The sequence below is a fragment of the Sturnira hondurensis genome, unplaced genomic scaffold (genome assembly GCF_014824575.4).
Source record: "Sturnira hondurensis isolate 20B ecotype Veracruz unplaced genomic scaffold, ASM1482457v3 Scaffold0007865, whole genome shotgun sequence".
Lineage (NCBI taxonomy): Eukaryota > Metazoa > Chordata > Mammalia > Chiroptera > Phyllostomidae > Sturnira > Sturnira hondurensis.
In genome coordinates, this window is record NW_028080496.1 from 3,640,108 (window position 1) to 3,709,511 (window position 69,404).

General features: G+C 52.7%; 2 protein-coding genes and 1 non-coding gene across 3 annotated transcripts; all 3 read left to right on the forward strand.

Annotated features, from left to right (window-relative positions):
- Nucleotides 1-26,136: 26,136 nt before the first annotated feature.
- Nucleotides 26,137-32,305, forward strand: ARPIN (actin related protein 2/3 complex inhibitor). The gene is made up of 6 exons (XM_037053617.1): nucleotides 26,137-26,371; nucleotides 27,603-27,678; nucleotides 28,903-29,035; nucleotides 29,679-29,885; nucleotides 30,214-30,377; nucleotides 31,560-32,305. Exons 1-6 carry the CDS (start codon nucleotides 26,280-26,282, stop codon nucleotides 31,566-31,568), a joined length of 681 nt encoding a protein of 226 aa, XP_036909512.1. The 5' UTR covers nucleotides 26,137-26,279; the 3' UTR covers nucleotides 31,569-32,305.
- A 2,913-nt stretch (nucleotides 32,306-35,218) lies between these two features.
- Nucleotides 35,219-55,626, forward strand: AP3S2 (adaptor related protein complex 3 subunit sigma 2). The gene is made up of 6 exons (XM_037053618.1): nucleotides 35,219-35,371; nucleotides 38,170-38,261; nucleotides 38,629-38,740; nucleotides 41,905-41,976; nucleotides 53,092-53,199; nucleotides 54,732-55,626. Exons 1-6 carry the CDS (start codon nucleotides 35,303-35,305, stop codon nucleotides 54,858-54,860), a joined length of 582 nt encoding a protein of 193 aa, XP_036909513.1. The 5' UTR covers nucleotides 35,219-35,302; the 3' UTR covers nucleotides 54,861-55,626.
- On the forward strand, nucleotides 41,556-41,692 carry LOC118992145 (small nucleolar RNA SNORA14). The gene has a single exon (XR_005067584.1). It is a non-coding gene; the product is annotated as a small nucleolar RNA SNORA14 (small nucleolar RNA).
- Nucleotides 55,627-69,404: the final 13,778 nt, after the last annotated feature.

The window sequence follows — 69,404 nt, forward strand, 5'->3', positions numbered from 1 at the left end:
CAGAGGGTTGCGGTTCGATTCCCGGTCAGGGCACATGCCTGGGTTGCAGGCCAGTTCCCAGCAGGGAACTCACGAGAGGCAACCACACATTGATGTTTCTCTCCCTCTCTCCTTCCCTTCCCTTCTAAAGATAAATAAATAAAATCTTTTAAAAATACATGCTTATATGGAAGCTGTCATAACGCAAGCCAACAAAATTGTTTCCAGCGAAGTTAAAGACCTCTAAGCACTGCTACAGCCATCGTAGGGGAAAAAAAACCCTAACAAACGAACGAATGAACTTCTTGGCCAACCCAACATATGGCCTTTATGAGAGTAACCCCCATCCCCAACCTACAGTTTCACACTCCAAGGCTTTATTTACCCATGTCCACAGTGGTCTTCAAGTATTAAATAGAAAATCCCAGGAATAAATAATTCATCCATTTTAAATTGCACCTGTTCTGCCTAGTTTGATGAGATCTTGTGGGATCTGCTTGTTCCGCCTGGGGCTAGAACCTTCCTCTGTTGGGTTCTCCACCCGGTGGACACTGCCCTTGGTCCCCCGCACAGCAGCCATTTGGGTTATCGGACAGACCGTGAAGGCACCGCAGTGTGGGTGTCGGAATCACCCTCATTTTACTTATTAAGGACCCTAAAGCGCAAGAGTAGTGATGCTGGCCATTCCGATATGCTGGAAAGAGAAGCTGGGAAGTGTGTGTATGTCTAGGAAAAAACATAGTGTATAGATATATGATGGGGGACCCCCAAAAAACTGGAATTGCTTTCTGGAGGGTGGGCCCCTTGTTCTCCAGGCTTCCCCTGCCAGGTGAATGTTCTGGGAATCCATCCATATCAGTGTACCAGCTGGTGTTGTTGTGAGAGGCTGAGTTCAGCTTCAGTGCATTTGTTCTGGAGACTCTTTCAAGACGGTTGCTCATTTCATGATGGGTGATTTTCTAGCGCACCTGCCCACACCGTGCCGAGTGTCCCCCAGTTTTTGACCAAAAACGGCCATGCCCCTCTGGCCTCATCCTCTCTATTCACCTGATCTCTCTCTAAGTGACATTTTTTTGTTTGTTTGTTTTCCCCTGACTTCCCTCAAAGGAAGTCAGCTTGCCAATGTGGAAGAGGCGAAACAAAAAACGGCAGAGGCACTGAAAGGCATCAAAAACGATGAGTTCAGAAACTGTTCTGAACAGTGGAAAAATGTCTCCATTGGTGTGTTGCATCAGATGGAGAGTGCTTTGAAGGTGACGGAAGTTTAAACATGTAAGGATAAATACAAATGAAAACTCTTCACACAAAAATAGAATAAACACACAAGTTTTTATAAATAAATTCTGGGTTTTGGGGGGTCCCCCCTTACATATATAATAGGGTGAAGTACTCTCCCTGGTTTCAGGTATCTACTGGGGGGTCTTGGGAAATATCCCCTGTGGGTAAGGGGGAGAGTACTGTATGTTGAAGTAGTTTCCTTCTATTCTGAGTTTGTTGAGTGGTTTTTTTAATATCGTGAAACTCCATTGAATTTTGTCAAAAGCTTTTTATGCACCGGTTGGGATGCTCCTGTGGTTTGGCTGTTCGTTCTGTTCATGTGGTGTATGTATTATGAGGATTGATTTTTGTATGTTGGGTCATCCTTGCATTTCAGGAGCAAACCCCACGTGGTTATAATCCTTTTGACGTGCCGCTGAGTTGGGTGGCTAGTGTCTTGTTGAGGACTTTGGAGTCTGTGTCCTTCAGGGACGTTGGTCTATGGTTTGCTTTTCTTGTGTTTTTGTCCACCTTCGGTATAAGGGTGCTGCTGGTCTTAGAGCATGAGTCTGGGAGTGTTCCCCCCGACCTTTGGCTTTTTTGGAAGAATTGGAGGAGGTTGGGGTTAATTCTTCTTCCAGTAGTTGGTAAAATGCTCCAGTGAAGCCATGGGGTTTGGGGCTTTCCTTTCTTCGGAGGTTTTTGATTACTCATCAAATTTCCTTCGGGGTCTGTTCAGATTTTCTTTTTATTGAGGTATAAGGGACACCTAACGTTACATCAGTTTCAGGTGTACAACATTACTGATTCGATGTGCGTATTTAGAAACGATCACCACATTCAGTCTAGATAACATTCGTCACCGTGTATAGTTAAACGTATTTTTCCTGAGATGAGGACTTTGGAGGTCTATTCTCTAAGCAACTCTCAAATATGAAATACAGTATTATTTTATTTATTTATTTTAGAGAGAGGAGAGGGAGAAAGAAAGAGGGAGAGAAACATCAATGTGTGGTTGCCTCTCATGCGCCCCTCACTGGGGACCTGGCCTGCAACCCAGGCATGTGCCCTGACTGGGAATCGAACCGGCAACCCTTTGGTTCACAGGCCCGCGCTCAATCCACTGAGCTACAGCAGCATGGGCTGAAATACAGTATTATTAACTATAGTCGCTATGCTGTATATGACATTCCCCAGATTTTTTTGTTTCTTCATGTTCCAGTCTGGGTAGTGTGTATTTCCAGGAATTACTCATGTTTTCTAGGTTATCCAATTTGTTGGGGTACAGTTGTTCACGCTATTCTCTTAAAGTCTTGTTTTATGTCTATAAACTCAGTTGTAATGTCTCCTCTTTTGTTTCTCATTTTAATTACCCGAGCCATCTCTCTCTTTTCTTCTTAGTTCATCTTGATAAACATTGTCATTTTTGTTGATCTTTTCAAAAAGTAACCCTTAATTTTTGTTGATTTTTTCCATTGTTTTTCTATGCTGTGTTTTGTTTATCTCTGCTCTCATCTTTATTATTTCCTCCTTCTGCTAGCTTGGGTTTCGTGTGTTCTTGTTTTTTCAGTTCCGTGAGGTATGAAGTCAGGTTGTTGATTTGAGGTCTTCCTTTTTCTTCTTCTTCTTTTTTTACAGACTTTATTCATTTATTTTTAGACAATGGGGAAGGGAGGAAGAAAAGAGGAGAAACACCAGTGTACAGTTGCCTCTTGCACACCCCTCACTGGGGACCCAGCCTGCAACCAGGCATGTGCCCTGACTGGGAATAGAACCAGGAGCCTTTGGTTCACAGGCCCGTGCTCAATCCACTGAGCCACACCAGCCAGGCATCTCTCCTTTTTTCCTGTGAGCATCGATAGCTATAAACTTCCCCTTAGCTCCGTCTTCACCGCATCTCATAAGGTGTGGGACGTTGTTTTCCTTTTCATCGCTCTCCAAGCATTTTCTAATTTCCCTTGTGATTTATTCTCTCACCCACTGGTGGTTTAAACATGTGTCGTTTAATTTCCACGAATTTGTGGATTTTACAGTTTTCCTTCGGGTATCGATGCCTAGTTTCATTGCACTGTTATTGGAAAAGATACTTTCTGTGATTTCAGTCTTTTCATATGGGTTCGGTGTCAGCAGGATAGAGTGGGGAAGGGGAGGGAGGGAGTCCTGGGGACCCCACTGGGGAGGGTCCCCCCATCAAGGCATCTGGGACTTATTGGGCCAGGCCAAAGACTCAGGGCTCTGTTCTCAAGGCACTGGGAGCCTTTGAAGAGTTTATGTGGGAGAGGGAGTCCCTCAAATTTAATTTTAGAAATTCAAGAAGAAGGAGAAGGAAAGAAGAAGCAGCAGGCCTTGCCCTGGTCCCCTGACATTGCAGCCACCAGCAACTGCTAGTCCTGGGCCAATCCCGACTATAAGTTTAAGGGCTTGTTTGTGATTTAGGAAGGGACGTTATCTTCAAATGGACTGGTACCCACAAATGCAGCTCCCGCCAGCAGCTCAGGGCTCAGAGGGTGCTGCTCCGGCTGTGAGGGGCTGCTTTCTGGGAATCGAGGGGGATCTGGGTGGGGAGGGAGGTGCTGAGAGCTCACTGGGAGCCTCAGGGCGCCCTTCTGCGCCTGCAGAACCCTCGGCTGGTTGGAGGTCAGCCTGGGGGGCACCTGGGGCAGGTGCCTTCTTTGACAGGCAGGCCAAGGAAGCTGCAGCTTCGGGGGCGGAGGGGCCTGTGTTGGCCTGAGGGCTGAGTGGTGCTTCCATGGGGCAGCCCGGGGAGGCTGCAGTTCTGGTTTTGGGGGCTAAAACCTGGGGGATGGGACGCCACTCAGGGTCACTGACTTCCCCAAGCATTTGCTAGCCACCGACCATGTGCCGAGCTCTTGGCAAACATGGCGGGATTACTCCTTGCCACAAAGTCGCCGTACAGTGGGCTGAGGCTCAGATGGGCAAGGTGACCTGCCCAGGCCTCCCAGAAGCAGCAGCAAGTGACAGGGGAGTGATGGACGTGGGGGCCGAGCCCTGTCCCTGGGAGGGGCAGAATCGACTCTGAGATAACGTGGGGGATCCTGGTAGGTGGTGCCCTGGCTGCTGGTGGCCTCAGAGTCCCTGAGGGAACTGTCATCTCCCTCTCAGAGCCCGTGAGCCCCTCTGAGGACCCTGCTGGACCACCTCGGGGGTCTCCTTTCTGCAAGACCTGCGGGAGGGCTCACCTCTGGAAAGCCGTCTAAGTGGTTTCTTTTCAATCCCTCTGGCTGCTGATTTTTATCATTTTAGCCTATATGTTTTATCATTCTGACTTGCCTCTTGACTCAATCGTCTTTCTGTATTTTAATTTTTTAAAAAACTTTTAGAGAGAGGGGAAGGGAGGGAGAAAGAGAGGGAGAGGGACGTGCATGCGAGAGAGTGGCACCGATAGGCGGCCTTATCGATACCCTGACTTCGGACCACACCTGCCAGCCGGCCGGTGCCTTGACCTCAGCCCGAACCAGCGACCTTTCGTTGTAGACAGAGCCGTGCTTGGTGGGGTTGTCTTTTCTTCTTAAAGGTTCTCATTTTACCTTCTATCTTTTCAAGCCTGTTCAGCCTTCAGGTTTCCTTTCACGTCTTCTCTTTAAGTATCTGTTGTTATTGTTATAGTTCCCTTCCACTTAAAAAAATCATGTTTTTCTGACTAGAAAAGTATCGTGCATTTTTATTGCTAAATGTTTGGAACATATAGGAAAAGGTGTAAAGAATACAATTAAAATATCCCATTAAGCCTCTTCTGGGAATAACCACTGTTGATGTTTTATTCTATTCTCTCCAACTACCTTTTCTCTTCATAAACACTTAGAGATATTGCTTTAACCCTTTGTCTCACTTAAGTGTGGTAAATATTTTCCTATGATTTGATGATTGTTGAAAAAACCCTTTTAAAAAAAATAGCTGACGTTGCCTATGGTTGCTGGGAAAACATCAAACATTAACAGGTCTCCAGCAAACAGTGAACACGCCCCACGCCTGTCCCCGGGGACACCGGCCTGGAGGTAACCACCACCCACCTTTCAACACATACGTCCTTGTAGACTTTGCAAATGCATTTTCCTGCATATTTCCACGAAACAAACACATTGAACACACTGTATCTCCTTTGGCTTTCTCACTTAGCGGGGAGCTTCTGACCCCAGCCCCGAGCAGGTGGCGGTGGGGTGTTATGGTCGGCAAGCTTGGGAGACTGCACTTGGCCGTGGTCTCCATGGTTCCCAAAGGAGCTGCAGTCCGTGGGTGGGTCGGCTGCAGAGGACCGATGACAGCGCATTCACCTCCTTCACTGGGGACTGAGCGGATGCCTGATGCCAGAGAGAGCTGGGGTTTGAGCACCCTGGTACCCTGATGCTTTCCTATTGTAACAGTTTCAGTGGCTGCGATTAGCACGCAGGAGGTGGGGTTCAGCCAGCATTGGCCAGGTGAGGATGGGCAGGGGACAGTGGTGTTAGGAGGTGGCTTCTCCAGGTGCCTGATTCCCTCTCAAGAGAGGTGCAAGGGTAGCTGAGCTGGGCAGGCTGACCCCTGTCTGTCTGGGCAGGGGTTTCTGAATTCTTTAGATTCCGTTGTAATGATGGTGACAAGAAACACTTACGTAGTATTGTGTGCCACAGTTCTAGGTATGTTTTACACATACTAAGTAGTTAAATCCTCATTAAGAGCCCTGGAAGCTAAATATTATTATGCTAGTATTTTAGTGTAGTAATATTTTGCCGAGGGAAAAAACAGAGGCACAGAGTGGTTAAGTAACTTATCAAAGGTCACACAGCAAGCTAGACATAGAACCCGGGTTTCAACCCAGGCAGTCTACAATCTGTTTTTTTCTTCTTCTTTTTTTTTAATTCCTCACCCAAGGATATGTTCATTGATTTTTTTTTTTTTAGAGAGAGAGAAGCATTGATAGGTTGCCTCCTATACCCCCCTAGCCCAGGGACTGAACCTGAAACCTAGGCATGTGCCCCAGCTGGGGATCCAACCCGAAACCGTTTGGTGTGATAGGGTACTCTCCAAACACCCGAGCCACAAGACCAGGGCTAAAATCTCTGTTTTTCACCAACATGCTGTTCTTTCTCCCCAGCTGGTTTGTTTATCATGACTTCTGGTTATTTACATCACCCAGATCTCGGATCTGGATGCTCGGGACTCTTCCTTCCTACTGCCCAATGGCACGCTGCTCTAGAGCCCTCTGGTTACAAAGCGAGGCTAGAGGTGGCCTGTCCGAGTCACGCAGCAGCCACATGAGCACATATGGTCATTTGTCTCCTGGGTCAGGAGGCCCAGCCTGGACCCAGCAGGCCTGGCCTTGTCCACCACAGCCTCGCTCAGTCCTAGAGCCTGGGCTGAGCCTGGGAGTCTGGCCAGCCCCCAGGTAAGGAAGGGGAGGCAAAGCTGGCCAGCAGCTCCCAGCGTGAGGGCAGAAGGTTGAGGCACGGCCAGGCCGCCCTGAGGCCACCGTGGCTTGATGACCATGGTGGGCATGGAGGGGCAGCAGAGTGGAGACGCAGCGTGTACGGGTCCTTTTAACACCGTGACCTCATCTCTGCTAAACGGGGCTCCTCAAAGCCCACCAGCTTCTCTCCCACAGGCTGGCGCTGAGCCAGAGGAAGTGACAGACCCATCTTCCCTGCACGTAAAAGTACGTGCAGGGCTGCACATTCTTTTAAACCCAGGCACATCCTGCAGTCAGAGGATTACTCTATTCACAAATATTTAGATTATCTCTTTCTCTCTCTCTTTAAATATAAGCAAAGCTGCAGTGGAGAAGTCCCGATCCCTCTCCCAGGCTCTCCTTTTTTCCAGGTTTTCTTTAACGTCTTCTAGTAAGCTTGCACGGTTCTGTTGTTCCACATTTCTTGCTAAATTTATTCCTAGGTACTTTGCAGCTGTGGTGTATTGTGGTGTTATAACATATATTTCTATAATAGTTTTATATTTTTATACTCTTGAATCTGTCCACCTTTGTGTGTGCCAATTTTGATACGAGGTTAGAGAGGCCTTCTCCGCTCCAAGATAATGGAACTATTTGCTTCTATTTTCTTCTAAAACTTATTTTTTACTTAGTATGGCTGAAACTTTTTTGTGTGCATTTAAATAATATAGGGACTTGTTTAGGGGCTTATGGTGTGAGGTAGAACTCACCTTTATCTTAGAAACTGTTAGTCATTTGAACCGGTGAAATATACCACATTAGCCGTCTTTTCCCCATTGATTTGAAAGCCCGCCTTTATCACCCATCAGACTCTTATATCTATTGAATCTCTTTCTCAGTTTTCTATTCTGTTCTATTGATCTGTTAGTTTATTGCCGGGCCAATCCTACAAAATGACTTTATTTCTTATTAGAAAAGCAATAAAGGCTTATTACAGAAAAATGAGAACATAGACACAAAGAAACCAAACATAAAATGCGGGTGATCACATCCGGGGATAACTACCGAATTCCCGCTGCTTCTTCCACCTCAGCTCATTTAATTTATACGAGCATGTGTAAATATATACTTCTCCGGCGAAACTAAGCCCATGCCGCATAAATAGTTCTGCAAACGTTTTCCACTTTGTGCGGCTTCAGGAGTATGTGCTCCTTGCTGGTAAGTCCTCTCCTTTCCCAAACTGTGTTGGTTGTAGATTCGAACACCCGTCCAGAAAAGCACACAAAAGAAACACATGCAGTTCGACGATTTATCACAAAGTGGGCGCCCCCATGACCTGTACTCAAGGTCAGAAATATAATACAGCGAGGCAGCATCCAGGGGACCTCATCTTGCTGCTCTTCCTGTCACTGCTTCCTCCCACAAAGATAACGCCCTTGCTTGGCTTTTAGAATTGTGTGACTTTTAGCCCTGACTGGTGTGGCTCAGGGGATTGAGTGCCGGCCTGTGGACTGGAAGGTGGCTGGTTTGATTCCTGGTCAGGGCGCATGCCTGGATTGCAGCCTGGGTCCCCAGCTGGGGGCGTGTGAGAGGCAGCCGATCGCTGTAGCTCTTGCACATCAACGTTTGTCTCCTTTCCTTCTCTAAAAATAAATGAATTGAGCCCTGGCTGGTATAGCTCAGTGGATTGAGTGCCGGCCTGCAAACCACATGATCGCAGTTTGATTCCCAGTCAGGGCACATGCCTGGGTTGCAGGCCAGTTCCCAGCAGGGAACTCACGAGAGGCAACCATACATTGATGTTTCTCTCCTTCTCTCCTTCCCTTCCTCTCTAAAGATACGTAAATAAAGTATTTTAAAAAAATTAAAATTAAAATAAATGAATAAAATCTTTAAAAAATAATTGTGTGACTTTTACAATTTTACAACTTGTATTCCTTAACAACAGTATCGCTTAATCTTGCCTAATTTTTAAACTGTGTACCAATAGAGTTATACAGCTTATGAATCCTTTAACGACTGGTTTCTTTCACTCAGCATTATATTTATAACAACCTTCCAAGCTGTTGTAGATGTAGTGCATTAATTTTTATGGCTGTATAGTATTCCACGATAGGACTGTACTTTATTGAGAACTTCTACTTTCTGTATATATTTGGTTGTTTCTACTTTTGAACTGTTATGAAGAGAGCTACCATAACTCTTCTTGTGCATATCTTTTGGTGAATGGATGCACACATTTCTACGGCTGTGTACCTGGGTGTGGGGTAGCTGAGTTGACATATGTTTAGCTTTCAGAGATACCAAAGTAATTTTTCAAACAATTGTACCTTCTACCAGATGCATATGAGAAATATGATTGCAGGTGAGGATTTAAAAAAAAACTAAAAAGAAACAGGTAAAATTAATTTGAATAATATATTTTATATACCTCAATACATCAATATATTATTTCAGCAATATGCAAATTTTAATGAAATATTTTACATTCTTCACTGGTATTAAGTCTTTAAAATACAGTGTGCATTTTATACATAGAGCACATTTCAAATCGATTTAGCCACATTTCTAGTGCTTGTTAACCCCATGTAGCTAGTGGTGAAAAGCATTTTTTTATCTTGTCTTCCACATTTAGATCTAATCTACTTGAAATACAGGGTCCAAGACAAATGTCACCCCTTTTTTATTACAGAATCTTTTATTTAAGATTTTATTTATTTTTAGAGGGGAGAAGAGAGAGTAAAAGAGGGAGAGAAACATCACTGTGTGGTTGCCTCTTGTGCGCCCCCTACTGGGGGCCTGGCCTGCAACCCAGGCATGTGCCCTGAATGGGAATAGAACCAGCGACCCATTGCTTCACCAGGCCCATGCACAATCCACTGAGCTACACTATAAATGATTATACCCATATGATTGCCTGACCAACCACACTCAAGCGGGCCTCACTTCAGCTGGACCTTGTAGTTTTTTTGTATATTATAGAGGTAGGAGCTGAGTTTGTTTTTATTTTCCTTGCAGATATGCCGTCGACCCCACACCTTTTGTTAAGAAGACTACCTTTTCCCCGCTGGTCTGTGGTGTCGTCATCATCACAAGTCAAGGTTGCACAGCGAGAATTCTTCTGCAGGGGCTTGCACACGTAACCAGCGTTGCACCAGAGTGAAGCCGGGGCACACTCTCCTCCACAGTGAGCATCTCATACAAGACACTTCTTTCAACATTAACGACTAAACACGTCAACCAGGCAGGGAATGAGCCTCTGAGAGCCTCGACCAAGTGTAAATCGTAAGTTATCAGAACGCTATTACCTTTAACGTGCAACTAAGCGGGGGACAGTTGGATCAAGCTATGCACGTGTTTATTTCGATCCCAGCAGAATCAGGAATTATTGCCGAGACGGATCGTCAGGTAGATGTATTCACCATATGGCTGCCAAAAACAACCACGATACTGAATCCCGTTATGCATTCAGGAGTTACATCATCAGGGCTGATGTTAGATTTTATCTCAGGATATGACAAAGATCCATTATAGGTTTTGCCAAGGTTCTTAGTGATGGCTCCTGGGCGCCCACCCCTGTCTAAAAGGAAAAGGCTAACATTTCAATGCTGACGACGGGAGCCTTCTGAAGGACCAGCCCCTCAGTCGGGATGCGCTTGTCCATCGACGGCCGCAGGGCCCATGATAAAGGAACTCTGCACCACTCGGAATAGGCAGGACCTCTGGGATACAAAACAGAATTTCGAAAAAGAAACTGGACACCTTTTGCACAGAAATCTAATTCAGGTGGCTGAATGCTCTGTCACTCAGTCCCCAAAAGGGGGGGCTCTCCTGCTGCAGAGTCAGGACCGGCCTCTTTGACGGTCTCTGCGGGCGCTTATCGACGGTAACCAGACGCATCGATCTATGGAGCACGCTCTGGCATGCATTTTTGAAAACATTGAAAGCTTTCGTTGGGATGTATGGGTTATATTTGAACACGGCTATATTCACAACGAATCTTAAATCGCCCTTATCTGAGAAACACAACATTCCTTAAAGCGATGCTGCAACTGTGTTCACTCTCTATGTATTTTCATATGCACAGATATGGAAATGGAGAAGCCACAGAATAAATAAAATGACTCCCTATAAGAGAGAAAGGAGACAGGGTAAAGGTACAGGGATGGAAATCCTACTTCTCTGAATGTACCTGGTTTTGCAGATTTGACTCTAGAATTACGTGAATGTTTAACAGAGTAAAACAAAGTTAAATCAGAATGTATTGGCAATTTTTGTCTTCCTTTCTTTTTTCCGCACTAGTCTATTTAAGGATGATCAATTTTATTGATCTTTTCAGAGAACCCGCTTTCAGCCTCATTGATTTTCCTCTAATGTTTGCCCGTTTCCTATTTTATTGATTTCTGCTCTTATTGTCTTTTTTTCTCTCTACTTACTTTGAGTTTAATTTGCTCTTCTCTTCAAGTCACCTCAGATGGAAGGCCGATTCTAGAAATCTCTTCTGTTCTAACCCACATATCTGCACAGCTATAACTTCCTCCTAAGAACGCTGCACGTGTGTGTGAGTGTGTTTGAGAAGATTTTGTTTTTAAATGACAAATCCCATTTCCTCCCATTTCCTGAAAAGATACAGGCATGTTCAGATTGTCTGCTTCTCCTTATGCCGGTTTTGGTCATGCATGTTTTTCAGGGACTCCCCAGGGACGGTGGTGGGTGTTCGCTGAGACCCGTGTGTGCAGGCCGCCCAGCACTCACACACCTCCGAGCCCAGAACGAGCTGCAGGAATTGCCCAGCCTCCAGCTCCCAGATGGTAGCCTCCAGCTCCCAGATCCAGCTCCCAGATGGTCTGCCAGGGTTGTATGTAAGTATAAATCTATACACAGGCTTCTCGTCTATCTGTAGATATTTCTTTATCTATATTGAAAACCATGGGTTCACGGGACAGCTGATTGTAGCCTTTCTTCCCCTTGCGTCTTTTTTTTTTCTTTTAAGATTTTATTTACTTATTTTTATAGAGGAGAAGGAGAGAGGGAGAGAAACATCAATGTATGGTTGCCTTTTGTGCGTCCCCTGCTGGTAGTTAGCCTGCAAGGAACCGGCCTGCAACCCAGGCATGTGCCCTGACTGGGAATCGAACCGAGATCATCTGGTTCGCAGGCCCGTGATCAATCCACTGAGCTACGCCAGCCAGGGCACCCTTGCGTCTTTTAAGTCCCTTCTTTAACCTTGTGAAACTTGGTTTCCATTGTCTTTCATAGACGAAATTAGATGACTCATCATCCCCTTGTGTGTGGCTGTTACTGCACTTGCCACCTGTCCTGTCCCCCTGGGACACCTGCCTCACACTCTCGGGCTCTGTCTCCCCACGATGGGTCACCTCCCTGCATCGCTCACCTCACACGCCAGGTTGCGCCACCCCTCCGTGGCCCCCCGTGTTGCTCCTGTGGCATCTGTTAGATTTGTCTCTCCGACTGTTTAAATACTTTATTTCCTAGTGTGGATCTTTCTGTGGCAAACCTTCTCAGGCCTGATAAATCTTGTGATATTTCTCATCAGATCCTTGTATTCGAAGGAAAGTTTGGCTGGCTGTAAAATTTTAGATTTCCAAATTCTTTTCCTTCAATCGTTTCTAAAAAAAAAAAAAAGTCCATCTGCCTTTTTGCATCCTATCCTGCCATTGAAAAATTGATGTCAGTCTGATCTTAGTTGCTTTGCTGAAACCTGTTCTTTTTCTTGTCAACAGTAAAACATCTTTGCCTTTGACATTCTTAAATTTCACTGTCATTTCTCTAGGTGGGATTTTCCCCTTTCTCTTCTCAGTTTAATTCTACTGAATTTGTTTCTATCATTTTTTTTTCAGTGATTTCCTCCTCTCCAATGTTTCCCCCCCTTTTTGAGGGTTTCTTTCTTTTTTTTTTTTGGTTGAACTGTGTTTTCTGTTGGCTATGCTTCTTTGTGGTTGGCAGAGTAACGGCCTCCCAAAGACGTCCACGGCATGGTCCCCAGAACCTGGGGGTATGTGAAGTTATAGGGCAACAGGGAGAAGGCTGTAGAGGAAGTAACAGCTGTTCATCAGCCGACCTTAAAACAAGGACCATCCTGGTCTCTCTGGGTGGGCCCGTGTAGTCACAGGGGTTCCTAAAGGGAGGCGGGGAGGCAGAGGAGGCGTCAGGGGCGGTGTGACCAGGGCAGGCAGGACACAGATGCCCCGTGGCTGGCTTTGCAGGTGGAGAAAGGGGCCGTGAGCCGAGGAGGGAGTGTGGCCTCTTCCAGAAGCTGGAAAAGGCAGGGAGACAGCGTCACCCTGGTTTTGGCCCAGCGAGACCCGTATCGGATTCGGACCTACCGGATGGTAAGATGGTAAGTCTGAGTTGTTTTAAGACACTCAGTTTGTGATAACTTGTGATAGCAGCGTTAGGGGACGAAGGTCGTTTTTAACCAAAACGAATACACTTCTGAAAATTTGTTTTTCTTGTTCCTTGTCTTAGCGTGGGTTGAATTATTCACCTTTCTTCATTCCACTTTTTCCCCTCACGGATGGTTTTCAAGCTCTCTATCCTATTTTTGTTTTTCTGGTGGTTACCCTTGATGTTTTCATCTTCCTACAATGTTATACAAGCCCTTCATGTGAGAGGCTAAGTCTTGTTATGAAAAATAGCGTCTTCTCTCTCCACCCCCGCCCGCCATTTCCTCCTCCCCGGCGGAAACCACTTTCACCCCTTCAGTGGATTCTGCTCGTATTTGCTCCTTTATCTCTAACCGATAGGCATGTACTGCTCCGCCTTGAGTTTTCTGTTTTAGTCATCTGTTGATTTTCCACGGGAAAGGATGAAGAATGAACTCTCAGCATCAGAGCACGCAAGCTCATGCACACGCACGCACGCGCACGCATATACACACGTGCGCGCGCGCGCCCCTTCCTGACCCACCTGAGCTGGTCAAGGGTAGGAGAGGGAGTGGCCAAAGATACTTCCTCGTGTTCGAATAGCCGGGCAGCATAGGGCCGTGGAAACGAAAGGGCTGTGGCTTCAGGCTGCAGCCACCATGGATCTGGACAGTGTAATGATGAGCAGAGCAAAATGATGCATTGCTCAGGCCCCCGTCTGTGGGATAAAACTCTTTTCAAAAAGCAAAAGAAAGGCAAACCCAGCATTCAGCATGGTGGCTGCCTTCAGGTGGGGGAGGCAGGTCATGAGACAGGCAAGGAACCCATAGGTGGTTATTGGCTAGTTGGGCAGTAGATTTATGGGATTGTGTTATACAAATGAATACACATGTAAGTGCAAAGCAAAATGAATAAAATAAGAGAATGTACATGGGCTATACAATGATAATAGTTTTTGGATTTTTTTTAAGTGAAAGAGAGGAAGAGAAACATTAATTTGTTGTTCCACTCATTTACACCCTCAACGGTTACTTCTTATACGTGCCCTGACCGGGGATCAAACCCACAACCTTGCTGCAACTAGACGATGCTCTAACCAACTGAGCTACCTGGCCAGGGCCTCTCCCCCTAACATTTTTAACACACGTATTTAGAAGTTTCTTTATATATCACCCTCCAGAGTTTAATCAGAATTTATATCATACCTTCATACCGGGCAAGAGGCCCCTTCTCTTCCCTCCCTTATTGCTCCCCCTCTTCCCACCTCCCATGTTGAAATAATCAGAGATTCTCATTCCAGAGTTTTCTTTTCATCAGCAGCTTCTTGGACGTTCCACAAAGTCTTACCGTCCTCTTTGCCTGCCAGTCCGACTTGTATCTCACATTTTGCTCTTGGATTTAGTGGTAATTTTCTATTGCTGGACAACAAATTGCCACACACTTCCTGCTTTAAAACAGCACAGGTGGCTTATCTCCATTTCTGTAGGTTAGGAATCTGGATGGGGCATAGCCGGGTCCCCTGCTTGGGGATCTGTCACCAGGCTGCAGTCAAGTGTTGGTGGGGCAGGGGTCTCATCCGGAAGTTTGACCAGGGAGGGACCCAGGACTTAGCTGCTTTGGGGCTGTTGGGCTGAGGGGCTCTGATCCCAGCTGCGGGGTGGGTGGAGGACGCCTTTGGGTCCTTTCCGAGTGGGTGTTGCTGTAGGACAGCTCACAGCATGCCGGCCGGCTTCCTTGGGCGAGCAGGAGAGGAACCTGCTAGTAAAAAAGATGCCAGAAACTTCTGCTGTGCTCCTGTGGTGACAAGCAAGTCACAGAGGTCCCACCCCCAATCGTGGGGAGAGGGTTGCGCAGGGAACGAGCGCCAGGAGGTGGGGATCCCTACGACCATCTTACCATGTGTGTCCATTTCTTCTTGTTGCAACGCACTCTCTGATGGTTCTTTCCGAGATGTTCTAGGGCGATAAGATGTCTTAGATCTCAAAAGTCTGAAACAGATTTTTTTTTCCCTCCCACTTGACTAGAGAGTACAGATGAGGCTACACATCTCGGCTCAAATGTTTTTTCCTCTAAACTTACCAAATTTATTTTTGAATCGTCTGTTGCTGAAAGAAAGGCCGATGCCAGTCTAACTTTTTGTCTCTTTATCTTTGATCTGTTTTAGCTCTTATAGAGATTTCTCTTTGATCCTTGGTGGTGTACCATGTCCCCACACTGGGCTGAGGTGCAGATAATTGTTTTTCTTTCTTCCTGGTTGGTTTATCTTTCTCTCGGTGGTTTGCATTTTTCCCTTTTAAAAAAGTGTTATCGACATCCGACTGTCTAGTAGCCAGATTCTCTAATTAATTATTGTTGTTTTTGAATGTAAACATCTCTTCCATCCATCTGAAGATATTGTATGTAATTAAACTAAAGTCTGTTGTTTTCTCCTTGTTGGGTTTGGTATCTCTGTTTCAAGGTATTAACACTCAAGTATTTTTTTATTCTTGGGTGTGTGATTGTGTTTGTCTTTGAGTGTTCTGTTATATCTTTCACAGACGATGCTGGCAATGGGCCACTGATAGGTATTCCTCACTTCTTGCTTCCTATCAAAATGCCAATCGTTTGGGGCCAGTCATATGCCCAACCAGCTCAGGTGACAAATGATGGTTGTACTAAGTCAACTGTAATTCCAAGGCCTCTCTTTCGCAGCCTCCCTTGCAGCTAGGACTAGCACGTGATAAAGTTCTAACCAATGAGCTATAAGTGGAAGCCTACTGAGAAACTTCTGGGAAATCTTTTACTTTATTATAACAGGGACACTTGAGTGAGGAAAACTCGGTGATGCGGCCTCTTTCCCTTTCTTTTTTTCTCTTGACATAGAGGTGATGTCTGGAGTGCAGCAGCCATTATGTGACCATGAGGCAGCTATACCCTATAGATAGTGAAGTGGAGAGATGAGATACCTGTTTTCTGGATGGCTTTAATTGAATCAGAGGTGGCAAACCTGAAGCTGCCTCTACACATCTTGTGGTGTGTTTTACTTCAAAGTCTTTCCCCTGGAGTCACTATTAGTCAGATTTGCCATTGCCCGTTAAACATTCCTGACAAATGTGGCCACTGTGTGAAAATTAGAACTGTTCGTTACATCCTGAATCCCATCACTGTGGTGGAAGAATGGAAGACTCGGCTGGATGGCCTTGTTTTCCAGGCTCGTCTGTGCGTCTGCCTACCTCACCATGGAACTATGATTTATATTCATGAAAAACATAGTCAGCCTTATGTTTAAGTATCTACACCTGTTTTCAGGAATCTCTCTGAAGAAATAGCAGAATCAGAGTCAAAGGCTTATAGTCCACGATTGCCTCGTCAGCATTATTTGCAGGCTAGGATTAAGGTCTCAGAAAGGACGGAGTCTTTCCAAGGACAGGACTTCCCTCCTGTTGAACTTGAAGCGTCCACCTGCCTGGAGGTAGAAGGGGGTGTGTGTAGGTGGGATGGAGAAACAGTAGGGTGTGCTGTAATGCATCATCTCTTTGAAATGGGGGTGTGTCCGACAATCAGCAGCTGTTGGCTGGGCAACCGTCAGGGCGGGGTTGTCTGCACATGTGCACACTTGGCCGGGAAACCTATTAACAGCTCCTGCAAGACTTTAAAAAGGCTGGGGAGGTGTGAGCAATTTGGAAGAAAATCCCAGAGGCGGTGGCAGATCTCTTTCTTCACCTCTGGGCTAAGAGATTCTGTGTCAACAACTCTTTTTTTTTTGAGATTTCATTTATTTATTTTTAGAGAGAGGAAGAGGGAGGGAGAAAGAGAAGGAGAGAAGCGTCCGTCAGAGCGAGAAACATTGATTGGTTGCCTCTTGCTCAAGCCCACAACCCGAGCTTGCGCCTCGGAGACTCCAGCCAGAGACTTGCCGCTTGGCTGGACGATGCCCAACCCTCTGAGCCACGTGGGTCAGGGCATGTCAACAACACTCTGGACCCACCAACAAAACTATGGAGAAAGACTTGATCTTCCTCAGCTCGGGGTTGAAAACAGATTCCAGGGAATCATTGTTCTGCATCAGCCTCTTCTATAGAGAAGTTTTAGGAACACCTTCTGAGTCATTTCTCTTCTGTTTCCCCCTTTTTACCTGTGCACAGAGTGAGATATGATAAAAATATATGTCTGAATAAGTCTGAAAAGAGCTCTTTCAGTAAGTACAAGCCAAAATTTTTAAGTGATGAGAAAGCATTGTTCCTGACTTAATTGGCAGCTTGCTTTTTTTCTCCCCCTGGAGAGCACCTAAAATAACAGTGCATCCAATGACTGATGGCGTTCATTTCAGCGAAGTGCAAAAAGTGCAAAATTACCGAAAGAATGAAGAGGGAAGGGAGGACTTAATACCCGTCTTCTGACATTCAAAACAGGATTATGCAGCGAGACATCAGCCTTGCAAAGCGGGTGTCTATCTTAAAAGAAGATCTTCTAAATGATTTTCTTTGGGTCCCAGGCACACTTGCAAACCTCTGCCGTAGCACGTCAACAGCTAAGCCCAGAAGACTCAGTCTGTGGGGAACCCCCTCCCCAAAGAGGAGAAGGTCATCCTCCCCGCCCTGGAAGGCAGGCTTGCTGGCCGGTGGTGGAGACCTGGGGCAAGTGAAGGAGGAGGAGGAAAGCAAGTCAGGGAGAAATGAGACCCCGTCAGATAAGCTGGTGACCTAGTGACGCCTGTGACAGAGAGGGCTTGGCGTCTCTTCCCATTTGGAACCCCTGGAAGAGGCTGTCCCATCGAAGGTGGAAGGGTGGAATTCCTGCTCCCAAGCTGCCTTCGTGTCCCTGTGGGTGGATGGCATCCTGGCGTAGCTGGGAGTGAGCCACGGAGTTGCCAGACGGAACCAACGTGACACCCTGGATTCAGAAGGGACCTGAGCAAACTCATAGCCAAAGACCCCAGGTCTCCTTCCCACCCCCGCCCCAGGGATCCCAGAAGGCACGCTTCTCCCCGCTTCACTCCTCAGTCACCACCTGGACGGGCATGGAAGACTCACCTTCATTCCCTAGAGAGACGGAGGAGCCTTGCCTGTAAGGATGATTTCAAAAGACTGAGACTTTAAAGGTAACTTCGTTTTCCCCACCCTAACCAGAGACGAGGACCTGAGAAGACCAGGACAAATGAAAGGGCTACATGTTTTCGTCACACCCCACACACAGTTGGCGCTACATTTTGAGACTTGCTACGATTGTCGAAAGGAAAGCGCGGGGACAGCTTAAGCATTCTGCAGTAGGAGGATGGTTTCGAGAGTCATCCACATGTGGAGAACGTAATTTTACCCAGTTAATTGAATAACCTTTATGGGCTGTTAATTATGCAATAAGTGGAAAGCAGGAGGTAAATGCAGAAGATGTCAGGGATACATACAAAAATAGAAGGCAAGGCACCGACACGTTGACAACAGTTACTCTGAATGGAGGATTCTGGGTGGTTTTAGTTCTTTGGGCTCCTCTGCATCTTTCAAATGTTCTACAGTGAGTGTGGAGAGCTAAAACCAAGCTGAACAGAGCAAATATCACACATGGATTCCCCAGGTTCCTGGTTCTTCTCAAACCAGCTGGAACAGGGTGTGGGTGCCTGGGCTAAGGGACAAAGGGTGGGAAATGGTCGTTGTCCCCTGTTCCCCAGTATCCATGCAGGTGTGACGGTCTGAAGGGAGAAGTTGACCGGACGCCTCTGTGACACCAGCCATCAAAGACAAAATAGAGCAGCAGAATCTTTCCGAGGTGGTTCCCGAATGCTCCCATCCAGCGCTGCCCAGGTCTGCGTGACCTTGGACTGTGCATGCAGTATTGAGCTATTTGACTCATTCTTTATTTCCTGGGAGTCTCAGTGCCTTTGATGCCCGGGCTGCCTCTTGGCAGATCTGTGCCCAGTGTGGGGATGTCTCATGCAGAGAAGAACAAGTTCAATCCTTTCCTAGACACGGGGAAGGCCTCGGGTGCCCGGGGCAAAGCAGTCATGTGGGGTGAGCAAGCAGCGATCCACCTGGTGAAAGAGGGCACTCTTGCCCTGGCTGGTATGGCTCAGTGGATTGAGTGCCGGCCTGTGAACTAAGGGGTTGCCAGTTCGATTCCCAGTCAGGGCACTTACCTGGGTTGTGGATTGGCCCCCCAGTAGGGGACTCATGAGAGACAACCACACATTGATGTTTCTCTCCCTTTCCTCCTGTCTAAAAATAAATAGGTAAAATCTTTGAAAAAAGAAAGAAAGAGGGCACTCTTCAATATTCTGGAAGGTGAGCCTGGGAATCCCCGCCTTGCTTTCCACAGTCAGTTGGTGGATTGGCAGCAGTTACTGTCACTCAGATAGGGCTCCAGCATGGAGGTCCCTGCTGGGCAGGGAGAGACCTGCGGGAAGACCAGCATCCTTATGCCCTAAGTCCTAAAGGTTCCTTGTCACTCCAGGAGCTCTAGCTGGTCTGGAATAAATAGATACACCTATGAAAATAAGTGCAGAAGCCCTGGTGGGTGTGGCTCAGTTGGTTGAGCATCAGCCCATGAACTGAAAGGTTGCTGGTTCAATTCCCAGTCAGAGCACATTCCTCGGTTGCAGGTTTGGTCCCCCCCCGGGGCACATGTGAGAGACAACCAATCGATGTTTCTCTCCTTCTCCCTTCTCTTCTCTCTAAAAAATAAACAAGTATATTTCACAAATAAGTGCAGGAGGGAAGATCGAGGTCGGTTTAAGAAGAGTGACAAAGGGGAACTTGCCCTGTCAGTTCTTTAAAAATCTCATAGAAATACAAAGAAATGAAAACACCATGGTCCTACATGGACAGAAGAGCGGGCTAGAATAAATATTTGCAAGGAGAGTGGCGATGTGTTTTTTTTTTTTAAGGATTTGACAAAGATGGCATCTCAAATAACCTTTTAGGAATGCNTCGAGGTCGGTTTAAGAAGAGTGACAAAGGGGAACTTGCCCTGTCAGTTCTTTAAAAATCTCATAGAAATACAAAGAAATGAAAACACCATGGTCCTACATGGACAGAAGAGCGGGCTAGAATAAATATTTGCAAGGAGAGTGGCGATGTGTTTTTTTTAAGGATTTGACAAAGATGGCATCTCAAATAACCTTTTAGGAATGCACTTAGTTCTGAATATGACAAATTGGGGAGGGTTTGGGAGGGGTCAGGAAGAGCACTTATAGACTGATGAGCGTGAGCTGGCGTTCAATAACCGTCCACTGCACGGCTTACGCACATGCTCATTTTCATGAATAAAACATGCACACAATGCAGCAACTCCTTTCCTCATATCCTCGTCAACTATGAGCTTTATTCGTTTTTAAGTCCTTCCTAAAAAAAAAAAAAAACACGTTATTTCCACGATGGTTTAATTTGCATTTCTCTGATTACAACTGAGATTGAATATTAAGATGTTTCCACCGTTTAAAAAATTAACTAGTTTTTAATTGAAAAAGTAATTCATGTACATGGTGAAAATATCAAAGAGCATAAAAAGATACACCAGGAAACGGTAAGTCTGCTTCCCGCCCCCCGGGGCTCCAGTCCCTGAGGCCACCGGGACCAGCTTCTTGTTTCTCCTTCCAGAAATATTATGTACCTAAACGAGCACATTGTGCAGGAAGAAATGCATTTATGTACGTCTGAGAACGTCTTTATTTTATTTTATTTTTTTTATCCTCACCAGAGGACATGCTTATTGACATGAGAGAGAGAGAAAGAGAGGGGGGCGGGGAGAGAGAGAGAGAGACATCAATTGGCTGCCTTTTGCATGCAGCCCATCTGGGGACCAAACCCACAACCTAGGCATGTGCCCTGATCAGGAATAGAACCTGCCACCTTCTGCTTTATAAGACGATGCTCCAACCAAGTGAGCTACACCGGCCAGGGCCTGAGAACATGTTTTGAGATTTAATACAAGTTCTGAGCCCTGCCTGCGGCTCAGACGTCGTCTGTCCAGCTCCCTCCGCAGGCGGGACTCACCAGCATTGCAGCCCCTTGGCACTCTAAGCTCTTCCCTGCCTCTAGCCCTTTTTTCTTCCGCCGAGGCAACTCGAATCGCACCTCGAGAGCGGTCTTCCCCCACCCCGGGTGCTAAAGCAGAGTCTTGGGCCTTGAGGGTCCCTGTCCCGTGTCTTTGTTGCGTCTCCTTCCTTGCATACACCACTATCGCAGATGATCTCCCTCCTGGGTTGTCTTGTTTCTTCGCGGCCCCTCTCCACCACCAGGATGTAAGCTTCCTCCTGAGACAGCTCGGACCTGAGCCGTTCTGTGTGCCGCGATTTCTCCAGCACCTAGGACAGCTCCCGACGTGAAGGGAGTGCTCGATTAATGCTGTCCCTGGGTGGTCGAGGGCGATTGGGTCCAAGACTCCCCCACAGATACCCAAATCTGAGGATGCTCAAGCCCCTTATATAAAATGGCGTGGTACCTGCCTATAAGCGGTGCACCTCCTCCTGTCTCCTTTAAGTCGTCTCTGGATTACGCATAATACCTAATACAATGCAAATGCAACGTAAATAGTTGTGACACTGTCCTGTGCAGGGGTGTCCAACCTGGGCGCCATGCATGGGGACAAAGGCAGGTGTTAGGCGAAAGATATCTTGCAAAGTCACCCACTTCCAGTGAAGCCCCCACACTGTCCCCCAAGTAGAGAAGGGTCTGCTTGTGCTGGCCAGGAGAGTTCGGGGGAGTCTGGAGTTCAAGGTTTTCAGGCTCATCCACCCATCTGATGTCCCCATCCCAGGGTCCTAGAGTTCCCCCGGGGGGGGGCCCTGAATGTAACAGGACGTCTGTCAGAGCTGCACATTCAGCCTCCTGTGACTGCTCCGTTTCCCTTCCTGTCAGTGGCTGAGCCTGACGTCTCGCGGTTTGCCCCGAAGCTGCCGGAGACTTGGGTCTGCTCGGGACCGCACACACGCCCTTGGCTTCTGTGTGTCACGATGTTGGTTGTTAGCTGCCTTGATCCTATCTTTGAGGGGCGGGGGAAGAGAGACAGACAGACAGACATCACTTTGCTGTTCCACCTTGTAATGCATTCACTGGTTGATTCTTTTTTTTTAAAAGAGGGCAAGGGAAGGAGGAAGAGAGGGAGAGAAACATCCATGTGTGATTGCCTCTCACACGCCCCCAACAGGGGTCCTGGCCTGCCACCCAGGCGTGTGCCCTGACTGGGAATCGAACCAGCGGCCCTTTGGGTTGCAGGCCAGCACTCAACCCACTGGGCCACACCAGCCAGGGCCACTGGTTGATTCCTGTACGTGCCCTGACCGGGGATCAACCCTGCAGCCTTGGTGTGTCAGGATGGCGCTGTAACCAATTGAACTACCTGGCCAGGGCTTTCCTGTCACCTACTTTTTAGCAAGGTTTCCTGTGCTGTTAATAAGAGGCAGCGCACTGTACATCTGTTACCAGTATCATTTGTGGCGCCCATACAGATCAAATGCTGCAGGCACGCCGTTTCCAGCTCCCTTTCACCAACGTCTCACCCCCAGCCACCAGTGGCAAAACCTTAACAGTTGCGATGCCATGAACCCATGCTTATCGCCACCCAGTTACCATGAGCAATAACGTCCCTCTTGCCACTGGAACAACAGGCAATCCAATTTCACAGTCCTATCCTCACCACAGAGAGCACCCTGGGGACCAGCTGTCTTAAGGGGCCCGTGGTGCAGTGTGGCCAGGAGACTGCTTTTGGCTCTGCGGACAGACAGCGGGAGCCCAAGCAGAGCGGGTCACTGCAACGCAGAGGCCGGGACAGGACTTGTCACAGGCCCTGTGAGGACGAGAGGCCCTGATGCGGCATGAAGCGATGTCTGATGCAAAGACACATGACAGATTTTCTCTGCAAACAAAGCTGGCCCCATTTGCATTTATTGATGTCACATGATGGATAGGCTTCGTGCGTATTCTGGCATCTTATTTTACGTGGTGCTTTCCCTCCTGAGTGCTTCCTTTGTTTCGGGTCTTTGGCTCTCTGCCGTGTGTCTGGGTGTGGGTGTGTGTTTTCTTCGGGTCACTGCACGGCGTTTGTGGTGATCGGGCGCTCTAGTTCCGGACCCATCAGACTTGGTCAAGATAAGATGTGTCAGATAAGTGAGGACACGGTCTGGTGTGTGACACCTTGGACTCTGCACCCACACGGGCTTCTCCTTTGTCTTCTGCCTCCGTATCGGTGCCCTGCCTGGGTGCTGATAAATTCTGTGTTGCCCAGTGCCCATCAAGAGAGAAGAATAAGCCCTGGCTGGTGTAGCTCAGTGGATTGAGCACAAGGCTGTGAACCAGAAAGATGCTGGTTCAGTTGCCTGTAGGGGCACATGCCTGATTTGTGGGCTAGGTCCCCAGTAGGGGGCGCACAAGAGGCAACCACACATTGATGTTTCTCTCCCTCTCTTTCCCTTCCCTCTCTCTCAAAATAAATTAATAAAATCTTTAAAGAGAGAGAAAAATAAACGTTGACGTGTTTATAATTATACATACAGCTTTAGCAAGTATATTCCTGAAAAAGCTTTGATTTTTGACACAGGTCAATGAGAACCAAATCTTCCGCTTAGAATTTGACCTGCCTGATGAAGGGGAAGGAGTTTTGGCACCAGCGGCTGGCTGTTTGTGTTTCCCGCGTGTTCCTTCTCCAGTCCCCACACCGTCTCTGTGCCAGGCACCTCGGGACACGTCTCCACCGCCCCTGCGTGCCCTGGGCTTTGTGCCCAACACCAGGCTAGTCAGCCCGGAGGGCGCTAGGTCACTCCGGCACCCACACAGCAGGTGAAGATGGAATTGTAGGTGGAGGAGACTCCAGACCAGGGAGACCTGTTCCGGGAAACCGGAACTACCTGTGTCCTGTGTCCCTGTTCCCTCGCTGAGACCCACCCTACTGTCATCTGACATGAGATGAAGAAGAATTCCAGGCAAAAAGACACAGTGACCTTAATGGACAGCACCCAAAGTGCCTTAGCTGTGAAAATGTATCAGAGTCGTGTGCCCAGGTGAACACACTGTTGGGACTCGCCAACCTCGTGCACCAGATAGAGGGGCCCAGGGCCCCTCTGGTTTATGATTGAAAAGAAACACGGCAGAAATCTACAAATAGGTATAAGAAACTCCAAGAAAGTTCTGTTTTATGCTTATGATGATTCATGCGTTTTAGGAAATAATTATCCAAACCTTTTCAAATAGGGTTTGCTTGTTAGTTAATTAATTAATGTTTTTGGTCTCACCCGAGGACATGCTTATCGATTTCACAGAGAGGGGACGGGAATGAGAGAGAGAAGCGTCGGTCGGTTGTCTCTCAGGGGGACCGAACCCACAACCTATGCACGTGCCCTTCCCCGAGACCCGAACTTTCTGGATGACGCTCCCACTGAGTCACACCGGCCAGGGCTGCTCCTGCCTGGCGCCTGGTCTGCTGACTGTGCTGTGCAGATGGGATGAACGTGTAACTCATTACAATTTAAATCTGAGCCCTGGCTGGTGTAGCTCAGTGGATTGAGCACGGGCCTGCGAACCAGAGTGTCACGGTTCGATTCCCAGTCAGGGCGCATGCCTGGGTTGCAGGCCAGTTCCCAGCAGGGGACTCAGAGAGGCAGCCATACATTGATATTTCTCTCCCTCTCTCCTTCCCTGCCCCTCTAATGATAAATAAATAAAATCTTTTAAAAAACATTTAAATCTGAACAGCCACCTGTGGCTTGTGGTTACCATGTAAGGCAGCGACGGTTTGGCCCCGTTTCAGGGGAGAGGTGGCACCGCAGAGGGGAAGAGGAGGAGAATCCCAGCCCTGTGGCTACAGCCAGACTGGGAAGTTTTTGAGTTTGTTTTTTAAAGCAGGTTGCGGAGGTACGACTGACCGACAGAAAGCTGTGCATGTTCAGTGTGGACGACCGGAAGGGGCTGGACACCAGTCAGCACCCACGGCACCCTCACCGGGGTTCGAGCCGTAATGTCAGCCCTCCTGGTACACAACGTTTAAGCATCTGGCGCAGTATCGTGAACCATGGGCCCCATACCGTGTGGTGGCTCTCTAGGCCTTGCCTATCTTGTCTGCCTGAACCGTGGTTCCCTTTGACTATTACCGCCCCATTTCCCTGCTCCCGGCCACCAACATTCTACCCTCTGCCTCTATGGGTTTGACAAGTCAGGATTCCTTATGCAAACGAGTGTGTGCGGTGTTTGTCCTCCTGGGTCTGGTTTCTTCAGGTTCCTCCGTGTTCTTGCATTTGCCCAGGCTTCTTTCTCTTTGAAGGCCGAATAATAGTATTCCACTGTATGCATACACCACTTTTTTTTAAATCCATGCACTCCCTCATGGACACGCAGGCGGCTCCCACATCGTGACTGTTGTGAATGACACGGCGAGAAACACGGGCGTGTGCCTCTCCCTTCGAGGTCCTGAGTTCAATCCCTTTGCATCAACACCCAGCAGGGAGATGGCTAGATCGGAGAGGCACTTCCGTTTTTCATTTTCTGGGATACTTCTGTACCGCTCTCCACACGGGCTGCACCAATTTATACCCCCTCCGACAGCGCACGAGGCTCCCTGTTCTCCGAGTCTTCACGAACACGCATCGTGTTGATCAAGGCCGTCAGACGACAGGTGCCAGGCAATGCCTCAGTGAGGTTTGGGGCTCCCTTCCCCTGATGAGTGACGTGGAGCGGCCTGGCATGTGTGGCTGGCCATTCGATGTCTTCTTGGGAGAACTATCTTTTCAGGGTCTTTGTCCATTTTGTAATCGAGTTATTTTATTTATTTGTTTGTTTATTTTTGCTATTGCATTATAGGAGTTTCACTTACTCCAAACCATCGCCAAGTCCTTGATCTGACACCCAAGCGTGGGTTCCTCTGTCACGGGGACATCGGACACTCGCAATGGGACTTCGGACAGAGCGGAAGAGCAGCTTCCGCGCTCAGCACCGGCCTTCCCCGAAGGCTTTTCCCTTCTCTCCATTCCTGTTCTCTGGAAGCCCATTTCCTCCGAGCTAATCCTATAGGCTCTCTGGGCCTCAGTTTCTCCTCTGTGCGTGTGTCGGGGCAGGCGTCTCTGTCCAGTAATAGGAAGAGAGAGAGAAAGGGTTGGAAGCACTGAAGCCCCAGCCCAGGGTCTTCCCGGAAGCCCCCTCCCTCCTCCGGTCCTGCGGGCAGGAGTGAGGCTCGGCCCCTTTAAGTCCCGCCCAGGAACTCCGGGGCCACCGCGCCCTTCCCGGATCTGCAGCTGGATTCCCGGTCTCAGCGGTGGCGCGACTCCCCAGCGCGTCCCCTCGCGGTGTCCCGGGTCTCAGCACAGCGGCCTGCGGAGAATGAGCCGCATCTACCAGGACAGCGCGCTCCGGAACAAGGCGGTGCGGAGCGCACGGCTGAGCGCGGCCTGGGAGCCCGCCGCCCACCAGGGGTAACCCGGCCAGTCGCTCGCGGAGCCTCGGCCCAGCCTCCCTCCCGGCTCGGAACCCGGGCGCCTGGATTGGGAAAGGGCGCCAGCCGGGGTGCGGGAGGGAGGAAAGGCAGGTGATGCCAGAGCGCCCCCAGCGCTTCCCTCGCCCTGGAGCCCCGGGGTTGCAGCCACTAAGACACCAATGGATAGCTCCAAGCGCCCTGGCTGTCTTCCCTCTCCAGGCCCTTTGGAGGCAGTTAGGTCTCCACCCCCAAACAGGGTTCAAAGGACGGGGCTGGGTTCTCAGGGCCTTTGTCTCCACCCCGCCCCTGGGGCTGTAAACTCCCGCCACTTGCACAAGCCGCACTACTCCCCTCCCCAAGAAGGGACAGTGTCAGGCCCTGACCGGAAGCAGGTGACAGGGCTGAGGGGCGGGGAGCCGTGGGGTGGGAGGGGCAGAGCCGCCTCGGGGACTGGAGGTCGGGAGAGCCAATGGGCTACCGGATTCGCAATTACAAATACCAAGGCTTGAGGGTTGAGGAGGTGGCTGGGAGCACGTAGGCGCAGCCCGTTGTCGCGGGATGTCCCTGCTCCTCTCCCATTTCTGTGGTTCCAAGAAAGGAAAGCCATAGGTTCTGTTTTCATGAAAACTGGCACCAGGAAGTGAGGCCCAGCTCCTCTCGGTGCGGGGCTGGGGGGCGTGCACTGTGATTCTCCGGGGCCAACAGGAATAGGAAAATTCTTTAAAACAGGAAGGAAGGAAGGAAAGATACTTTGTAGCAACGTAGACACCCCTTCTAATTTGGTTCAATAAACAGCTAAAATCTGTTTCGTGTATTCAACACTGACTAGTTTACCAAACACCTTCAGTACATGGTCTGTCACCCTCACAGAAGCAGGGTGACTCAGCTGTCACTCTCCCACGTTGCAGATAAGAACACAGGGGTTCTGGTCAGTGGACTCTCTGCAGGAGGGGCCCCAGCTTGGTCTTGCAGCCTGACCAGCTGCCCTGCTACCCCACCCCGGGGCAGCTCCCCAGCCTTTGGGACCCTCACAGGAACGGAGGTCCCCTGTGGGAAGCACAGAGGAGGGGGCTTCTCAGTACCGGGCCTGCTCAGGTGCCGAGGGAACAGAAGATACGCATGGGAGTCACTTCTGTCCCAGTTTGCACCCTGACGCGGGCCGTCGAGGTTGTGGCTCTTCCCTGAGGCCTGGCAGAAGCAGCCGACCCCTCCTTCTGTTTTCACCCCAGGGGAAATGGCGTCCTGCTGGAGGGAGAATTGGTCGACGTGTCTCGGCACAGCATCTTGGACGCCAACGGCAGGAAGGTGAGGATTTAGGGATGGGGGGCACCCACAGGAGCAGACACTCACTGGCCTCACAGTGCCCACCCACCAAGGCACGTCTCTTTGCTTGGCTGAACCATTGCCAAGCCTTGGGGTCCAGGTCTTCAGGGGCTCCCTGGGCAGGTGGGTTGAGAGATTAGCACCCCAAAGGGGCCGCCGAGGGGAAAGGGAGGGGTCACGTGCAGTGTGCAAGACCTCGGACTGATGGGAGGGTCCAAGGCTCTTGCTGAGGCCTTGGACCCAAGTGGTGTCTTTGGGGCAGAGACTGGGAGGGTTGAGAGCAGGAAGGGTGAGGTGAGTGGTCGGGGACGAAGGCTGTGGCTGCCAGGTGGGCTGGCAGAGGTCCCGTGGCTTTTGGATGGCACATAGGGTCCCGGGTACCTTGCTTCGGTGGGTGAGTATTCTGAAAGGGCAGTGGGCTCAGTGTCCTGTTCACTGGTCTGGTGGTCCCCGCTGCTCTTCCTGAAGGACAGGGGGTATTGGCCTGTGTTGGTGCAGGGTCAGCAGTGACCTCCTTTCCGGGTCTCAGCTCGGTGCCCAGGAAATCCTGGATACTTTCAGTTTTGGGGGGTTGAATTACTTTAAAAGCACTACTGGAGTTGGCTGTTATAGGGAGCTTTGGAGCGACTTTGTTTGCAAGTGGAGGATCTCTTGGTGACTCATCTTTTTTTTTGAAAACTGATCTTAGAGGAAGGGAGAAAGAGAGAGAATGAAAGAGAAACATTGATTTGCTGTTCCACTTACTGACGCACTCACTGGTTGCTTCTTGTACGTGCCCTGCCCGGGGATCGAACCTGCCACCTTGGCATATCGGGGACCATGCTCTAACCTACTGAGCCACCCAGCCAGGGCGGGCTCATCTTTTGACGACACTCTGTGTGGCCGCACATTCTGGAATGTTGCCTTTTTATACAGCGGGTCACCGCGGTGGACTTGGCCCTGCACGAGTGCACAGGTGGGGAGCAGGAGGTGGCAGGAGGTTTTGTGTCCTGGGATCTGTGTGGCTTGAATGTCTTTGGAGCCAAGGTCAGGGGTTCCAGGGTAGAGAGCGAGGTTGGGGAGGGCTGCATGCAGCCCTGTGGGAGTGTGTGTGTGTGTGTGTGTGTGTGTGTGTGTGTGTTGGAGGGTGGGGGCCCCTCACTCTATTGGCCCGCCCCCCCCCAGGAGCGTTACTANCACTCTATTGCCCCCCCCCCCCACCGCCAGGAGCGTTACTACGTGCTGTACGTCCGGCCCAGTCTCATCCATCGCCGCAGGTTCGACCCCAAGGGGAATGAAATCGAGCCCAACTTCAGTGCCACCAGGAAGGTGAACACGGGCTTCCTCCTGTCGTCCTACAGTAGGTGCCTCGGCCCTTCCACCAGGAAGGTGAACACGGGCTTCCTCCTGTCGTCCTACAGTAGGTGCCTCGGCCCTTCCCCCTCCGCCCCACCAGCCGTTGTCTCCCAGGGTCTCTCCACCCCTAGAAAGTGTCTTTTCAGCCCTGGTGGGACTCCTTCCTGTGTCCCATTCACTCGGGGGATCCCAGTGCCCCAGCTCAGCCTGGCACAGTTGTCCACACACCTGGCTCGGGGCTCTGACTGCCTTTGTGCGGAGCCCAGGCCAGGGCCCTGCTGCTTGGGCCCTTCGGGACCTCCTTTCTCTTTCCGGTTTTGGTGGCAGAAGGACCTCTCCTGTCTGCCCCCAGGGGGAAGAGGTTTGGAGAGGGCGCAGGGGTCCACCCATGCCTCTGTCGTGGTGTCCGTCCATTGTCTCCGTGACTCATTCATTCTCAGAACATGTAATGAGCCTCCGCCGTGAGCTTGGCCCAGACCCACACCAGGACTGCCTCTGCCCCTGATGAGCCCCGGAAGGGTGGGCTCTCACCCTACCTTCAGGGGGTCGTGAGTGTGGAGGACATGCAGCCTGCACCTGGTGGCCAAGGCCCTCCCTGGAAGCCGCCCTCACCACGGGTCTGACCTTCTAGTGCTGTGTGCCTGCAGAGGTGGACGCCAAGGGGGAGACGGACAGACTCACACCCGAGGCCCTAAAGGAGCTGGTGAACAAGCCTGAGCTGCTGGCCCTGACCGAGAGCCTCATGCCCGAGCAGACCGTGGGGTTCTGGATGCCTGAGTCAGAGATGGAGGCCCTGGAGCTGGAGCTGGGGGCTGGGGTGCGGCTGAAAACTCGAGGCGACAGCCCGTTCCTGGGTGAGCAGCGCAGCCCTCATCACTGTGGCCTTGGCTGAGGCTTTCCGACCCCTGCTGCTTAGACTCGTGGGCACAGGCCAGGTCTGGCCTCCACGGGGACATAACCCCTTGAGATTTATTCCTGAGGCCCAGGATGGGTGCCTCGGGCAATCCCATGGTTCCCGTGGGTGCCTTGCGGGTCCCATCCTGGGTCTCCTGGAGGTCCGTACCCAGGCCTGAAGAGAACAATGGCTTAACCCAGGCCTCAGAGACCCCAGCAGAATGGGCCAGCCCCCACTATGTTTCCAGCACAGGGAGAGAGGCCACTCAGCTTCTTCCCTTCTTTCAGATTCGTTAGCCAAACTTGAGGCTGGAACAGTGACCAAGTGTAATTTCGCCGGTGATAGACAGACAGGGGCATCCTGGACGGACAACATCATGGCCCGGAAGTCTTCTCAGGCGTCCATGGCGGAGGCCCGTGAGCAGGGAGACGGTGCCGAGGACGCGGAGTGGGTAGGTCAAGGGCGGTGACCATGGGCCTGGCATTGGCGTGGTTTGTCTCTCGGCCGGAGTTTTGTTCGTAGTGGTGGTGGTTGCGTGTAGGATAAGGAGAGAGCGGCGTAAACGTGACCATCACCACCACCCCCACCAAGCCTTGGAGGAATTCCACAGCATGCCTGAGGGTGCGTGAGCACCGGGGAAAGTGCCTGCAAGGGGTGAAGGCGGGTGCTCTGGGGCCTTTCTTTTCGGTGGGCCTGACCTGTGCCAATCTACATGAAAGCCCTGGATATTTATAAAAGCCAGGGGCAGAAAGAACAGACAGCAGGGGGGGGACCAGTGTGGCTTCGTATCAAGTCTCCAAACATTGTCCTGTAAAGACTTACATTAGCCATGCTCAGGCAGTCGGGCAAGGGAATAGCATGGTTTTCTCCTTTGTTCCGAGCTCCCTGCCCAGAGTGGCTGGGCAATGGGTGGCTTTATCCTTAGCAAAAATTTTTGTTGTCGTTTTTTCATTTCTGGTTTTGTTTTTTTGCTATGGGACAGCCCCCCTCATTGACCTCAGCCTACTCCCAGTTTACATATTTTTCTGAAGTATATTTCACCTCAAGATTTGAATTGATTTCAACATGCCCCACATTGAACATTTGAAAACAAAGTCACAGAAAAATAGGCGGTTTGTCTAGGCGATGCAGATGATTGATTACCTTGGCTGGAGAAAGCAGGGGCCGGGAGAGCAGAGGGTCTGGATTCCCCTGGGTCTTAATAAAGGAAGGCTTCACTCTGGCTGGTGTAGCTCAGTGGATTGAGCACTGACCTGCAAACTAAAGGGTCGCCGGTTCGATTCCCAATCAGGGCACATGCCGGGGTTGCAGGCCAAGTCCTCAGTAGGGGGCATGTGAGAGGCAATCACATATTGATGTTTCCCTCTCTTTCTCCCCCTTCCCCTCTCTCTAAAAATAAATAACTTTTAAAAAAGGCTCATTAGATTGAGCGCCAGCCTGGGAACCAAAGTGAGGCTTGGACTGAAAAACACCTGAGGACACCAGGCTGCCCCCCTGGGCCACCTCTCAGGAGGGGAGGCCGAGGCCGGCGGCCGGGGGTCCCACTGGTGCCCGGCAGTCAAGCCCTAGTTGTCCGATGACTTGACGACTTCTCTGAAACATGCTCTGTTCCCTCTCTTTGCTTTCTCCCCAGGATGACTGAGGCTTCTGGGAGATGCGGCCTCCCTGAGGCATGCGGTTGAGAATTTTCTCCATCAACCTCCAGTCTAGGGCTCCAGGAAGCAGCCCCCTCGGCCTTGCCTGGTTCTTCCCCCCAACCGCACCCTCCACCCGGCACCCTGGAGCACACTTTGAACCAGCCCTACTAACCATTGATGTTATCTGTGGGGCGCGATGCCGTGGCCCACAGCAGGTCCCTCCCGAATGTGAGTTTGGCCTGCCTAGGTATTTTCCTGACTGCAGCCTCGTTCCTGGAGGCAGGTGGTGAGTGAGGGCCCCAAGGTGCTCAAGGAACTGGGCTTGGTCTCTGGACCAAACTGGGGAACGTCCCTCCCCTGCATGCAGAGTGACTCCGAGAAGAAGCCAGCCGCCTCCTTCCTGCCCTCGGGTCTCCCCTTTCCTTGCACACCTGCCCTGCCCTGGTGCTCCGTGTTGCGGTCTCTGCTCTTTTGCACAGTCCTCCTCGTCCCCTGTGCCCTTTTCTTTCCCTGAAGCTGCCTCTGGTCCTCCACTACCCTGGGCGGGGGGTGGGGGGGGCCTCCCGCCTCTGGACCTCTCTGGCTGCTTTCCTGGCGATGCTGTACTCAGGTGCCACTGGCTGGTCCCCCTCTCTCAGACGCACTTGCACCCAGCCAGGACTCATTTTTGAAAATGCCTTTTTTTTGTATCGTTGCTGTTGTTTTGTACCTTGAGACCTTTTTTGTAATGAGTAAATCTTCAGAAAAGGACTCCTCTACACGGACTGGGTTATTGTCAACACAAACACCCTGCCGGCCAAGCGAGATCCCTCTAAGCAGGAAACCAAGTCTTTTTGTCGTGGGGGGGGGGGGCGGTTGCCCTCACCTGGATGTGTGAAGAGACCCGGAATCGAAATTTACATGTCCTAAGAATAGGTAGGGACTTGGTGGCATGTGGATCTTGCTTCCCTCGGGGAAAAGGGGTGAACTAACAACCATCAAGCCCCCTAATGGGTCAGACATTGTCCTAGGTGCTTTTCAGGGTAACCACTGACTGTTGAGTGCTTCCCGGTGCTAGTACTTGTGCCGAGAACATGCAACATCTAACTTCGTCGCTGCGGTGATTCCGTGAGGTTCGTGGAATTATTGTCCCCCGCTTTGGGGGATCGATGGAGGAGAGGGCCCCAGCAGTCAGAGTTCAAAGCCCACATTCTTTTTTCTTAATTTTTTAATGTATGACTTATTTGAGAGAGAGAGGAAGGGAGAAAGAGGGAGAGAGAAACATGTACTTGTTGTTCCACGTATTGATACATTCATCGGTTGCTTCCTGTGTGTGACGCCCTGACCAGGGATCGACTGCGACTGCGCACACAGCCTTGGTGCATCTGGAGGTGGCTTGAACCACCCAGCAGGGCTGAACACCCTTTTTCGGTTGTTACATAATCTCTTTCCCTGTGGCTTCGTGGTCTTCCTAACCATTGTTTTTAAGATTGACTACCATTTAACAGCTGTATTATCCAAAAGGACCTTCTTAGTTATTTTTATTTTATTTTTCAGAGAGAGGAGAAGGGAGGGAGAAAGAGAGGGAGAGAAACATCAATGTGCGAGGGATACATGGATCGATCAGTTACCTCTCGTTAGCCTCCAGCTGCGGACCTGGCCTGCAACCGGGGCATGTGCCCTGAGTGGGAATCGAACCAGCAACCTCTCAAGTTTTCAGGTCAGGGCTCAATCCACTGAATCAAGTTTTCAGGCGAGGGCTTTTTGTGGTTTTTTATTGTTTCTAAGATATTCTCTTTTCAGATGTTATGCAACTTCATTTTCTTCCATTTTGGTTACTATCTAGTTTTATATTTAACTCTTTAATCCACTCTGCCTGTAATTTGTGGGAGGATATGAAGTGCGATAACTAAATTGCTTAATTTCAAATTGCTAACCAGTCATCTCAGCATATTCATTGAATTTTTTCCCTCACTGTCAACTTATGATGTCCCCTACATCACATATTAAATTACTTTTCACTTAAATTATCCATTATACTTCAATGGGTCTCCCTATGAAGTCAATTTGTACTATCATAGGTTTTGATGGTAGTGCTAGGTACCCCTATTCTTCTGTTTTAGAATTTCCTTTGATATTCCTTTTCAACATTGAAAACACTGTGTCAAGTTTCCATGCATATTTACTGCCTTAGGATTTTTTTAAATTAAAAAACCCTGGCTAGCCCTAGATGGGTAGCTCAGTTGATTAAAGCATCTTCCAGATACGCCAAAGTGCAGGTTTGATCTCCAGTCAGGGCACGTACAAGAATCAACCAATGAGTGATAAGGAAGTGAAACAACAAATCGACGTTTCTCTCTCTCTTTCTGAAACCAACAAATAAATTTTTTTAAATAGGCTATAAGAGTTATACATATTTATTTTAGAAAAAATTTTAAAAGAAAAATAAGTAATTCTGTCTTTTAAAAAATCACTTAGGTAGCTCTCAGGTATGCCATGTATTGCTCCGAGTGCTTGCAGGCCCTTTTTGTATTCGTAACAGCTGCCTGAACACATTTTTTAACACGTAGAAAACCCTCAGTTTTACAGCAGAAGAGACTGACATTATGAGTCTTACAAATGTCGACACTTGCCCAAGGCGCCCAGGCGGTGAGCAGAGCCAGGGCTTGAATCAGGGCACTATGGTTCCAGGCACCTGTGCTGATACCTGACGCCGCCGCCCCACCTTACACGGGGATGCGTGTTTTGGTGTATCTACTAACAATTTTTACAACGTGCGGTGTCCCTGTACATATACTGTGTAACCTTTTCACTTACAGATATGTCATGACACATTCCCCTATACCATAAACCTTTCCCTACTTGAATTTTAACACCTACTGAAGATTCATCAGATGCGTGTGGATTGATGCATCTGAGAACCAATGTCTCATTTTGGAATAATTAGTTCGCTTCCTATTTTTCCCTGTAATAATACTCCTGCGATGTGCATTCTTACAGGCGAATCTTTTCACACATCGTTTGTATGTTCTAAAACTGCAAATGCTGGATCTAATATTATGTGTATTTAAAAGGCTTGATACATATTGCCAGTCATCTGGGTAGGTGATTCCAATGTGCAGCCCTATCTACAATATAGGGACTTGTTCCACTTCACCCCAACTGGGGCATTAAGTGAAAAAAAAAAAGTACCAATTTGGGGTCATCGGTACCTTTTAAATGGGACTGCATTAGAGATGTCTTGATTCCAGCATTTACTATTTACCAAAGATAGAATGCCGAAAAGTGAAAGTGAACCTAATGCACCCCAACTGGGAAATGGCTAAATCAGCAGGCATCTCACACCGGGAAAGCAGGTCACGATATTTTGGCGCAGATGGTGATTGAAGGAAGCCCCCGCCGCCCCTGCGCTGGAGCGCGGTGGTGGGCAGGAGTTCCTGCGTCTGGAACTGCTCTCCCCACGTGCTCGGCTTTGCGCCGGGCCCGGAGTTAGAGGGAAAGCGGTTGGTCTGGGCGAAGGACGCAGATCCGGAGTTGCGTCCTGGCTAGGCTCGACTCGCCAGCCGACACTGACCGAGGTGACTACCCTCCCCTGCCTTCTCCTCAACATCAACCGGAATCTTCGCGGTCCGGCCCCTGAGCGCCCGGGAAAGTTTCCGCCGGCCACTTTCAGAGGCACACCCACCGGAAGTTCCCTGATTGTGGCGGAAGTTGATGTTTTCCAGAAGTAGCCGTGCTTAGAGAAGCTTGACCGGCAAAGATGATTCAGGCGATTCTGGTTTTCAACAACCACGGGAAGCCGCGGCTGGTCCGCTTCTACCAGCGTTTCGTGAGTGCGGCCCAGCTTCGTCACGTCCCTTCCGGGGACCCGTGTCCTCTCCCCTCCCTTAGGCGCTGACCACCTCAGGCCCTTGCACTTTGCGTGACCCTCACGCTCCTTCATCTCCTTCCCCTGAACCGGGACTAGTGTCAGGCCTTCTGTCCCCACGCCCCGCTGCTTCCGCTCTCCCTAACCCCTTCCCTGGTCCCCGCGTTTCTGTGTCAATTTATGACGCTTCTCGTAGGGTCTCAAGGCTCGGTAACTGACGGGACGGGGCGGAGAGTGGGGGATGCTTCATTGAAAACATGAATGATTTAAGCCACTTTCAACTCGCTTAAACTCAGTCACACGAGGAGGAAGAAATATGCAGCTTCTTTAGGTGTCTTTGCTTTAGCCGTGGAGCCTGGACTTCGTTTCAGTAGAATTTTTAAAGCTAGATTACATTTCATTAAATAATTATATCGAAGTAAAAACATGAGCATTTGATATAACTACTCATTTTTGTATATGTGTGTGAATTTTCCCCTGTTTTTAAAAAGTGTTATTGAGACCATACAGTTCGCCTTTTTAACATGTATAATTCAGTGGTTATTAGTAGGGTCCCAAAGTTACGGGACTGTCACCACAATTTTAGTACATTGTCATTACCCAGAAAAGAAATCCCCACCCGTTAGCAGTTATTCTGCGTTTCTCCCTCAAGTCCCCCAGCCCTGGGCAACCATTGATCTACTTTCTGTCTCTACCTTTGCCTATTCTGGGCATTTCGTATAAATGGAGTGATGTGGTCTTTTGTGACTGGCCTCTTGCACTTAGCACAGTATGTTTTCAGGGTTTTTCTGAGCTGTAGCTGTATCAGTTCCTCATCCCTTGTTGCCACAATATATTTGGTCGCACAGACATACCACGTTTTCATTGACCTGTATCAGCTGCTGTTTCCACCTATGGCTCTGGTGAATAATGTTGCCAAAGAATAATGTTGCCAAAAACATTCATGTACTACCAGCTATTATGTGTCACTTCTCTTGGTTTTACAACTAGGGGTCAAATCGCTGGGTCAGATGGTAACTTTACGGTGAACATTTTGAGGAACTGTTGATCTTTTTCAAAGTGGCTGAACCCTTACGCATTTTCTTCAGCAGGGCATGTGTTCCAATTTCTCCACCTCCACAGTCACTTTCGTTATCTTGTTGATTAAAGATATCTTAGTGGGTGTGAAGTGGATTTTCACTGCAGCTTTAATTTCTGTTTCCCTGGTGACTAATGATGTTGAGCAGCATTCATGATCTTATTCGCCAGTTGTAGATCTTTTTTGAAGAACAGGATTTTTGTAAGAACCACGTTAGCTCATGAGTGAAAATTACCTTGAAAAGTGCAGAGTACTGAAAGGTAACAAGGGGTTATGGAAAGGACTGATGTCGATAAATAGTTGGTAGGTTGTCTTTTTTGATGAATTAGAAATCAGGCAGCCTTACCCTTTCATACTGTGTCCCCACTAATGGCTGCTACGTCCCCCCAGAGTCAGATAAAAGGCCTTAGTTTGGGAGAGGTTTTTGTCAGCTTAAAAAAGTGCTGATGCTCGGCACGTTTGGTGTTTCCAAGTACACAGCTGATCCTTTAACTCCTGGCATCTTTAAATGGAAACCAGGAGAGTAGTGATTGATTTACGTGAACTCACAGGGGCTGGTGATTAGCAAGTTTTCATTCATCCATTCAGCAAATACTGTACTCCCACGCTGTATCCAAGTTATGAAAGATAGTTTGTCCACAGCGACATTTTCCCCATTTTTACCTCTATTTCTTTTAGATGACTAACCATTTCAAGCTTAAATTAAATGCTGCAGGAAGAAAGGGACTGACATTTCTTGAACCTATTTTCTAACTCTTCGGGCAAGTCTAGTCTGAAGGTTTTCTTACGCCTTGCCACTCAAAAGTGTGGTCTCCAGACCAGCAGCATCGATGTCACCTGGGAGCTTGTTCGTGACGGTCTCAGGACTTACCCAGACCGACCAAATCAGAACCTGCATTTTAATGACAGTCCCGGGTGATTTATTGCACATTTATTGATATTTGAGAGCACTGATAGGGAGCTTTTTAATTCCAGCTCAAATGTGAGCTTTTAATTCCACTCAAATGTGAGTTACTACGTATGAGAATGCTCAACTGCGAGCGCTCAAAACGCTCGCAGTTGAGCATTCTCATATGTAATTAGTGGAAAAAAAAGTATTTGTAGCTCTGCAATTACTCAAAATGCTTACTGTAAATGGAACTTTTCTCAGTAACACTGTTTTGGGCACAGGACATCCTAAATGCAATACCTGTATCACCAGCAGGAGAACAGCCAGTTCAGTTTTTTTTTTTTGAAAACATGTGCGTGATTCTATCTCGATCTCCTTAAGGTGTTACACTGATTGACGTCCCTGCCCTGGAATAGGTGTTTTCTAGGCAAAGACAGTATTGCAGGGCCAGGCCTTTTAGCTAATCTTCCATCTTGCTTGAGAGTTGGTCAGTTCTCCTTTCATTGGGTACTAACTAAAGAAATGTCAGTTTACTTATCCAGGAGGTACTGGTTAGTGGCTAGATATGTAGTCACTAAATACACCCATTCTTAATTCCTGTAACAGAGCCTTGCCCATTTTCCCATGGACTTCCCTTTTATTTTTTCTCATCGGTTTTATCTTTTCTGGAAACTGGTACCAAACGGTCAGCTTGTTCCCAGCTGGGAGCGACTTCACTCCCTGTCCATCTCCATCAACGGGAAGTGTTTACAGAAGTTCGCGCTGAGTTACTTTGTTTCTTTTATTCTGTAGCCAGAAGAAATTCAGCAGCAGATTGTTCGGGAGACCTTCCATCTAGTTCTCAAACGGGATGACAATATCTGCAACTTCCTGGAGGGCGGGAGGTAACGATCAGCTCCAGTTTTCTCCCCATCTGTGCACTTTGGGGGTGGCCTTCATCATTGTCGCTTCTTGGGGCAGCACTGCAGTGTCGGGTGGGCACCCGGCACCAGTGGAGCTGAGGGGGAGATTGGTCATGCTCCACATGTTCCCCACCTAGGTGGGCGCTGCCTGGGAGGGCAGGCAGAAGGAAAGGTGAGGCGGAGTGGCGTTGGGCTCCGCTGCCAAACGTGGCTGCATCGCCTGGTCCGGCTGGCCTGCGCTTCAGCCCACCCACCCCCGCTCTGTTGGGCCCATTCTCTCTTCCTGGGGCTCGGTTTCCCTTTGATGTGTTTAAGATACAAGCCTTTAAATGTTTCCCATCTTCCACAGTTTGATTGGTGGCTCCGACTACAAACTGATTTATCGGCACTATGCTACCCTCTACTTCGTGTTTTGCGTGGATTCGTCAGAGAGTGAACTTGGGATCCTGGACCTCATCCAGGTACGTGTAGTCTGCCAGCGGCAGCCACTTAAGGGAGTGAGCACTGGACTTCCGAGTGACCGTCCTGTACCGGGGCTCTCCAACCTGTGGCCCAACACAAAATCGTAAACATACTTAAAATATCATGAGATTTTTTTGTGTGTGTGTGATTACAAGTCACAGTGTATTTAATGGGGGGCCCAAGACAACTCTTCTTTCTCCTGTGTGGCCCAGAGATGCCACAAGGTTGGACACCCTGCTAGATACGTTTGTAAGTCTCTTTACAGACATCGGTGGCAGTTGCCAGGTGTCCACCAGATGGTGCTACAGGAGAGCTCCTTAGCGACCCTCTAATAAGAGCTTGGACTTGTTGGTTTCTCCCGAGCCCTCTCGCTGTCCTTGGTTTTCAGGTGCTACGCTAACACCAGTTCTAATGTATGTGTTTTCCCCTGCCGACCACCAAGCAATTAACTCTGTTCTCCGTGGACACTGACCAGGTGTCCCGTAAACTTAACTCGGTTTGGACACTCTGTGCAGATAGACACCAAACCCAAAACCAACCTGTCACCTGCGCGTCTGACCGACTGGCTGTAGCTCAGAGGCTCCTGTGACTGCCCCCTCGGGTTTGATTCGTTTGCAAGGTAGCTCAGGGGACTCTGTAGAGAAGCACTGTCCTTCCTGGGTGGCCAGCGGGTTATGCGCGGGTGTGACAAAGGACGGCCAGACCGGATAGCGGTGTAGATCGAGATGTGGGGAATGGGCACCCCCTCTCCCCAAATCTCCTGGGGTTCACCAGCCTGGAAGCTCTGAACCCTGCCCTTTTGGGGTTTTGTGGAGCCTTCATCACAAGGTGTGGTTAATTAAATCATCAGCCGTTGGTGACTGATCCCTTCCAGGGAGCGGGGATGACACTGAAAGTTCCAACCCTCTAGTCACATGTTTGGTTCCCATGGCAACCAGACCCCATCCTTAGGTGTTTTCCCCAAGTCGCCTGAGTGGAAACTAATAGTTTCCTTTTCTCTCAGTGGAGTCGAGAGAAATGATCATCCAAATTAATTCCTGAAATTGGAATAGGAAGCACTTTTATTTGGTTATTGAGTGCAAGTTTTTTTATTTAGCATTATTGTTGAAGAAATAATACGTTTATGTTCAAACTTCAAACAGCACACCAAAAGTATACAGTGAAAACTACCTTTTCTCTCCTAACCTGCCTCCACCAGTCACCTCCTTTGTTTTCCTAGAAGCAGCCGGTTCTAGTTTTAAAGCCTCCAGAGCCAGCGTTGTCTCTGGGAGGAAATCTGCAGAGATTTCTGTAAACAAGGTGTGGCTTACTGTTCACTTCGATTTGAGCAGGTACTTGTAATGAGTGATAAAAAGAGAAGTGAAGAAATAACGTTGTAAAGGAAATCAGTTATCACCGTAAGATGGCCCAAGTATGTACTAGAAAACCTAAAAAGAAAAATGCATAACATATTACAAGTAATGAATGATATAAGCAAAATAGCAGAATATGAGCCCTGGCTGGTGTAGTTCAGTGGATTGAGCGCAGGCCTGTGAACCACACGATCGCGGTTCGATTCCCAGTCAGGGCACATACCTGGGTTGCAGGCGAGTTCCCAGCAGGGGACTCACGAGAGGCAACCATACATTGATATTTCTCTCCTTCTCTCCTTCCCTTCCCCTCTAAAGATAAATAAATAAGATCTTTAAAAAAAATAGCAGAATATGAGATGAAGTCATCAAAATCGAATTTTCTGTGAACACAGCTAGAGAATTCATAATTAAAGACTTTCACTTGTGGTAGTGACAAAGGATATTGAGTGTTTGGAACTTAACTTGGTATGGATTATTTGACATTGATTCCAATAACCCTGTAAAACCACAAAGGAATATGTGAGGTAAATGAGGCGCTAAGCCTCCTCCTTATAGGGCAGAGTCTAGCAGAGGTGACAGCTGTAGCCAACGGACTGAATGGGAAACCCAGGTGTTGTGCCGTCAGGAGACCTCACAGAACTTGGTGAAGGGAAGACTTGTCAGGAGAAATGAAAGGCCAGGAAATGCAAAGGTGCTTGGAGGAGAAAAGGGCAGTAATGGGGTGCTGGCTATATGAACCCTAAGAATCTGTAATGTTTGCAGATGATATTATCTACCTAGAAAATCCAAAACGACTGGAAAACAGTTGTGAGTGTGTGGCTCCGTCTGTGCACACTGAGAGTGAGGCAAAGCTCAGCTGTGATCGTAGGAGTCAGGGTGCTTACCTTCGGAGGTAGGGTCTGTGAGGGGACATGCAGGGGGGCCCCTAGGGAGCTGGTAACATCCCGTTTCAGAGTCTAGATGCTGGTTGTGTGGTGTGTTCATTCTCAGAATTCATTAAGCAGTGAAGCATACCTTTATCCTCTGTACACTTTTCTGTCTTAGTGTGATGGTAGAGAGCTAAACTGTAATTGTGTTAATCAGGTTGGGTCAGGATACGGTGTTTTGAAATTAGTTGCTATCAGCAGGACAGAACTATGTTCACACGCTAATAGTCGCAGGTATTCCATACATGGCGGCTCTGTGTCCGTAGTGTTTCCGTTGTTATTTCATGTAAATCAGCATCTTACAAAGGGGGAAAGAAGGCCACATGTGTGTGCTGGTTGTTTTGCTATCTTTTTTTTTAAAGATTTGTTTATTTTTAGAAAGGGGAAGAGAGGGAGAGAGAGAGGGAGAGAAGTTACATTTTACATACACTAGGGACCTGCAACCCAGGCGTGTGCCCTGACCAGGAATCAAACCGGCCACCTCTCGCTCTGCGGGACGACGCCCAGCCCACTGAGCCACATTGGTCAGGGGCTGACTGTACTCTTAAGCCCTCTTGGTAGCCTCACTCTTAGTGCTTCCAAGATACAAGTGAATGCTATAGAAATCTCAGGGGAGTCCAAAGGGCCGGGCTTCTCTCCTGTGGCTCAGTCTTATTTCACACCTACAACATCTTTAAGAAAAACAAAAGATTGCCCTGTTATAGAGTGTCCCCTCCACATTGGGACTCATAGGCTCACCAGCTCATGGTGGTAGGTTTTATTTGGTTTGAGATTTACCATAAGGTAAATAATATGATGACTATCTCTTGACCTTCAGATGTAATATTTATGAAGATGTGAGCACTCCCTATTTCCCTTCTTTACCTATTTCTTTTTGTTTCCTAGGTGTTTGTGGAGACCCTGGATAAATGTTTCGAAAACGTCTGTGAATTGGATTTGATCTTCCATATGGATAAGGTACCTTCCATCCCCAAACTGGGGATACTGGGAAACTGAGAGCCTTGGACGTCTCTAGCCACCTCCGCCATCATGTTCTTCCTTCTGTTTTCTTACTCTGGGGACATTCCTAGGACCTGTTTTTGCTTAGTAAGGTAACAGTGACCACTTGGGGTGTTTTTGCTGAGACCTGTACCACGCCTCCTGGTGTAGGCACTGGCGGCCCCAGGGCGACTGGCTCTCGGGCCCTCAGTGAGATGAATGGTTTTATGTTGACTATAAATAGTTTTATGTTTCCCAGGTGACAGTCCAGTGAGAGTAACGCTTTGAAATAATCATGACACAGAGGCTCTGACTAGGCTAGTAAAATGTGTTTATTTCTTTATGAGTAACGCAGCAGCTAAGACATCATAATGTAGTTTAGAGCCGGGTGGTTCTCTGCAGGGAAGTGGCCCACCAGGCAGAATTGAAGCGGTTCAAAGTGCATGTTCTTCAACATGACCTGTGTCCTCATGGGCCCAATTAAACTCAGGGGATAGCCAGCGGGGGCTGGGGGCGGCCATTGCTCCCGACGGGAGGGGCCTGCCGCGTCTGAGGTCTGCGTGGCGGTGGTGCTTCCTTACCTGGTTGCTGTGGCTGTGGCCCATGGTCCTCAGAGGGGTGCTGGCATGTGGGACACCACCTGTGGCGGCTCTGCCACTCGGTGCTGTGTGTGGACAGGGCGTCGTGATGGCCCCAGGCCTGTGTGGTGATCATGAGCTTGGACTGTAGGGGACGTGTTCAGGACATGGCGTCTGCAGAGTGTGCCCTCCTTTTACCTGTCCCCGCCCCAGCCTGCCCTGCCCCCGAGACACCACTAAGGGATCGAACTGTGCTGGTCCCCACTGCTTGTCCGGGTGTCAGCACAGTCCCTGGCACATCCTGGTGCCTCACTGTTGAATTCAGTTAGCTGTCCACTATTCCTGGTGGTGTCTCCATGAATCTCATCTTCTGGGGGAGACAGAATAAAATAAATGGCAGGTGGTGATGAAGGCTGATGAAGGTGACGAAGGGAGGAAATAAAGCGAGCCGCGGAGTGGGTAGGTGGGGCGTGGAGTTTCCGTGGGGCAGTGGGAGGGCGTCTCTGAGGAGCTGGCACTTTAGCACAAACCAGGGGCAGTTGGCATGGCTGGCTGGGAGAGCGTCCCAGCGGGAGGAAGACGTGCAGAGCCCCAGGCTTGAACAGGAGTGAGGAGGGTGGGAAGAACGGGGTCGGGGAGGGGGCAGGGGAGGGATCGGATAGGCCATCTCGAGCTAAGAAGTCTGTTAAGAGTCCCTGCGTCCCCGAAGGGAGGCTTGGTAAGCGTGGGGACTGCCTTTCTGAAATGCTCCGTGTGCATAGATTGTCTGCTTATCATCCTGGGTCCTTTCGGCCCACTGCACAGAGGACATAGGAAGTTCTCTCTCTCTCTCTCTAAGCTTTATTGCCTGGCACGGTAAACAGTCTAAATCGCTCGCTGCTGCTCTGAGGCAGAGTCCGAGCTGGGAACCGGATGAGTTGATAGATGGTCTGCATGTTATCCTGCACTGTAGCCTGGGAATTGCGGTCACTCCCCGTGTCCTGGTGGGGAGGGCCGTCGGAGTGTGTGCTCTGCGACGCCAGTGGCCCGGCGTCTGCCTTGGGGAGCGTTAATGAGCCCAAAAGCAGACGGGTCTGTTAGTTTGGTGAAAACACACCGTGTTCACGTCTGTCATCGATCAGTCCTGGTGACCACGTCTGCCTGTGACCTTGAGAGTGAAGGTTTCCGTTCGTAGAGAACAGGTGGCTGAGAGGTTTCTGGAGTCAGACAGGTCTGCACCACGGGAGGAGGCCTGTCAGTAGCCTCGCCAGAGGGGTGCCCAGGCCCTCCGCCGTGGTGCTGAGGGGAGTCGCCCCGCCACAGCAGGAGCCGAGTGCCTCCCGCACTCCCCCCATCACTACACAGTGTGTCCCTTTAGATTCTCGGAATCCACGTACCGGGATTACCCTGTCAGTGCCATGTTTGGTGCTGGCTGTGGAGTCCCTGGGGAGGGAGTGGGAGATGCCCCGCCGGCTGGGCCTGACCCCTGGGCTTTCCGACCGCAGCTCCTTCTCCCGCCCTGAGTAAGTGATGTGGGCATGTACACAGGAGCCCTGTTCCCGGCTCCTGCTGGCACTTGGTGCACTCACCTGGGCACATCTGCTGGGGTGCAAATGGGGACACGTCTGCACCTCCTTCTGACCCAGGTGGAGGCTTATGCCTCCGAGAGTGGGTGGCACCCTTCCACCTGGACAGCCCGCCCTGCGCCCTGCTCAGCCAGCCCCACTGCTGCCTCCCGCAGCCCACGTCTTCTCTTCCAGCCCGCCCAGTTCCGCCAGTGAAAACCAACCTTCCTCCAGGGCAGGAAATCTCAGCGATGCCAACTCCCCCTTCTGCTTCCAAGTGGTCACCAGATGGCATCGGTTCTTCCCTCGGTGTTTGCTTCTGGTGCTCCTCTTCCTTCGCTGTTCTGTTTTTAACCCCCTTTACCTGAATCCAGGTAGCGAAGAGATCAGCTCTAGGTAACTACAACAGCTACATCCAGTCTCTCTCCCACCTTCCTCACCTGGTCTGACCTTCCATATGGAACATCCCTCCCATTTTCCCCTTCCATCTACATTCCTCCCTGCGGCCTCCAAAGATCTCTAGGTGGCAGCCCCTCTGGGCCCCGGGCTCCCACTGCCCTGGGATGTGGCCCCTCGGGCCCATCCAACATCTTCCTCTACTTCCCACGCATGCCACGCCGACCCCCGCCTCTCTGCCCTTGTCTCTGCCCCTTCCCCATCCAGAGATGCCCTAACTGGGCCCCGTCTTGCTCCCCAGACTCAGGGCTCAGCTCTGCTCTGCAGTGCTACCCTCCTCCAGCCTGCCCGTCCTCTTGCTCGCACTCTGGGTCGCTCAGCCTGTTCCCATGGATGGTGAGCTCTCAGAATGGCGTCAGCCTGTGATGCTTGGTTGGTGATCTAAACAGTACAGGGCACAAGTGCAGCTGGTTGCTTGTCCAACCTAAGTGTGCCTTTTCATTTTTATTTTTTATTTTTTTAAATATTTTATTTACTTATCTTTAGAGGGGAAGGGAAGGAGAGAGGAAGAGAAACATCAGTGTATGGTTGCTTCTTGTGCATCCCCTGCTGGGAACTGGCCCCTGCAGGGAACTGGCCTGCAACCCAGGCACGTGCCCTGACTGGGAATCGAACTGAGATTGTCTGGTTCACAGGCCCGTGCTCAATCCACTGAGCTACACCAGCCAGGGCTTGCTTTTTCATTTTTAAAATTGTTATAGTACTTTTCAGATATAACGTCAGCTGCACATTTTTAAAAACCAGATTCTAATTAGCTCCTGACTTTCAAAGTGATGGCCCTCACATGCTCGCTAATTTTGGGGTGCTGAGGGAGTAATGTAGATGGCCCCCCTGAACACCTCTTTGGGTGTCATAGGTCATCAATTCTCAGACCCCCTGTTTCGTGATGTTCTGATTTTGATTCATCAAGCTGAGGTTCTCACACAGTCGCTGGCACGTACAGTTGGACTGACAGAGTTTTCTTGTTGGTGGCACATAAAGCAGTGGTGTGATGCACAGGTGGTGGGGCCTTGGCCTCGATGGAGCGCGTTCACCTCCACCGCTCCTGGTTGAGGACAGCAGTTAGTAACTGCTCAGCTCAGCAAATGGTGATTTTTGTCTTTATTTTTACTTTTTTCTTAACTGTTCTCCCTTCTGCCAAATTCCCTCTTTGATCCACCTGTACACACCCTTTTGATGACACATGGAAAGTGGTTTCAACTCTCTGACCCTCGTCTGAACCATTCTGCAGCTCGCTCCCCCCCCCCCCCCAGCTATGGTCCTTGCAGAGGAGGAGGACGCGCCTCGCTCCATCACCCACTGTCCAGGGGGACCAGCACCAGCAGGATGGAGCTGGGGCTCCTTCACCTTGTTTACAAAGACCTGAAGACCTCCCGCCCGCCACCCCTCCCTCGCACTTCGTGCTGCCACAGCACTGACTTCTGTACCTTGTCTGCAGGAAGTCGGGGCTCTGCGTGGGGGTAGGACACAGACCTTCCCAGGAGCAGCGAGTGCTTGAAAGAGACGGGAGCCTTGGGGACAGAGACCACCTCCTTGGAAATCAACCTCTGGGTCCAGGCCCAGTGTTTGCCCAGTTTCTTGATGGCCATACGAAGTGTGCTTTACTCACCTGATGGCCGCCGTTTGGTCCAACCGGGAAGAGTGACCGAGTCCCGGGATGGCAGGCAGGGACCTGCTCTTCGCTGCTCTGGGTGCAGGGCGGGCCGGCGTGGGGATGGCCCTGTGCACGTTTAGCTGGATGCTGTCGAGAACTTGCAACGGTTCCCTTTGCTGCCCAGGGGGCCAGGCAGCATGGGGCCGTGTGAGCTCTCTGCACCAAGGGGAAGGGTTTGTTCTGTCTCAGGAGCCCAGGAGCAAACCCCTGCTTTGGGAAGGAGGTTGATCAAGGTTGTGATTGCTCTGTCAGCTAGTGGTCGGCAATTGCTCAGGTTTCAGGCACATGACAGCTGGGCGCCTCAGATGCAGGGTCTCACTGTCCCTGCGTTGTCTGGTTCTACCTTGGAAGAGGCACGTTGGGGAAGGACTCTGGTTCTCCCCATTTTACAGACGAAGAAACTGAGGTTTAGAGCCAGAACGCCTGCTTCTTCAAGGTCACACAAGTAGGAAGTGGCAGGGACAACATTCAGACTCTGGGCTCCACACGGCTCTGTAGCCCTTAGCATCCTCTCCTGCTCCAGCATCCTTAGCGTGGGGGGGGGGGGTGCGGTGGCGAGCTGTGTGAGCACAGAGCAGCCACGATTGTGGGGGGGATGAGACTCAGGAGGACCGCTGGGCTGTTCTCACCCAGCGCCGGGCTGGCATCTGGGGCCAGCACTGCAGATGGGGCGGCACGGGAGGTGGGGATGAAACAGCAGATGAGGAAGGAAGCGTCCTGCTGCAGCGTGTTTCAGAAACTGCTTCACAGAGACCGGACTCGGGATTCCTTTTGTTAGAGGGAGGGGCGCTCCACGGTGAGTGCGTTTTGCTGCGGTCAGCTCCACGTGTGCACAGCCTTGAGAGGGAGGGGTTACTGGCAGAACCCACAGCAGAGTTAATGAGTTTCTGGGAGATGGGTCACTCCCTCCTTCATTTACCAGTTACTTTACAACCCTCCCTCCTCTGAACTTTTATATCATTTTGTCCTTGAGTTATGGTACTGACTGCAGTCTTCCTTTTATTACGGTTCTCCAAGTTCAGGCTCTGCACTTGAGTGTTAGCCCTTTGAGGACAAGGTCCACGTCTTATCTTCACTTCCTCCTTACAGCCCTTAACGCTGTGTGGGTGAAGGTAGACCTTGCTGCAGATCACACTGTCTCAGTGACAGCGAGGGGAAGCCTTGACCCTGACATGTGAGCTTGGGTCCAGTGGGTCCCGTGGGCTCACAGGTACAAATTGAACTTATGCAGACTCAGCTCTAGCCATTCAGCACAGAGAGAATAAAAAGTTTAAGTATGGAATGATTCTGCCCACAGTGGTCCTCGGTCTCTGTGTGTCCTCAGTGAGATGGGGGATTGGAGCGGGCTCTTCGTTGCCTCTGCTCTGTCGTAAGCACCACATGCGGCCTGGTGTGATTTCAGCCCTGCGGGGCACAGTGCCGCTTCCCAGTCTGTGTGGCCCCCACAAACCTCTGGCTTTGTCTGGGCTCACTGGGACAGAAATCTGTTCGTGCATTCTGGGGGGAGAAAAATGAGCTGGGTAGCACCGCACAGGCGATACCGGTCGGGGCTATGTCTCATCTCCACCTCACTTGGTGATTTGGAACTTGGTCTCGTATAAGACAAGACTCCACCAGGTTGATTTGTCCTTTGAAAGAATGTACGATCATGTGAGTGAAAGCGAAGAAAGAAAAGCCAGAGCTAGGGCCTGGGTCTTAAGGAGACATCTGGAGGAAACTGTAAATTTCCGGTCTGAAGACTAAGGAAAGTCATAAAAGTGGTCCAGGAGGCAGCAATAGCAAGAAAAAGAGAAAACACAGAACCCTACCGAGCGTGTTGCCTCCCTGGATGGAGAGCCACTCTCTTGGGGGCCGGGGCTGCTTCGTGCCGTGTGGCGCATGGTGGTTAGACCTTCAAGGCACTCGGCTGACAGATGGTGGAGTCTAATTGTCATATGTTTGTTTGTGGACAAGGCAGATAAACAGCAAGGCATAGGGATAGGCAGTCTGGAGCAAGTCCTAAAGCAGTGATAAAATGCCGGACTTTGGAACCCCAGTGGGGGTGAGAGAGGAGGCTGATCGTCGTCATGCACCAGGTTTCTGGAGGGCGTTTTGTTCCCCCTTCCCCGTCCACGTTGTTCCTCACATGGGTAATACAGGAACTAGAGACTGACTCTTGGCCCAGGTGACTCAGTTTCCTCTTCCCCCAGCACTGCTCAGACCTCTTCCAAGTGTCCCCTGTGTCCTCGGGCTTGTTAGCCACCACATCCTCTGGCAGGGGAGGAGGTGCTGCCCTCCCCGTTCTCATGGGCCCTTTCCTAGGAATTCATGGAACCAGCCGGGCCAACAAGGAGTAGCAAAGGTTGTCCACACTTAGCTTTTTATCTGGTAGACTCGCTCTCTTAGTAGTAGTTACCAGCTCTGTTTTAAAACAAGAGACTTGCAGCATTGGCGTCCCCAGTTTCAGTACAAGCCCTGCGATGTGCTCTTTTGGTGTCGATCTGTTTTATTGTCTTCTGTGTGGTGACAGCTTTAAGATAGGACAGCATGCATCGGCAGGGTTTGCGGCCCTGCTGGCTCGCTCCCTCTGATGAGAAACAGCAGGGGAGGAAGCAGTGGAGTCCGGAGGATGCTGTGGGGGTGCTGAGCTTGGGCTCTGGTGCGCGTTAACGTGTTGGCTGCCCTCCCTGCCTGTGGAGTCCGCCAGGCGGGTTCCTGCCACCCCGGTGTGGAAGCGCATTCTCCTGCAGGAGCAGCCGCAGGGGTGCTCTGTTGGCTCCACGTCCTTACCGTGGCCCTGGGCCAGTCTTAGTGAGCTGCTAGCGAAAGAAACTTATCACACCTATAGAAAGATACACTGTGAGTTTAATACTTAAAAACGGACTTTTAGCCCCTGGCCAGTTGAAGGTTTGGAACTCCATTTTTACTGGAGGAAAAATGTTTGTTATCCTCTGGCTCCAAGTCACCCTGCTTCTGGTGACGGTCTCTGTCGACCTGGGCTTGGACTCAGCCCTGTCTGACTCCGTGAGAAACGTGAAGCAGGGCACCCACGAGGCCCCTGGGACTCTGGCTGAAATGACTGGTCGCCCTCCCAGCAGCTCCGGGACTACGTCTGTCAGGAGCACCTCTGTCCTTGAGGTGCCACTTGTCTTTCCTTCTTAGACACTGTCTGTGCTGATATGAAATGAGCACATTGTCACCCACCTTCACCTGCTGAGCTGGGCTCTGTCCCAGGCAGGAGCACATGTGTCTCAGTGACAGAGTGGGAAGCCAGGCCACCTCAAGGGCGGTGTCTCCTCAAAGTCAGGGCATCTGAACCAGAGGAGCCCCTTCCACCCTCTCAGCTGGCGTTGGTGAAGGACTGCGCTTGCTGAGCCCAGCGCATGGCACCAGGGGCTGCGTGCGGCACCAGGGGCCAGGGGAGTGTGCAGGGACCTGCCCTCAGGGGAGGGCATGGTTGGGGAGGGGCGCAAAGGAGGGCAGCGTACTGAGTGAGGCGCCTGAGTAGAGACGCACGTGGGCGCAGAGATGTCCCTGGGAGATCGGCGAGATGTCTTCATTGTTTCTTGAGTTTGCTTGGCCTGATCCTTGAGCACTCAGCACCTCAAATCCTGCAAGAATGTCTCCAGCTTTTACAGAACTGCTGTTCAGCAGGGTCCCCATGAAGAGTGGTGGGAGGTGGAGGGTTAGGAGGAGTGCGGCCGGCCCTTGTTGCAGTTTGGGGAAGTGCTTTCTTTCCGTCAGGAAGTCGCGGCAGCTTAGACAGTCCCAGGAGCGACCCTGGCCGGCCAGGGTGCCCTCTCCCTGTCTGTGCATGCACAGTGGGGCTGCTGGCCAGGCCTGGCTGGTGCAGAGCCTCGGGGTCGAGCTCTTTAGAACAGGAGGCACATCCGCCTGGAGCCCGAATGCTGGAGACTCACCTGTTTGTGCACTCAGCCCCAGGAAGACCCCTAGGGGGCCCAGGGCGCAGACTCACAGGTCCCCACCTTGGTCAGCACATTCACATGCCTCCCAGAGGTGGGGGCGGCGCTGGGCTCCTGCACATACCTTCCACCTTCCACCTTCCATGGATAGGAAAGAGGTGTGGGGCCCAGCTGAATGCCCATGGGGTTCCCTTACAGAAGCAAGTACCTTGCCTTGGCGGGTGTAGCTCAGTGGATTGAACATGGGCTGGGAACCAAAGGGTCGCCAGTTTGAGTCCAAGTCAGGGCACAGGCCTGGGTTGCAGGCCAGATCCCCAGTAGGGGGCATGTGAGAGGCAACCACACACTGATGTTTCTCTCCCTCTGTTTCTCCTTCCCTTCCCCTCTCTCTAAAAATAAGTAAATAAATAACAGAATCAAGCACCTTCGGGGGAGGGAGGAGGTTGAGAGTTTCCTGTGAAAGAGACACACAGGAGACGGGTGCCCAGATGTGTGGGCAGGGGGGGTAGGGGGTCCGTCGTGGTTAGATCCCATTCGAGGGAGTAGACACTTGGATCTTGGTAACCATTGCTACTTTTGACTGTTTTAAAGGGTTTTAAGAGAAAACTGTTAATAGGACAGGATTATAAACTCCCAACCTTCAGTCACTGAAGTGTAGCCCTAAACGTGTGCACCTTGGTCTGGTGAACCATCAGTGTCTGCCCAGCACTTTCCCTGCCGTCACTCCTGACTCATCCCTCACAGTGTTTTCTCTGCTGCCTCCTTCGCACGTCAAGATAAGCTGCGGGTTTATTGGGGTGGGTGTACTCTGTGTTCGGGCGAGACACGTCTCCTGCCTGCGAGGAGTGCTGGGTGGGAGTGCCGGCGGGCCTCCCAGGGCAGCAGCACTTGGGGTGCTCTGCGTAGATGCGCGTGACTGGGTTGCTGGTGTCGTTCCTGCAGGTGGTTGCTGATAGCAGAACGCTGGGAATTACCGTGCCCCGGCCACGCATACTTGTTCGGTGCGCCCTTTGTGGGGCTGGGTGGCAGGCTCTGGAAGAACTTCATGCCTCTTGGCTCTCTTCTGCTTGTGTGGCGTTTATTGCCGCCTTGATGGTTCAGATTTCAGACTTCATTCTCCCCTGCCTCCCTGTGTCACGTTGGTCCTTGAGCTCTTAAGGCTCTCAGAGGGTCTGACCCACCTTGCTCTTGACGTCCTTAAGACCGCACACTCTGTCTGTCACCTTCTGTGGTTCAACAGAGTGATTCTTTGATTACGTCGTCTGTTTGTTAGGTGCGCGGTTTGGCATTGATGTGTGCCTGCCTTCTCCCCACACCTGTGCTTGGCAGCCTCCAACTTCCTCACGTCCCTTCGTCCCCACTCAAGGAAATGGTGTCTGTCTGCAGTGGGAGAGGCGGCTGTGCTCACTGAAACCCGCTGGTGCCAGTTACACTGGTCATTGTAATTGTTGTATACTTAGTAACGCACAGGAAACACACACGACAGAAGGGGACTGATGGATGAAAACAAAGGTGGGTGCTCTGGGAGGCCCGGCACCTAAAAAGGAAATGATGTTGAATTAGGTTTGGGCCAGGTGACAGAAGACGAGCCGGGGAGGGCCCCAAAGTGCTGGCCGCCTCCCTGGGGCCCGAGGTCTCCCTCTACTTCTGAGAAACTGGGAGCTGTAGCGGCTGCATTATGTGTGAATTTTATGCAAGAAAAATGGCATAGAACTCTGGTAGCAGAAAAGGGCTTGTTGGCTCTCAAAAAATAGTCTGGTGGCTGTCAAAGTATCATTTATAGCGAATGGTCATGGGCTCGGGCACGGGGCGGGGCAGGGAGTCACAATAAAAGTCAGAAGGCCTGTTTCTTACCGACTTAAGCTGTCAGGTTTAAGTGATGCTCATCAGCTCTTAGTCATTGAGGATGGGAGCCAGTGGTGGTGGTGTTCCACCGCCCCTTTCTCTCCCCCTCGTCTTCCCCATTTTGTAGCTGTTTACTTTCTGCAACGTCCAGGCATAGCACTGACATTCGCCTGCCATCCTGTCCCCAGGAGTCTTAGTCCTACTATTCCTCGGGCTTTGCACCCGCACCAGTCCCGGTGCTCTCAGTTTCCCGGCGGAGCCCTGGCTGCCCACAGTGCGCCCTGTCAGCTCCTCCCTGGAGGCCCGTGGGAGCCACGGCGCCCGCTCTTGCTCTCAGCTGACGGTCGGAGGGCTCTGAAGTGCTCCCGCCACACCTTCTCTTCTTGGGAATTTTGTACATGTTGCTCTTTTTTCTGCTGGAATTTTATTGTGGAAATTTTCAAGATTTTGCCCCTCTCCTAAGTGATTTGACCTTTTTGCCAGTTTGCAGAAACCTGGAGTCTTACCCTCGGGGTCTGTCTGGGTGCCGACGGCGGAGGGTCAGCTTTCCCGGGGGCCCACTGCATCCTCGCAGGCGTCAGGATGCTCTTCCTTTCAGGGGCCAAATAGTGGTCCATTATGTGGATGCGGCACATCGGGTCCATCCGCTCGTCTGTTGGTGGGTGGCGATGCTGTAATGATTGTTGAGAAGCCGTGTGCGCCAGGCATTGGGTCATCTCGTCCAGTCTTCACCAGTGTCCCAGAAGAAAGCTGAAGCATCGAAGGAATAATGTGTCCAAGTTTACGAGCCAATAGCAGAGTGAAGTTTAGCCAGGTCTGTGTGACCTCAAAGCCTATACTCTCAGCCACCACCTCACTGCCTTGGGTGTAGCCAGGCACCTCCACCACGGCTGGTGGGAGATAGCCGTGGTGTGATGAGTGAGCGTGGGGGACCCCCGGGTGGCCTCATTGAGAAGGGGTGACCCGGGGGCCAAGGTGGCTGCTGTGCGTCAGCAGCCGTGTCAGGTCCAGCTGCCCTGCTGTGGCCTGAGAGCCCGAGGGGTGCCCTTTGGGGCCGCATCAGCCACTGCAGACGGCTCTGACCCTTCTTTCTTCCGCCCCCCCCCCCCTTTTAGGTGCACTACATCTTACAGGAAGTGGTGATGGGCGGGATGGTGCTGGAAACGAACATGAATGAGATCGTGGCCCAGATCGAAGCTCAGAACAGGCTGGAGAAATCAGAGGTGAGCGCACGGCTGTCCTGGGTCTGGCTGGTTCAGGAGTGCTTGGGCAGGCAGGAGCTGGTACCTGGATTGGTTTGTGCGGCTGTGGCACCTTAGGGATGTCTTACACTCACCTTCTCTCTTCCTGGAGCCCATTGAAGCACATTGGTTTGAGGGCCAGGTAAGAATGAGGCTGAAAGTGTGCATGGGAAAGCCAGGTGGCAGGGGAAGGAAAGCAAGCAGCTTTGGGGGAGTGGGTTACCGCCCATGTTTGTGGCTTGTAATTCTTCCTCTCAGACCCATTGGTCCCCTGGAGGCCCAGTGTCCCCTTCTCCGATTCCAGAGTGGTTTCCTGGTTCGTGTGCTAGAGGACTCTGCTCTCCCAGAAGCCATTTCTCGCGGGTCTGTCAGACCTCAGCGTTGCCATTTTCCTTATTTCCCATGAGCCTTATAAAAACCACAGTGGAGTTTGGCCTGGGTTTGAAAACAGCACACCCCAGTCCACCCTCACACTGCACGGGTGCTCACAGGAAATCTGCCCCAGCCCCCCGGGGTCTCTCCATGGCCTACTTCAGCCCTAAGAGGGCGGAGAGGGGACGGGTGCACCTTTACACACAGCGGAAATCACAGACCCCGCAGTGGCCGCTTCAGCTTCCCAAGGGTCTGAAACAGCTTCCTTGCTTTGTGTGGTGGGACTTGGTCTTGTGAAACCAGGGATTCTTCTTTCTGTGAGGACTGGCCGTCCTACCGAAGAAGCTCTTCCAGACCACAGCTATTGTGGCAACTATGGTTCTGAAAACGCGGGCTGGGAAGCTTCCAGGGGCAGGGAGGGAGTCTGAGGCCAGGGGGCTGGACACCAGAGGGACCAGAGACCCGCTGCGAGGGCGGGGTTGGTGTCTGGTGGAGGAGAGGGAGCCGGTGAGGAGGCAGCAACTGGAAGAGTCACCGTCAGCTCCTCCCCTCGTCCACACGGAGGGTGCGCGCCGGCCGCAGGCACCTGGACCAGCTGCGTTTGCTGCCCGGCCCCACGGGTCTGGGGCCCCTCACCTCCTGCCAGTAATTCCTCCCACCGTGTTGGCTCAACGTTGCGAAAGCCTGTTTTTTTCCACCTCACATCATTCGTTGGCAAGCGGGTCCCCTTCCCCTAAGCCGCGACATTCATTCTCCTTTTAAAAATTACCCCATGACTGCACTTGTTTATCAGAGTCTTCAGTCCCTTGAGGAAAGGGTTTTATTTTGTTTTGTAATCTGAAAAACACCCTTGGATTATTTCCGAAAGCACTTACTGAGTGCCGACCCTTTTGGGGGGCCAGCCCTGTGAGGTGCGGGGGCTACAGAACTGCAGCCGCCACTCCCCCTGCAGGGGCTCAGGATCTGGGTCCCTGTCCATAGGCCCCCACCCCCAGCCCCGTCCCGAAGATGGCTCGGTCGGCTGCTTTGGAGGGACAGGGAGGAAGGGCGAAACGGGCACCAGGCCACCGCCTCTGGCTGGCCTGCACATTGAGTGGATGCCACTGAGGCTCTGTCTCATGCCCACCTCTTCTCTCTCTCAGGGTGGCCTCTCAGCGGCCCCCGCCCGGGCGGTGTCCGCCGTGAAAAACATCAACCTGCCGGAGATCCCTCGGAACATCAACATTGGTGATCTCAACATCAAAGTCCCCAATCTGTCCCAGTTTGTCTGAGGGCTGAAGACTGGGCCGAACTGGAGTCCTGGAGAACAGCAAAGCCAAGCCAGTCCTGAAACAGAACCCACTTTGAGCCTCGGGAGATGCCTCGGGCCCTGACCCACTCTGTCCTGGAGCGGCACGGCAGTGCTGTGTCGCTGCTGGCAAGGGCTCCATCCTCACGGCGCAGCCCTACCTGTCTCTGACTGCGGGTGTGAGGGGTCCTGGCTCCCTCAGTGGGGGTCAGTGCGCCCAAGCAGCTCTCCTGGTCCCCCTCTGCATGCAGCCACTCCCGGGGTTTGGGGGCCGTATTGAGAGTCCCCGTCGTGCTCACTTTTGCTGGCGAGGTGCCATCGCTGCAGAGGGCCTGACCCTGCAGACCCGGGCTGTGGTGGACGGCAGGCAAGGGCAGGGCCTTCCGAGAATGAGCACGGCCCACTGGCTGTGCTAGGTCGTCCTCCCCAGAGTCCTCTCGTGTAGCCAGACTTCCTGATGACGACCTCCTGCAGGACTCACCTCCCACTGCCGCCGTCCAAGCTCTGCCCCTACAGTGTCTGCGTGTAGGACGTGGTCCGGGGCAGAGGCCTGGTGCAAACCCTCCGAGTTCCTGCTGATTGGGACAGCACCCCATGTGGCACTCTCTCCGGCAAAGCTGGACGTGCCCCCCATAACTGGACAGGCCCTGTGTCTGTAGAAGGTAAAACTGGCATCACATGGAATGTGTCAGAGTTACAGTTCCTTCTGGGTTTAAAATACACGCTCCTCACGAGGAGCAGACAGGTCAGTTGCTGTGTCATGAATGATGAGTCTTCTCTGCTTGGGAAACTCACTGCCGTGATACCAGCCTCTGGAGCTCGTGAGCCAGAGCCTGGGAAAGGCTGGGGACACAGGAAGCGTGCCGATTGAGACCGGTGGCAGCAGACCACTGTGAGGGGTCTTTCCCTATGCTCTGCTTACGGGGACGCCTTGTTCCCTGCAGGCGGCATTCTCTTGGAGCTAGCTTTGGAAATGTCAGTGTTGATGTGTGGTCCGAGTCCTTCCCATGGGTAATTCAGAGCTGGAACCCCTCCTCCGAGCAGAGCCTGCTGCCCCTGCCCAGCCTCAGCCAGGCCGACATCGGGGCACGGTACCGTCACGGCGCCGGCTGACCCAGGACCCAGACTGTTTCCTTGGCCTCCTGACGCATTCCCGGGGCCCGTGTGGCACGGCGCCTGGCTGGGCCACGTGTCTGCACTGTGGCTCTGGCCTCTTTGGCCGGTGCCCGTTGCTCATCCCCAGTCTTTTGAATCCCCTCTGGCAGCCCCAGAGGTGGGCCCTGTTAGTCAGAAGCCCTCTGTTGTCAGAACAGGGAGGCGTAGAGGAACGTGTTTGACATCAGAGCCTTAGGGGGTTTAGTTTTCTCCTCCAGACATTCGGGCACACGCACGTCCCTTTCCCTCCTGCCAGCTGGACGTGAAGCAGGAACGGGAAGGGCACCGACACCCGTTTGGCACCTGTTGCAAGGTGGCTCAAGCAGGCCCTCCACAGTCCGTCCTGCAGACGTCGTCGTCTCCGTTTTCCAGGGGGAGGAGGAGGTGGGGCCCAGGGAGGCCAGGTACCCCGCGTCCGGTCTCTCAGGGCCAATGAGGGGCCCCACCCAACTCTAAAGTCCTTTGTCTTGTTTCTGCTTTTTCTTTCCTAATTTCCTCTTTTATCTTACAGATAAGGAAACTGAGACTCACAGAGTTAAATAGCTCCTCACAGTCTGATTAAAAACAGGCTTGGCTTTCTGAGGGCCCGGGAGTCGGGTGGGCCGCAGGCAACACAGCTGCAGCCGGGTCGCCTTGCTGGGTTTGTTCCAGGTTTGCTGCGCTGCGGCAGGGAGCCGAGCATCCTGGAGCTCCCTGGGGTGGTCTCCGAGGTTCCGCCTGCCCGAACCTAGGGCTTCCCGCAAGCCGTTGTCTGGCTCTGCAGGCCCCACAGTGCGCAGACCAGCAGCACCGCTCGCCCTTCCTCCAGGATGGCACACGGCCTCGGCCTGGCAGGAAGATCGATCCCGTTGGACCCGCCACAGCCCTTGTCCCTGCGCGGCTCGGGGTTGCCTGCACATGCAGCTAGCTTTCTTGCCCACTCTCAGCAAAGCCATAAACTTTTTATTTTAATGTGCAAAGAGGAAACCCTCATTGGCCTGTGTTTGGAGGCGGGTAGATACGGCTGCTGAGAGAGATCAGTTAGGAAAACGGGCCAGGCCTGAATGTGGGAGGCCGGGGCCCTGGGTGGCCTCACGGAGCGTGTCGTAGAGCGGCGCAGAAGACGGCATGCAGGGCTCACCGCCACTCACCAAGTCTCAGACCCTGAGGTTTGTGAGCACTGGTGGGTGCCGGCTCGCCTGCAGGCCGGGAAGGCTGATGGAAAAACGAGGCCCTGCGTCCTCTCTTGCCTCCGAGTGCTCAGGCTCAGTGACCTGGAGTCAGGGACTCCATTACGGGAAACGTTTCAGGGACCGCCCATTCCCCACCCCCAGCTGAGGGACCGCCCATTCCCCACCCCCAGCTGACCCCACCGTGCAGCGCTCCGAACAGCCTGCCTTACTTGGTCCAGGCTGCTGTCACACTAACGCCCTGGACGGGAGGATTCAACAACAGATGTTTCTCGAAGCCCTGCAGGCTGGTCGAGACCCAGGTGCCAGCAGCTGCAGTGTCTCGTGGCCAGCCTGCTCCCTGTTTCACAGCTGCTGGCAGAGGACAAGCTCTGTCCACCATAAGGGCACCTGTCCCATTGTGGGGGCCGACCCTGGGGCCCTATCCAAACTAGGAACTTCCCTAAAGGCCCTGCCTTCCCTAACCTTCACACGGCGGGTTAGAGTTCAGCATACAGACGAGGGGGGGGCGGCAGGTAGTGCAAACATTCAGGCCATACAGTGCCCCCGAAGACCCACATTCCCTCTGGGCCTGGTCATGGCCCTGTGCTTGTCACGTTGAGGGTGAAGTCAGGACACCAATGTCTCAGGTTCCTGTTATTCACGCCTCTGCCACGGAGAGCCTGCCCTGCCTCCCCACCACCTCCCCCTCCACGGAACCACCCTGGTGAAGCCTTCTTGGGCCCCAGCTTCACCAGAAAGCAAACCGGGGGCCTGTGGCTAAAACCAGGGTGTGGCTAAGCCCCGTCTTGGGGCCCAGCCTTCAGTAGGACTTTCCCTTGGTGCGGCCACCTGCCTGCGGGTCTCCCAGCGGGATGCAGCAGTGACTGGCTCCAGGAGGTGATGTGACGGAGACCCAGGGGCTGGTCGGCTCCTGACAGGTGTCTTGGTCTTCGGCCTCCCAAGTCCTCTAGCCGACTTTGGGGAAGGTGCCATTCTCTGTGTGGCTACTGTTAGCCAAGTGGCCACCCGTGTGGTTAGGACTCGGGCCTTGGAGCCCTGGGTCCCCCACCCGAAGCGATCGGTAGCCCCCGGGCAGATGTGCAGACGGGCTCTTTAAAGAAGTCGTCCCGTTAAAAACAATAACTGTGTTCATTCCTCAGGACTGTTTACAGCTCTTTCCTGCTTCATGATTGAAAGCTTTGGAAAGGAAACGCTCATGTACTTCAAAGACACAGATAACAAAAGACTGTTCAGCTGCACCCGGCCCTCCAAACCACTGACCCCCTCCCCCGTTCCTGGTACTCTGGTAGGGCCCCTGGTAGGAACCTGTGGTTTCAATGTAGAGGAGTAAGAAGTCCCAGGATTTTCGTTATTCCTGAAGCTGAATGTGTCTCCCACTCTGCCTCCCTGCTCCGGGGACTCGGACATCCTGGGTGCTGGGCTGTAGTTCCTGCCCTGTGCACATCCCTGGAGAGCAGGGACCTGTCTAGCTCGGCGCTGTGGCCCAGTCACCATGTGCGTCGTGTGGGGCACGGCATCCCATACGTAACTGGAATGGGCGCGTGGCTGAAGTCCTCACAGGCCTTCGTGGTGTGACTCCCAGCCTGTGCTCTGCGGGGCCGTGCACTCAGCAGTGTGGGCAGATGCCCTCCCGCCGGCTGCAAACCGGGGAGTGGGCAGGAGAGGAAGTGCATGTCCGTCCCAGAGAGCTGGAGGAAGCCATGGGGACAAGCGATGTGGCCAGGGTGAGAGGCGAGGGAGGGCGGACCCATCCTGTGGGCGGGGCAAGTGAAAGGAGAGTCCAGATGTGGAGGGACTTCCAGCATAGGGAGGGTTTGCAGTGGGAGGTGGCGTCTGCCAAGAGGCCAAGGGGCCGGGACTGAGGAGGGATGGCCTCTTCTGGGCTTGCAGTTGTCCCCACCAGGCCTCCAAGGCAGGTGGCGAGGGGGCACCTGGAAGGGTTGGTGCCGGGCAGCGGTGGTAACGCACATGTGCAGGTCACCGTCCAGCTCTAGGGCACAGCGGCCATTGGAGCCTGGCCTCTGAGGCTGTGGTGAGGCTTGACTGAGAACTGACACGGACCACAGAGGGCTAAGTGCCAGCTGCACCGTGGTTGGGACGACTGCCCAGGTAGATGCAGGAAGCTGGGAGGAGTTGGTCCTCAAGTCCTGGTGCCCCCATCAGCACCAGGTGGTCCTCAGAGGAGCGCAGATGGGGGCGGTGGCTGAGGCCGCCACGGGAGGGAGCTGCAGGGAGAGCGGTAGCATCTCTGAGGCTCTCCTCCCCGTGAGTTTGAAGAGAGAGGTGCCGACTGGTGACTGGCAGGACCAGGAGTGTGGGGACGCTGCCTGGAACTCCCCGCCCTGGGGTCCGAAGCCCCGGGGAAGGGCCTCTGGGCCGGCAGACCTGGCCGAGAGTTGGGGTCCCGTAGAGAAGGCCACACTTCCCATAAAAAATCAGATCTCGGGCCTTCTCAGGAGCACACCCGATGCTTTTCTGCAACTCGGGCATCAGCCTGGCCTCCTGGGAGCTCTTGGAAACGGGGCCTCCGATGCCTCCGAGGTACACCCCCCACGCCTTCAAGAGGGCAGGTGAAGGCCCCTCCCGCATCACCAGAACGAGGACCTAACCTGTGAGCCCTGTTCCTGGCACAGGTTCTTGCCTGCAGCTGGCCCTCCCTCAGGTGACAGTCAGAGTGCCGGGCAGCGTGGCTCAGGCCCTGACCGGTTAGAGTGGAGGTACCGGGCGGGTGTGCGGCGGGACTGGTGGGCCTTGTGGGTTCTGCCACCAGGACCCTGCCTCTCCTGAAGCGGCAGAGGGGGCAACTGCAGCCCACCTGCAGCAGGCCCAGATGAGGCCCCTGTGGTTGAATGTGTGGCTTGCTGAGGTAGTGTGCCCCCACCAAAGTTGAACTCTGGTGGGAGGGACAGGGGGCCTCCCGGGGCCCCACCTCTGGACCCTTACAAGCTGGCAGTGAAGCCGGGCTGAGAGACAGCCACAAGCCCAGGGCACTGCCCCCTACAGAAGGCCACTGCCTTGGCATGGGCGGCCTGGGAGCGAAGCTTCCCTCTGGCCTCTTGGTGCTGGGCACTGGGTGCCATTCCCTTGATGCCCCCTCCAGGCCTCCCAGGGGCTCCACAGCTGGCTGGAGGCACGTACACAAATCCTGCCTGGCCTTTCTGACCTGAGGATGGCCACACAGATGGCCTGGGACGGAGTCCTTTTTGGCTAGGAAAGCACATGTGTAATGAGGCAAGCTGGGATTTGAACTGCCAGCTGCTAAGCCAGTTTTTCCAGAACTTCGTGTGTGGCCGGGAGGTCCACCCAGGAGGTGGCTCTATCTCAGATGCTGGACTGGGTGCTTTGAGGGCGTTTCCTGCTGAAACTCCCCTCCATGAGGTTCTCGGCCACCACCTGCCTCTTCCCCACCAGCTGAGAACACAATGGCCCTTTCAAGTTCACGGTGATAAAACAGGATTGGAGGGGAATCCCTGGGTCCAAGCTACCAGACACATCAGCGTTACGGTGATGCTGTCCGGCACTGATCGAGCCACACCTGGCACAGGCCGGCTGCTGGGTGAGGCCCCTGCGGACAGGCCCTCCCCAAGCCGCAGTTCTCCAGGTCCCACCCAGTCCCCTCAGGTCACCCCCTGCCAGCCCCAGCCCAGCCCTGCTGAGTGTCTCCCGGCTCCCCGGCCTCTGTGTGATGCCTGGTTCTCATGCTTCCTTGCCGATGGTTCCTCTACTGAGCCTGCAGCCCCCAGCTTCAGCCTGCATGGGGTTGCAGGCGTCCCAAGTAGCTGCATCGGGGAGAGTGCCTGGCCATGGTGGTGTAACCACCGTCCTGCCCCTGGCTGGCCTCTCCCACCCACGACCCTCCCAGGCCAGACGGACCGCGTGCTCATAGCTGGTGCTGCGAGGCCTGGGGCTCTGCACTGGTTTGGGGGAGAAGGGAAGGCCTGCGCTCAGCACAGCCCCGCTCATTCATTAGGGGCCAGCCGGCCGCCGCTTGGCCTTCCCCACGCCGCTGGGAGGCAGAGTGCTGCTGTTGCAAAGGCTGTGTGCCTGAGGCCCTTTGTGAATAACTGACCCCGCCAAGCTGCAAACCCCGACCCTCGACGGCCACTGTCCGCACCCAGCCTCCCCAAAGTACTAGTGCTGGACACAGGGCGTGGCCTCACCCTTTCCCCGAAACCGCCATCTAGGAGGGGCCCCCAGAGGCCTGGAGCAGCCGGCCGCAGTGACCAGCAGGCTCACTGCCCCGAGTCTGTGGACGGCCAGCCCTAGAGGCTGAGTTCGGGTGCACCAGAGTACCCGGGAGGGGGCTGCCCACTCCCAGAGCAGGCAGGCCTCCCCAAGACAGCTCGAAGCCACCGAGCTGGGGGCTCCCCAGACAAGACAGGGCAGGAAAGCTGCTGCCTGGGGCCCCACTGGGCATCGGGGTGTCAGGGTGAAGAGGCCTCTGTCTGTTGTCTAGGGAGGGGTGTCCAACCCACAGGCAGCAGGCTGCATGCGGCCCAGCACAACATCGTACATTTATTTAAAATATTATGAAACTTTTTGTGATGATGCGTCGCCGTGTATTTAACATGTGGCCCAAGACAACTCTTCTTCCAGTGTGGCCCGGCCAGAGATGCCGAGAGGTCGGACACCCCTGGCTAGGGTTTCGAAGAAGGAAATTCTACAGGAGGCCTCAGGCTGCCGGAGTGAGACAGGGACGCCCAGACGGGCTGAAGCAGGTGTCCCAGGGGCTGGGCAGGCAGGAAGGACCCCTCCTGATTGGTTCTGGAGCTGGAGGCAGGGGTGTGGGGTGTGGGCGAGGTCTGCCCTGGGAGAGGTTGGGGGGCACACCCTGCTGGATAAAGGGGATTCCCCGAAAGATGTGTCCATGTCTTCATCCTCGGATCCTGTGAATGAGGCCTTATTTTAAAAGGGGTGTCCGACGTACTTAAGGATCTAGAGATGCAATCGTCTTGGATTATTCAGGTGAGTCTGAAATCCAGTGACAAGGGTCCTTACGAGAGACACAGAGGAAGTGGCCCTGTGACCACAGGCAGGGCTTGGAGTGAAGCAGCCGCAAGCCGAAGACCACCCAGGGCCCCCAGAGGATGGGAGAGCCCTCGAAGGGGGGGTCGTCTCTGGGGGTCCACGGACCTGCCGGCTCCTCCCCCTGACTCGGGGCCTCCAAAAGGCAAGAGGACACGTTTCTGTTGCTTGAAGGCACCCAGTTGGTGGCGCTGTCTCACGTAGCAGGGCTGCCAGGCCGCCCCAGGCTGGGCTAGGCTGATGGGCAGAGGGCGAGGGAGGCGGGCACTGGCCTGCTGCAGCTCGGGGCTGGGGGACGGGGCCCAGGAGGAGAGCACTTTCAAGAGATGGCAGGGCCTTGGGAAGGGGCACAGGAGGGGTGGCTGAGGAGGGGGCAAGGAGGACACCCCCGGAGCTGAGGACTCCTGGGCAAGAGGCTCACACCCCAGGGAGCTGCCAGAGGGGACAGGGCGTGCCTGGTGGTCAGAGACACCAGTGGTCCGAGGAGGTGCCCCTGCAGAGGCGACCCTGCAGGCTGGACGCCGCCTAGCTCTCAGGACAGCTCAGTGAGGACCTGCCCCCTCTTTACAGAGCGGGAAGGTGGGGGCTGTGGGTGGCCCAGCTTGTAAGTGTCAGGCCCCGGCAGGAAGCCACCTGTCTGAGTGCAGAGCCAGGTCCCGAGCACCCTGCCCTACTTGCAGGAGCTCCCAGAGTGAGAGGTCAGTGTGCTGGGGGTGGGGGTCCTGAGGGGGCACTGGGTGGGAGCCCATCCCTCCCAGGGTGCAGGGCTGGCTCTCTCCTCCTGGGCTGCCGGCCTGTCCCTCCCCCAGCCCACCTCTGCCTCCAGATCGGGGTTGGGTCCCTCCCACTGAGCTCCAGGCCCCACCTGTCCTTTTCCAGCCCCTGTTTCACCACCTGCCTCCCTGCCTCGCGGAGAGGGCTCGTTCAAACAGCTGCTCTCCGGCCCTGGCTGGTGCGGCTCAGCGGATTGAGCGTCCACCTGTGTACCAAAGGGTCACCCGTTCGATTCCCAGTCAGGGCACATGTCTGGGTTGCAGGCCAGGTCCCCAGTGAGGGGCATGCGTAAGAGGCAACCACACACTGATGTTTCTCTCCTTCTTTCTCCCTCCCTTCCCATCTGTCTAAAAGTAAAAGGTAAATAAAAAATCTTTAAAAAATAAAACAAAAACATATCTGATCCTTTAAAAAAACTTCTCTTCGTTCTTTTTTCTTTCTTTTTTCAAAAAAAAACCGTGTTTTTAATTAATTTCCTAGTAAAACCCAAACCAAAGTCTTGAAAACAACAGCAATAAGAATTAATAATAACAAAAAAATCCGGGTTCCAGGAGGCACTGAACCCAGCACCGCCCTCTTCAGCCAGAGCAGCAGCTCAGGTGCCCCTCCTGCCCGCAGTGTCCTGTCGCCGGCCTCCCAAACCTCCCGGGCTGCCCCCAGGTCTCTGCCCAGTCCCTTCGCCTCTGCTGAGGCCCTGCCCCTCCCAGCTAACTGCCCTCCCTGCTCCCGTCTGGGCCTCCCCAGGCTGGTCTTCTGACTGTTCCCAGAGGCTCCCTCTAACCGGACACCATCAGCGTCCTCCTTGCAACATTCACCGAGCTGCAGCTCCTCAGCAGGACACCCAAGGCTCTGGGGTCCAGCCCCCACCCGCCCAGGCTTGTGTCCCCCCACCCCATGCACTCGGCGTCCTGCCTTTGCATAGAGCCTGCCCCCTCTGCTTGGGACAGCCGCCCCCCACCTGTCCACCGGGCTGACCCCTCTCAGCGCTCAAGATTCAACCTGAAGAGTCCTCTGCCCGCCGACCCTCTCCCGGCCTTCCCGGGCACAGAGCGGTGCTCCTCCCCACCGCCGGGACAGTTCGTCTGTTCCCCTGCCACATGACGAGCCCTGTACCAGGCACGGGGCGGGGGGGGGGGGCGCCGCCCCGGGAGCCGGCGAGNGGGGGGGGGGGGGGGGGCGCCGCCCCGGGAGCCGGCGAGGACAGGTACGGCCTGCACGCACAGAGCTCAGAGCAGCCCTAGGGCCTGCAGGGAGTGTGAGCGCCCTCAATGGTTGACCCGCCGAGCAACCAAGCGAGCGGATGAATACCCATAACCCTTCCTGCGCCTGGGTGCAGGCTGTGCGGGACCCCGAGTCGAATCACCCACTCGCCGTCCATGCTCAGCTTGCAGGCACCTGCTCCTCGGGGAGAGGGAAGAGCGAAGGGAAGAGGCAGTGAGGGGCAAGGACACAGGGCTGGGGCTCCTCGAGGCTGGGGGGAGCCTGGGTGTCCACACCCCACTCCTGCCCTGTGCCTGCACACTGTGATCTCATGGGGAGAGGGAGGGAGGCATGCAAACAAATGCCCTCCTCCCAACCAAGGGGCTCCAGCTTGGAAAGGGGACTTCCAGGAAAGGTCAGCGTGGAGCTGGTCCCTGCCCCGCCCTGAAACCCAGCGCTCTCCCACCTAGGGCTCTGGAGCCTCGGACAGGCAGGAACCAGACCCTCCCCTCTCCCCCTTCCCCAGGGCTTCCTTGTCTCCTTTTCCATTTTGAACAGGGCTGGGATGGTTTGGGGGGTGGTTACTGCAGAAATAGTGTGTGTGTGTGTGTGTGTGTGTGTGTGTTCTAACGGTTCAAAGAATGCACAGCTGCAGGAGGCTAAAAACAGCAGTCTGTCCCCCCCCTCTACCTCGGCCCCCTGGAGCAAGTCAACCCCCCTGAGGCCCCTTAGGGTCACCATCTGGCACGGGTGTCCCCTCCCTCCTCCCAGCACACAGGGCACAATGCAGATGCAGAAGCACCCAGCGTTCTTGTGCAGGTGGCATTGTAGTGAATGCCACTTTGGCACTTGCGTTTATTTATTTATTTTTAAGATTTCATTCACTTTTTAGAGAGAGAAGGGAGAGAGGCAGAAAGGGAGGGAAACATCCATGTGTGGTTACATCTCACATGTCCCCCACTAGGGACCTGGTCCGCAACCCAGGCATGTGCCCTGACTGGGAATTGAACCGGCAACCCTTTGGTTCCCAGGTCAGTGCTCTCAGTCCACTGAGCCACACCAGCCAGGGCGTGGGTACCATTCCAAGGCACTTAAGAAAGTTCATGGAATGCACTTAAACTTAAGAAAGAGGCTGTGGACAGCATTCCAAGGCACTACGTACAGAAGTAACTTGTTCTAACTGGCCTGTAATTGTTCCTGTGAGGGGGTGGGGCACTGGGCCCTCTAAGTTCTGGAGGGGTTCCAAGGTCAAAGGGCATACTCACAGTCCTTGCCAAGGGGTCAGAGGTGTTCTCCAGGACCCCAGGAGCCCCCCGGGAAGGCAGTTGGCCCACACTCTGGCCAGCTGCAGATAGTATCGGTCATCTGGCCCTTTGCCAGTGTCTCAGGCAAGAACTGGCATTTCATTGTTCTGAAATTCTGTTTCCTGCATAGAAGATTGAACATCTTGTTCATCGGTTGATTGGCCTTTTTTTTTTTAATTTCCTCTTCCGTGAGTTTGTGAAGCTGTGTCTTTGCCCAGTTTTCAACGGTAGTGAAAACAGTTGGGCCTTTAAAAAAAAAATCGCCTTGTAGGTCCTTTTTGAACGTTACAGATGCTAACCTCTATTTCATGGGTCGCAAGTATTACAGGGCAGCCTGATGGTTGGTTGTCTTGGCCAAAGGGAAGCCCGTGTGTGCTTAAGTTAGTTTTAACTCTTCCTTTCAGAAATTTGAAAGCATACTCAAAAGTAACGGGAATAGGCCCTGGCTGGTATGACTCAGTGGACGGTTGGGCGTCGTCCTGCGAACCAAAAGGTCACCGGTTCAATCCCCGGTCAGGACACATGCCTGGGTTTCAGGCCAGGTCCCTGGTAGAGGGTGCGAGAGTGGCAACCGATTGACATTTCTCTCAGACATCGACGTCTCTCTCTCCCTTCCCCTTTCTCTAAAAAGAAAAAGAAAAAATTCTGATGACTCCACACTATACCTCCTCTGAGCCCCAGCTGAGATCACACTAGGGCAGACCCCCCAACTGCGCCCCCCCCCAAAGTTTTCCTTTTGATGTTGCTTGTGGTGCTTTTGCGATGCAGAGGTTTTTGGTTTTGTGTGGTCGCATTTCTCCGTCTTTGTGTAGCTTTGGGCTTCGTGGGATACTTACAAAGGTCTTCGAACTCCGCCATTATTAATACAACAAAACAGATTCTTCCAGTTCCTTGTAAAGCATGATTTATTATCTTCTAACTGGTGGCATGGTGGTTTTTTTCTTCAGGACCACAATTGATGTAGCCAACCCCCAATTCCTGAGCGCTGGGTAGCGGCAGCTTTTCCCCTTCTCAAAATCCAGCTGGACGGAGCAGCCAGGCCTTGCCTCCCATGAGTTGCTTCAAAGCAAAACCCAGTCACCAAATAATTTCACCCATAAACGTGAAAGGCTTTAAATTTCTATATTATAAAATCCGTTCATCTTCCCGTCCTTTTGTCCTCCACGTGTAACTGGGCAAATAGTCGGCGGCCAGGAGAAAGCCCCTTGGACGCCCGTGGGAGTGCAGGCCGGTGAGACTGAATTTGCTCTTGACTCTCCAAACAGCGGGGTCAACCGTGTGCGGTGGTTTTGAGGCTGTGCCCATTTGTGGGAAAGGAACGCTGAGGACATCTGGGACTGACTGCTCAGTAAAAAGGTGCTCAGGGAGGACGAGGACCCTGTCCCGGCTGCAGGACCCCTGGAAGGAGACCCTGGGTGGAAAAGCGGGTCCCCGGGGCTCCAGTCACCTGTGTGCTGGGTCCAGTGTCTGAGGGCTCTGCCTTGTTTCTGGTGAGTCCCAGGAATCACGAAAGTTAAACAAACATCCTCGCAAGTTTCCGTGTCTGCAACACCCATCTTTGGGGTCAGTGACATGCGTGGTTTCTTTTCCTGAAGGAGTGGGGCTCCCCGGACCCCAGCTGGAAGGGCGGCGGGGGCAGGGGGGGGAATCTGTCAGATGCTGACCAGATGTGGAGGGGTGGGGCCCCGGGGGCGGGTAGGGGTGTATGGGGTGGGGAGCAGGAGACCAGAGACTGGAGAGCAATCTGGTGCGGTCAGGGGGCGGGCGGCAGGCGTAGCCGCGGGAGGCCTGAACGGGTTAAGCCGGAGGAGTAGTGGTCGGGTCAGGTTACTTCCCTTTTAAAAGCCTGGGAAAGGAGGAGTCAGGTCCTGCTGGGGCACGCGGGTGGCTGGTCCGGCTCACCCTCTGGGAGCAGGCTCCGGGGACCCAGGCAAGTGGAGCTCACTGGAGGGGGCGCGGGGGGCGGCTGTTGGTGGGGTGCAGCGCAGGGAACCCCACATCTGCTGCCCACAACCCCTTCTCGGCCGGGCACACTGAGGCCCAGAGAGTGCCAAGAATTCCTCTGGCCTTTGACCGAGATCCCCATGGGATCTCTCCTTGGCCCAGTTGGGGCAGGGGACCTCTCACCTGCAGAGGTGGCCCTGGGGTGGGGAGGGGGCTGCAGGTGCCTCTGGGGGAGGGAAAGTGGGGAGACGGGACTGGGGCAGGGTGGTGGGTCTCCCCCCCGTGGTGGGTGGGATGGGGCTGGAAAGGAAAGGGAATCCCTGGGCATTTAGAACCACTAAGGAGGCAATGGGACCTTGGAAATTTCGCCTCCGTCCCAAGCCCTCCCCTGGCCCCTGGAGAGAGGGAAAAGGGCACTCCTATTTTTAAGCACTGGTTTCACTGTCGTGGTCTCCCTGTCTCCTTACAACCCCCTCTCCTCACCCCGCTCAGGGTGCCAGTTTCCCCAGGGGCCCAGCCGAGGCTCGGGATTGTGGGGCACTCCCTGGGGAGACAGATCAGGGTTCCCACCGCACCTGCCCTTGTTCTGGGAAGGAGTCCCGGCAAATGAGGCCAGTGGGGTCCTTACCCTGGGCCTCCCAACCTCCAGCAGTGCAGTGGGCAGGGGCCCGGGTGCTCCCCGCCTTGGGTTTCCGACTTGAGCTCCTTCCTCCCAGCATCCCAGCCTGTGGGGGGCCGCAGTGGCCAGTGTCCTCTGGGGGTCAGACCTGAGTGGGACCTCTCAGAGAGGCAGCGTACCCACTTGTAAAAGAGGGCTCTGGGGGCAGACGGGCCCTCGGGCCATGTGTCTTTTGTGAGGTGGGATAGCAGTGGGAAGACAGGAGGGCATGGCCCCCGTGCTGTGTGGCACGGCCCCGTGCTGTGGCACTCACAGGTGTGCGGGGCCCCCTCCTGTGGTCTCTCACACTCAAGGGACTGCACAGCAGAGAATGGGGTGGGGTGGGGGGCCGTATGGGGAGATGCTTTAGGAAGCGTGTGTGGTTAAGCCTATAGCACCTGCCGCTAACTAGCTGTGTGACCTTGGGCAAGCCACTCAACCTCTCTGTGCCTTGGTTTCTTCAGCTGCCAAATGCTGGTGATTATCCTGGTAGAGCACATAGTAGGCGCTCAGTTAAACAGATGGGAGCCTCCAGGCAGGACCTGCAGCCCAGCATGACTCCTCCAAGGCTGGTGTGCTTCCCCCACACCCTCCCAGACCCCTCGGCTCCATCCGCACTAAGGGCCTTGCCCTGGGCTCCACAGGCTGGGACAGGAGCTGACTTCCCAGCAGGGGGCCCTCTGAGGTTCTCACGGGGTGAACAGAGTCTAAGGCTCCCAGAGGAAGCGCCCTGGGGACTGGCCCAGTCCCAGTCTTATGCAGCTGTGGGCAGAGGCCTCAGAAGCCTGGAAAAGGCCAGCGGCCAGAGAGGCCACAGTGTCCCCTGCCCTGAGGCCCCAGCCTTGCTTTGCCCCCTTCACACTGCTCCTTCGGAGCAGACAGATGGGCTCTGAGTTGTGCCCTCCCTCCCAGCTCACCGATCCCCAGGCTACGGGGGTGGGGGCTGAGTGAGCAGGAGTAGCAGGGAACCCCAGGCCCCTGGTGGTCCCTGAGAGCCTGTGAGGCCCAGGCTGCGGCCCAGCTGCCCCTGCTCCCCACCGTAACCCTTCCCAGGCTCCCGGCCTTTCCATGGTTCAGTATGAGGAGCCTGTCCCCCACCTCTGACACGCAGCTGCCTGTTCCCGGTCAGCTGATGTCTTCTACACGTGCGGCTCTGCCTTCACTAGTCTCTCCCGTGATCGTTGTCAACCTTAATTTTTCTTTTTTAATTTAAAGGAAGTTTTGTCCTCTGAACTGAAACCTAGGCAGGGAAGAAATGTGCTTTCGTTGAATTGGGCGGGGAGGTGCTGGGTTTC

Coding starts and splice junctions, on each gene's coding strand:
- AP3S2 (XM_037053618.1), top strand. CDS start 35,303: ATGATTCAGGCGATTCTGGTTTTCAACAACCACGGGAAGCCGCGGCTG. Junction 35,372..38,169: donor TCCGCTTCTACCAGCGTTTC/GTGAGTGCGGCC, acceptor TTTATTCTGTAG/CCAGAAGAAATTCAGCAGCA. Junction 38,262..38,628: donor AACTTCCTGGAGGGCGGGAG/GTAACGATCAGC, acceptor CATCTTCCACAG/TTTGATTGGTGGCTCCGACT.
- ARPIN (XM_037053617.1), top strand. CDS start 26,280: ATGAGCCGCATCTACCAGGACAGCGCGCTCCGGAACAAGGCGGTGCGG. Junction 26,372..27,602: donor GAGCCCGCCGCCCACCAGGG/GTAACCCGGCCA, acceptor TTTTCACCCCAG/GGGAAATGGCGTCCTGCTGG. Junction 29,886..30,213: donor AGGCGACAGCCCGTTCCTGG/GTGAGCAGCGCA, acceptor CCCTTCTTTCAG/ATTCGTTAGCCAAACTTGAG.